The sequence below is a fragment of the Cupressus sempervirens genome, chromosome 9 (assembly GCF_028749045.1).
Source record: "Cupressus sempervirens isolate cs-2001-9-10 chromosome 9, ASM2874904v1, whole genome shotgun sequence".
Taxonomy (NCBI): domain Eukaryota; kingdom Viridiplantae; phylum Streptophyta; class Pinopsida; order Cupressales; family Cupressaceae; genus Cupressus; species Cupressus sempervirens.
Genome location: NC_143126.1, coordinates 771,100,559 through 771,172,647, shown reverse-complemented (window position 1 = coordinate 771,172,647; position 72,089 = coordinate 771,100,559). Strand labels below are relative to the sequence as shown.

General features: G+C 32.4%; 2 pseudogenes; both read left to right on the top strand.

Moving 5' to 3' along the window:
- Window positions 1–13,728: 13,728 nt before the first annotated feature.
- Window positions 13,729–26,261, top strand: LOC149540977 (coatomer subunit gamma-2-like; annotated as a pseudogene).
- Window positions 26,262–26,328: 67 nt separating this feature from the next.
- On the top strand, window positions 26,329–26,867 carry LOC149540976 (putative protein phosphatase 2C 9 pseudogene; annotated as a pseudogene).
- Window positions 26,868–72,089: the final 45,222 nt, after the last annotated feature.

The window sequence follows — 72,089 nt, the reverse complement described above, 5'->3', positions numbered from 1 at the left end:
GAAAACTCATGTTCTTCAAGCTGACTTAGTGACCTTATGATACTCGGCATCCACTACATTACTCGGCATCATCATGCACTCGGTAGAAGTAGAGGCTCGGTCCATACTAACCACACAACATATCTTGGAACTCAGTAACCATTGGAGACTCAGTAGATATAGTGTCACTCAGTAAAAATTGGATCCTTCATTTACCTTGATTTCACTCAGTAAACACTATACTTTTGTTACTTGGTAAAAATTGTACTTTCAACACTCGGTAAATGCTGTGAAGCTCGGTGAATATTATAAACTCAGTAGACACTGATGGATTTCTCATTCACTCAATAGCTTCATAAATGCTTGGTAAGTGATGAACTTACAAGGTAACAACTGAATGCTCGGTATACAATGTAGACACTTGGTGTAAACTACAAAGCTCGATTAACACTAGAATGCTCGATGTGAACTACGAAGCTCGGTTAACACTAGAATTCTTGGTGGCTACACTAATGTAGATAAGTGTTGTCACTAACAGAAATAATAACTTAATGCCAACACCTTGGACATCTTATCCTCCTCTTCTTGTGTCTTGGGACACATCTCCTTAGTCAAATTCAAATGACTAGGTAAAGGTGTGTTGACAACTTTAGTATTATCCATAGAGAAATGTTGCAACACCTTCTCAACATAATCAGCTTGAGATAGCATCAATTTCATGTTTTTCCTATCTTTGCAAATCTTCATACCAAGGATTTTTTTTTCTACCCAAAAATCCTTCATAGCAAATACATGTGCTAACTGGCATTTCAGCCCCTTAATGTGATCCATGTAAGACCCAGCTACAAGCATATCATCAACATATAAACATAAAATAATGTATTTATCATCATCCAACCTCTTAAATTAAACATAGTGATATGAATGACACCTATTGTATCCATGGTCATGCATAAAACTGTCAAATTTTAGATACTATTGCCAAGGTGCTTGCTTCAAGCCATATAAAATTTTCTTCAATTTGCACATTAAGTTCTCCTTACCTTTGACCTCAAATCCCCATGGCTGAGCCATATATATCTCTTCATTCAAATCACCATGAAGAAAGGCTTTTTTAACATCAAGTTGCTCTAAATGCAAATCTTCAGTAGCCGCAATACTTAAAACAATATGGATAGAAGTCATTTTAACAACAAGAGAAAATATCTCATCAAAATCGATTCCTTGTTTCTGTGCATATCCTTTTACAACTAAGCTAGCTTTAAATATTTTCTTACCTCCTTCCTCTTCTTTCAACAAATAAACCCACTTATTCTATAAAGCCTTTTTACCTACAAGCAACTTGCATAAATCTCATGTCTTATTCTTTAGCAAAGAGTCCATTTCATTTTTCATTGTAGACTCCCACTGGATCTTAGTATCCACCTGCACTTTATCATAACATTCAGGTTCACCAGCATCTGTTAATAAAATAGAATAGAAAGAGGGAGAAAATCTTTTTGGAGGTCTAATTTTCCTTGTTGACCATCTAACATGTACTAGTGTGTGTGGTATTTGTGGTTGTGGTTGTTGCACATCATGAGGAATGGCTTGAACATCATCTTGTGGAGTATCATCCAACACTACATAATCATCTTCTTTCTTCTCATGTTGCTGCAACAGATCTTTGTACAACACTTTCTCATTGAATATGATATCCCTACTTCTTACAATTTTCTGATTTTCAAAGTCCCAAAGCCTATAACTAAACTCATTAATGCCATATCCAAAAAATACATATTTCTTTGACTTAGCTTCTATCTTGGTTCTATTTTCAGAATCTATGTGAGAAAATGCTTCACAACCAAAGGTTTTGAGAAAAGAATAACTCACCTTCTTACCAATCTATGCTTCCTCTAGAGTACCATAGCCCAAAGGAGTAGAGGGACCTCTATTAATCAAATGTACAATAGTATTGATAGCCTCTACCCACATGTGTAAGGGCAGCCCAACATGCAACCTCATGCTCCTTGCACGTTCCATTATAGTCATGTTCATGCATTCAACCACTCCATTTTCTGGTGGAGTCCTTGGAATAGTTTTCTATCTATGAATACCATTAGTGGAGCAATAATCTTCAAATTCATGACTACAATACTCACCACCATTATTAGATCTGAGACATTTTAATTTCTTACCAGGCTTATTTTCAACCAAGTACTTTCATTTCTTAAAAGTTTGAAATACATCATATTTTTCTAAGGAAATATACCCATACTTTGGTAGTTGCATCATCAATAAATATAACATGATAATGAGAGCCACCAAGGGAAGATACCTGAGCTGGTCCCATACATAAGTATGCACAAGCTCTAATTTCTCCTTTTTGTTTTCCTTCCCAGTCTTCACAAAACTCAGTCTCTCTTGTTTTCCATTCACACAACTTTCACAAAAATCCATATTAACACATTTTAGACCTAGAAAAAATTTCTTTTAATGAAGTACTTTCATACATTACTCACTCATGTGCCCAAGTATGTTGTGCCATATCATTGTATCATAATTTATAGCAGCTAATTTTTTATCCCTGTTCAACGACAACAACTATTCCTGAACATTCATTTTTCTCTAGAACAATTAAAGTAGAAGGAACAATATGACCTGTACAAAGATATAAGGTGCCTACTTTCACACCTTTTGAAACCTTCCAGTTTTTATCATTCAAAGTAACTACACTAGTAAATTTGAACTCAATTTTCAACAAATTTTGGTCAAAATTTCCACCCGGGTTGGTCCAAATTTTGACCAAGATGTTCATCGAAGTTTTTCTTGTCAAAATTTTGACCAATATAGTTGTCAAAAAAATTTAATTTTTGGTGTTCCTGATTTGTCAATGTTGGTCGAAATTTTGACCAATCCATTTGTCAAAATTGCGACCAATCCATTCATCAATTTTTTTTTGATTGGTGGAAATTTTGACTAATGCTTGGTAGAAAACTAATAGGTATTGGTCAAAATTTCCACCAATGGTTGGTCAAATTTTTTTTTAGTTGGTGGAAATTTTGAAAAATGTTACGTAGAAAACTAACAAGCATTGATCGAAATTTCCACCAATGTTTGGTCAAATTTTCTTTTTTATGCTGTATCAAGCAATTGCTTCTTATCCAAGCCATTTAATTTGAAATCTTTTAAATCTCTACAAAGATAAAGTTGGAGCAAAAAAAATTTTCTTTTCAAAGGTGTTCTCTAATTGTAAAGCATCCATTCCATTATCTGTTCAATGAACAAGACATATCTAGTTCAACAGATAATGGAATGGATGCTTTACAATCAGAAGACACCTTTGAGAAGAAAAAATCTCTTGCTCCAAGTTTATCTTTGTAGAGATTTAAAAGGTTGCAAATTAAATGGCTTGGATAAGAAGCAATTGCTTGATATAGCATGGAAGAAAGAAGAAAAGTGTGTCTATGATATTGGAACCATCTCATGGAGAATTTGACATTTGCAAGGATGTGGATGTATTTTGAGTAGTATTTTGGGAAAATGAATACTCAGACACTTCAAGATTCCACAATCCATAATGTTACAAATAAATCACAATAACTGATGATAAGAGAATCAAAATACAAAACCACATTATTTTGGTCCATTAGCAGGACTCGACTTTGAGATAACCATGGTCTATTGTCTTTGTATTCAGATTTCCTTCACACTCATTTGAAGTTTTTATTAGTAGTTTTCTTAAGATAGATTGTTTAGTCCTTTGAAGAATTGATTAAGAGGTAATAAAACGGTATTTCAACCACTACAAATTGTTCCTTGGCTGTAGTTTTATTAGCAAAATATTTACTTTCAAATGCACAATGATAAAAGTGTAGCAATAAAGCAAAGTCATGGTGATTGAAAGAAAACCCAAAGATAGCATCTTTGACTAGCTTGAGATCCAATGACACAAAATCTACTATCTTGGGGCTCAAACAATTATCCAATAGGATATTACATTCTTTGATGTCTCAATGCACTATTTAGGCACTAGATTCCTCATGAAGATAAGGAAGCCCACATGCAGTTCTGATGTAGATGTTGAGCCGAGTAGGCTAGTCTAGGTGGATGTTAGATCTTTGATTGCCTTCTAATTTGCATTGATACTATGTGAGTGGATACAAAATAATGCTTACAACTCAAGGTAAGTGGGGTGATTGTATATTGTTACCGAATAAAGCTTGTGCATTAAGGTTGTTATTTTCCAGATATTCATAGATGAAAATATGATGATCTCCTTCTACACAGCATCCATGCAATTTAACAAGGTTCTTATGTTGCACTACAGATATTATAGCTACTTCATCTATAAACTCGCATTTTTCTTGCTTAGATTTAGATGACAGTTGCTTCACTACTATTAATTTACCATCTGAAAGGACGCCCTATTCCATAGTCAAGCAGAAGAAAAATTAGATAAACTTTAATAAAAAATCTAAGGATAGAAATGATTTTTAATTGGCATGAACAAGGAGAAATTAGTAGAAAGCATAAATAATAGAAAATCCTAGAGATGCCACAAATAACTAGCAGCACCAGGAAAAATCCCATAATCAAAATTATCAAAATAAATTATTTTTGCATAGCAACGTGTGATTTGCAAAAATATAAACTTCATTACAAACAACTCATATCCAAATTGCATCTCATTAAGACAAACTGCATATGAAATTATGCATTAAATTAAAGATTAGAAACATGTGATTTTAAAAGTACATACCTTCAAGAACTCAATGAAATCAGTTACATAGTTAGATGAGGCCATGTCATAGTTGTAGAAGTCATAAATAATTGGTGTCACAACTACTAAGTAAATGAGCTGCAAGGAAGTCAAAAAGAAATACTACTCAACATAATGTCTGGAAAAAAATGTAGGAATTGGTCCATATTTAGAATCTAGTTGAGGCACACTAAAAGAAAGACAAACTAGAAAATAAGTTTCTAGAATGCTTCCAATGATGAAAAGAATGCCTCCAATACCTTTTATGCCAATAGCTGCCATTAACAAATGCTTAAACTACTAGTGAAATGCAACACAATTAAAAAAATTAAAACCACCAAATCTCTACTTTTATTATTAATATTATAGAGACTTGAGATCATGACTTGAGGAGAATAATCCCCACTTGTGAAGAATACATTTCAGAAAATGATAACCAAGACATCCAAATGAACAATACTAAGCCATAGGCTTCTTTCCCAACTTCATGTTTAATTGAGGACAACAGAAAATCAAAAGATTATGATGGTAACTTGTATGGTCTCAATAGAAATCACTTCATGGATAGAGACAAACAATTGATAGTCAAGAAAAATTAAAAATAGGTGAATATCAGCTCACTTACCTCAACTTCTAGTAACTGAACACCTAGTATATTTGTGACATGATTTTTAAACAATGCAAAATTGGGTTCAAAAGTTTTTGCAGCCATTCCTCCATCAATGCAAAAATCATTTATCCTATATCAGAGTTCCCATGGGATTGTAAGTTCAGAATAAGTGATTTAATAGTGAAGAATGTTTCAACATGGAAAACAAATTTTTAGATAATAATAGTGCACGCACATTACAACTACAAAAGATTTAATATTATAAAGCCAAATCACTATAGAAAACATAATAAATTAATAATATCATTTAGGCTATCTTGTAAAGACTACCCTCAACCTATTCTTGATTACTTATACACACAAATATCTTAACTTGTTGTGGATGGATCCTATATTGCTATAAAATGATTAGGCTACCGTAAAACTATTCTTGGTTACTTATACACACAAATACCTTAACCAGTTGTGGATAATACCTTAACTCAAAGTCACAACTCACTTATTGGAACTAGTACAACATCCTTTGATCATGATATAATCATCCTTCACAATATCATAGTGAGGGAATCCACCTATTGGAGTGATATCCTTCTCAGTCTAGTCAAAATCAGTGTCTGTAGTGTGAGATTCCTAGTCTCACTTGCCAATCTTATAGATCTTCTTATTCATTTCAATATGATGCTGGTATCCATTTTGCCTAGCCTTGACAATAGTAAAGGAAACTCTAGCTAGATGTCAAGCACCAATACAAGCAACCTTTCGCAAACCTCTGTGTGTTTACAAGGCAACCTTGTTACACCGCACCTAGTTACAACACCTTCATTTTCTTTTCCCTTTGTAACACTAATGAAATTAATTATTTCATATTTCTAGAAAAGAGCATCAATGGGTACCTCCTCAAAAAAGTTGTATGCATAATCTACTTTTTTTGGGATTGTTCCACCATTTACTTAGATTTCCATCAGGTGAGCCTTCTTCTGCTTCAACCCTTTCATCTTCTTCACCTACAAAATAATATAAATATGAAAATCCTACCTATATGAATAGCATTTTTAAATCAATTAAAAATATTGTGTCACTTTCCATGATCAGATCTAGGTTGTTACACATCATAACACAAGCATCTACTTCTAAAATAGAACGCTCTCTAGATGAAAAGCTTGGCATAAACTATTGATCCATCCAAATCAAGACTATTGTTTTCACAAAACCCTCCATCTAAGAAATTTGTATCAGTATTGTAAAAATAATTTCAAAAATAAAACACCAATCTTAGGATCTAGAGAGAGATACCATTGCCAGCAATAAAAGCGCAAGCTAATCTACATGTCATTTGAGAAAATGGGCATTCACCAACAATTTTTTAAAATTTTTTATAACCTATGTTTAATAAGAACATAAGATAAAAAATTTAAATCCTATAGGTCACTAAAGTGCTTCACTAATTCCTAGATGAGGATAGTCTTTGTTGGTTTGAGGATCATAAATTGAATGACTCATCTATTGTTACTGATTTCCAATGTGTACCTACACATAGGATCCTTTGTTGGCTGCATATTGATATGCTTGGATCTGAGTGACCAAGTATTGAAGCAAAGTGTCTATGGTATCACAGATTTGAGACATAGTGAGAAGTCTCGCAGTGGACCTAAATTTATGTGCCTAGAATTTGTTTCCAGATCTATTTTATATCCTGTTGCACATTTTGACATACCAAGTTGGACATCCAAAGTTACCCTAAAAAGGTTTTAAATCCATAGAGCTATGAAAGTTTGCAAGTTTATATGATGCTTGAACAACAAAGCAGGGCTGTGTCATCCAAAAGTATACAGAGTTGTATTTAAACAAGAAAATTTTTGTAGATTTTGATCCGAACGAACTTCTTTCCACAATGAATAAACTAAACTGTATATTTCTAAAAAAAAAGACAAATCCATTAACTTAGCATGATTAAGATTCATGATAAACAACAGAATCATTTTTTGTACTCAAATTAAACAACAGTCATCATTTTGTTTCTTTGAAAACCTAACACGAAAAATCATAAAATTGAAACAAAATTGTAATTAACTAATCCTAATCTAAGCATAAGATTATATAGTACAACAAGAAGAGGAAAGAAGATAATGCAAACTAAGGCTAGCAATTTTGAATTTCTTGCACAATTTGGCAAATAGACAAACTTGACAAATCTGACATGTGTGCAAAACTTATGAATTAGACCAACTATGGAAGTCACTACAAGCTATAGTAACAACACTATTACATACATAGGTTGAAGAAATAACTCATAGCTGAAGTGCACAACAATATTCACTTTGCAAATGCACACAATAATATTTACTCTAATTTCAAGTTCTTCCTACATTATTTAGTATTGACCTCTTTTTCTAATTATGAATTTCAATTTGCCATTGTAATGAAATAGAATACAGAAAAAGAAAAGTACTTGCATCACAACTTTCTACAATTATCTCTTGTTGACGAAATATTTCTAATGGGTCATCACATTTTCATTTAGGGTTCTTTTGGCTACTAGTATCAACAAATGTTATAGAATTTGTCAAGATGCTCAATTTATTAATTTAAAATTAAGATTTGTTGAGCTAGAAAAATGAATTCCTCATCTTTGCCAGAATGTTGCTTCTTTTTAAACTTTCTTCTATAAGGTTTGTCTTTGAAATTACATTGTATATGATCTTCCACTTCTTTTTCATAGTTTTTGACCATGGTGATGTTCTTCTAATCGTTCACTTCAAATTTTCCACCTTTCCATAAGCTCTGACACCAATTTTTACAACAACATGCTTGTATGATAAACAAAATAGCACTCTGAACCTGATAATGAAGACAAGAAAGGATGCAAAAAAGTCATCTTGCCTAATTTTTTACTAATTTAATATTCCTTTGTAAGAGATTTCCTTTGAGGGGGTAGAGGAGGGTAGAACTGCAATGTCTCTTTCCATTCAGCCATGTGACCACAATAGAGAAGATCCATTTTGTCAAAGTCACCTGCAGATTGTAATCAACACCAACTATGCACAACTGGAATTGAATGTGGTGAGCTCTTTCAGAACTACAAGATACTATATTTTGTTATATAATGCTTTATAGGAAGATTTCCAAATGCCTACAAAGAAAATGAAGAACTATTCAAACATCACAAAACTTGTTTAACATCTTGAGGTAGATTATTTGACTGCCTCGACAATTAGTTCATGCCCTAGGTACAATGCAATCAACATGGAGAGATTTGTAAAATAGTGAAGAATTAGGAATGGAAAGAGCATTGGAATGAACCCATGAGGTATGGGTTATAGACACTAACTTAAATTCTAAATGAGATATGGGTTAATGTCAAATATGATATTAGGATGCATAGATAATAAGGAACTAGGCCCATTAGAGATGGAACATTGTATGAGTGACCACTCATGATAGCTTAGAGAAGCCATGTTCCTATTGTTAAAGATGATATCAAACATTGTTGTACCATTGGAAATCACATGTTTGGAGAAATTTTTTAGGGACTAAGGTAGTGGAAATGTTCTTTTGAACCTTCATTTTATCACTCTTTATTCTAATGGTAGAAGACTTTGTATTTTTCCTTTGTAGTAATGATTAGATGCCTCTTACAAGTACAGGGTAGTCCTATATTAGTACAAGTTCATAGGCAAAAAAATAGATTTGCAATAGTATTATAGGCAACAATAACCCATACAAAATTGCTAACCAAGCATATGTGAAAATATATCAAATTCAATTAAACCTAACTAATTTTATGTAAACATAAAGGAGCATTAGAATCCTACAGACAAGTGCTCTAACTAAGTCATCTTGATGGTTTGTGAAACAAAACTAAAACATGATAAGCTGTGAGGTACCAACTACATATGCTTTATATTTGTATACACAACTTTATTGCAATATTTCTATAGGCAAAAAGAAAGTGAAATCGCTTCTTAAAGGTTTGTATAGTTAGCTAGGATGATTTGGTGGTAGGGGAAAATTGCTCTGATTATTAATATATGATTTAGAAAAGTTTCTTTTCTTTTTGAATTCTTTTAGTGGGCTCCACAAGATATCAAGTTTAACCACTCTATTGAGAAGTACAATGGCTTAAGCTGAATTTAAAATATAGCATGTATGATTCTTAGAGGTTTTATCAGTTTATATGTATAAATTTGGCTACACTTTTATTAGTTGGATGATATAATACTATTATAATTATAAAAAAAAACTATAGAATGATAAAAAAAAAATTCAATTTGTGATCAATATATTTTTCTACATGTCTTGCAACTTTTACTCATGGACTCAAGGAACTTGAATGAACCACTGATATACTAGAAGAATAGATGCCTCACTTGATCATGGAGTGAAAAATCATTCAAAGTCAAATCAAGTTTTTGTGTCAAGGGGCAATCCTATCAAATATTTTGACTTTTCTATCATTGGTAGTGCACTGGCTAGTCTTAGGTATGCTCTTGAAGTTGCAAAACATGGGTCTGTGGTAGTCATTATGCACAAGGTGGTATTAGTGTTATTCTGGATCCTTTTGATTCCATTGAGAATCATATAAGGGATACAATTGTTGCTGGTGCATACTTATGTGATGAAGAAACTATTAAGATGAGGTGCGTGATATCTTTGAGTAGTTATCTTGATTTAAGTGGATGCATTGAACTTTAGATTGATATGAAAATATCAATTGTAAATACTAAATAGTATATGTATACTTAATTCAACATTTTTATGTCCACATTGAGTAAGCTTAAGGTATATGCACCAAATATTTATGTTATGTTGTTTCTCATTCATATTTAATTTATTTTAAACTTTGATTACTTAAATATTTTGTACTTTCTTGAATTCTATTGTTATGGCCCATTGGTGTCACTTAAATTGTGAACCTAGAACTGATGAGATTAAGAGCTGGAGATAAGAGAGTAAAAACATTTCTAGTTTGATTTAGTTTCTATCTGGGTAGAGGTTATTGACTCTCCCATAACCAACACTCATAATTCCTCATCTTAGATATACCTAGCCTTAATATTTATAGGAATACTACTAGTAGCTACTAAAATTCCTTGCAATTTTACCAATTTAGGTAACCCTAATAGCAGTGTTCCATAGGGATACATGATCCCTAAATCTTCTCATTTCTAAGAGGAGGGGATCCTTAGAAGGCCAATATGCCAAGGAAATTCCATCTCCTATTATGGGATGTGTTCTTCAAAGAGGCCTGATATTTCTAAGGTGCCCTCTGCTAATGATAATATTCATAAATAAATCTTTAATCAATATGATAATATAGTTGCTTTTGAAAGTGTGTAATATTGGTGCATGGAGCTAGATATGATGTGGAATAGCAAAGAGAAAAGAATACTCAGGAAAGACTAGTGGAATGCTCAAAATATAAACAAATGAATACTTAGTGCACAAACTTCTTTACATATAAGGTGTAGAAAAAAAAAATCTAGATAGCTTGGAGTGTTCCATAGATCCATAGAGCTTCAAGTGCATGCACATCATCTTGTACAATGTTTTTGGTAGGAAATTTATATAATAGTAATACATATTTATCATTTTTACTAACCATTATTATATATTGTAGATTATAATTTATTTATTTTATTATCATAATTTCCATTATATATATATTGTGTGTGTGTGTGTGTGTGTGTGCCACTGTCACAGTTTATGTCTGACCAGTTTCTAACTCTAGTTTCATTACTGGCATTTGATGGAAAATGTTTACTCTATGATTATATTTGTGATCCTCTTACACCCACTGCATTCAAATGGAAAATGATGAATACCATAGGACATAGGTGTCTTAATATTTCTAAAGGAAATATCAAATAAGTAAGGAACACATAGTATGCAATCAAACAAATAATAGAGAACTAAGTATCACAGATCTTTGGACATGGTGAGGTTGTAATTCAAGGCACTAAGAGATTCTAATATGATAAAATATTAAAAAAGCTCTATGCAAAAAGAAATTCGAATAGTATCTCGTTAGAATAGTATGTACACTTCCCTACCTGTAACAACACTATTTGTGTGCTTCCTCGAGATCAAATTTGGAACTATTCACCCTAATCCAGTTGATAGCACCTTCACTCACAACATCATAAAAATTGAATCAATTCAGTATTTGCTCAAGCCCAACCCCATATGAATGAGACAAAGATGTCTTTACCAAAATCACTTCCATTAAGAACATTGTATTCCAAAACTAAAGCCAGAAATATACAATACAAGAGTAACTACCTTACTTATAGTCATAACAACAAGTGCACTAAGAGCACTAGGCAAGACAATGGACTTTGGATGACACATTTCCATGAGTGCAACAATAATGAAAGTCTCATCTCCAATCTTGTAGGGGAAAAAATATGTAATCAACATACTAGAAGTCTTAAAAGTCATTCAGCAAGAAGCAATTATGGTGGAATGATCTTAGTGAATTCAATTTTAAAGAAAAATGTTCAAAAAAAGAATACTACCTCACTAACAATGATCATAGACAAACTTGCAAAAAAAGCATCAAGAACACCTAGTCCAGGGGATTCCAAAGCACCATTAATTATATCTATCTTCTCCATAATTGAGCCTTTTTGCATAAAGTCTAAAGCAAACTACAAAGTATCCATCACAAATCACATTCAAAGGAAAGAGAAAAATAATGGTTTCAGTATATCATCAACTAATATATGAAGGTAAGAGCCTTGAGGGAACCTGTTTGTAGGCTATTTCATGTCCCCTTGACATAGTAAATCTATCATCATTCTTAAGGTTAGTGACTAGGAGAGAAGTAATGAATTAGGACATATGTATTATGAATCAATGATTGTTCCTTAATTTGATTTAAAAGCATAGTGACATACGATTACTCATTGGGAATTAGAATTTTCTACTAGGGAATGTCACAAAATACCATTCCAAAGTGATCAAAAGCTTTTTTGTATATGAGTTTCAATACATTCTATGCGAGCACCCTCTAAAGGACACTTAATAAGCAAGGACACTTAATAATCAATCCATGAAAAACATAATGCAATCATTAGCATATAAGCATAGGTTGCCTTAGAAGCAGGATCTTAATCGACATATCGAATGTGAATATTCTTGATTGTTACTGGAATGTTGTCAATAATCTAACCAAGATTCATAAACATAAATCAGCAATAAACCTTGAATACAATCAAATATTTAGATAGCACAAAATGTTCCAAGAAATAAGTGGTGTCTCAAAACTAAAGCAATGTTGACCAAAAATTATTTTTGCTCACATACTATATGGAAATTGTCAAAAATGAATAAGCATAATTCCTAAACTCACCTTTACTAAATGTTGGGAAATGAAAGATCGGCCAACTTGATTATTTGATACAATCAAACAAAAAAATTAAAGATCTTCTCAAAAGTAAAATAGGTATTAGAACATTATGTATTATCACCTGTATTATTAACCCAATACCTTCATAGATTTAATTTCATAACTTCACTACCTTTTGGAGCTATGAATCAACCACAATTTATCCTCACTAAGAAGAATGTTAAAATTCAATAAGTACCCTGCTCAAACTTGCAATGAACCTGGATGCACATTCAGACTTGTGTGAACCTAGACTCAAATCTGGTCAATAGGGGACAAATCTGGCTTCTTAGATAATAGTTCTATGAGCAAATATGCTATTGTAACTCATTTTGGAGATTTACTTGTTTTGAATGCTTTAGTATTAAAATTCGATTGCCAGTCTGAAAATAGGAAGCTGTCACCTTCAAAAAACATTGGTTTTCCACTTAGAAATTCATTTTTCATTGATTCCTTGCAATCTATTATTAAAAATTACCTGCAAGAGTAGAGTGATACTTACCTAGCTTGGGAACACATGTTTCCACCATTTCACAATACCATCTATTGATTGCCCTTTCCTACTCCATTTGGTACATATCACATGCTTTTTAGAGGGATTCATTTAGATTATATAACAATAATGTGGATGATAAATGCAATGTAATCTCCTTTTTGGAACTTTCTAAGGGGACTTCTGAGGGGTTTCCTCTTTTTATGCCAGTTAATTGCTTTTGAAATGCTACTACCATGGATAGGGTTTTAGATTGCTAATATTTTTAATATTGCAAAGAATAGTGTATGGATGGAGTTGCCCATTGAACTAGGGTTGCTATTTTAAAGGCCATTATTATGATGTAACTTTTGAACAACTAGTATTTCCTTTGTAATGGGCTGCTACATTTTGATAGTAGTTTGCATTTGTCTTCCATAGTTGTCCCAGAAGGATCTTGTTAGCTCTTGTTGCATACGAGGAATAATTAACAGTATCCTATTTGCTCTAGTAGCAACTAATCCTGTATTATAGTTCCAATGGCTATTTTCTATCTTTGCCATGCGTTTGAGTTTCCTCCCCAACATGGTTTGCCATTCCACATTCGGGAAGGTCATGGGAAAAAATCAAGCATCTTGTAATTAATTTTATATTATGCTCATTGTTGGCTTGCTAACTTTCACATTATTTAGAGTTGTAACTACTTCCACATTGTTTTTAATAGTCTCCTTAAATTTAGTATAATATTGTTTTAAAAAATCAGTAAATACTAGTCAAGGAAAATGGCACAGTACTTGGCTTGCACCTGGTACCAAACTTCAAATTTAAGAGATACAAAACTCTGCAACTTGCATCTATCCTTAAGCTTACAATGCATATATAAAGTTTCAAAGCTTTCAAAAAATATGAGATGCGATCTCTCATCTTATCATCTAGAAATGGAAGAGATCTAGTAAAACCCCTAAAACTCTAGTTTGTAACTTTTCATTTTTTCTTGATTTAAAGATGAAGGAATGCTTCTAGTGATATGCATGCCACTACCCCAATAGTGAGAAAAAGGGAGAAGTTGGGGGGCACAAGTAAAAAATGCAGAAGAAAACAATGTGAATGAAATGCCAAATTAAGAAAACCCTTACACTAGCTCCTTCACCCGCTCCAACAATCAAATCAAAAATGATTTTTCATTTCAAAGTTAAGCCCGTGTTGGTTGAAATTTCAACCAACACAGGCTTAGATTTAAAAAAATGAAAATTTTCCTTTACAATTTGACCAACCAAAACCTTTTTAATTGATGGTCAAAATTTTGGTAGATATTTGAGGTCAAATGTAGTAGTGACACAACCCTCATCACTGAGTTGCCCTAATAAAATTAAATTCCTACTCAACCTTGGAACATGTCTTACCTCATGTACTAGCTAATGATTCCCATTCTGCAACTTAATCTTAACTTTTCCCTTTTCAAAAATCTGATAAGGTTCATTATCCCCCAGAAAAACAAGTCCAAAATCCCCTTGGACATAATCAATGAAATAACCTCTATGAGGTGTAACATGAAATGAAGCGCCAGAATCTAAAACCCATGAATCATCAACACTTTCTAAAGACAAAAGAAAAGCATCCTCTTTGGATTTGTCACTTACCACATTTGCCTCCTTGTCTCCATCTAGTTTATCTCCTTCATTTTTCTCTCGATTCCAACAATATTTCTTTTTGTGCCCTGGTTTCCCATAGTACCATCATTCATTCGGTCCTCTTGATTGAGACCTCCTCCCCCTTTGACTTTCCTCTTGATTTCCCATGATTTCTAGAGTTACTTCCTCTCTTAGTCATTCTACCCCTGCTTTGTGCATTCAAAGCACTTCTTGATGTAGATCCAACTGAGGTTTTCCTACAAGTTTCCTCACTCAAAAGAACACCAATCACATCATCACATTTTAGGATACTAGATCTAGGAACAAAATTACTCACAACCATTACCAAGCCATTCCAGCTTTCAGGCAAAGAACAAAAAATCAAGAGAGCCGTAATTTCTTCATCAAAATTGATACCCACAGAACATAACTACTTAGTGATAGTATTAAACTCATTTAAATGATCTACAATAGATCCACCTTCTACCATTTTCATATTAAATAAATGCTTCATGAGAAATACCTTGTTTGAAGCGAAGGGCTTTTCATTTAGTTTTGCTAGGGTTTGCATCGATCTTCTATCGTCTTTGCTTTTTAATATTAAATGCCATTGATGGTTCTAGGCATAACCAAATGCTTTTGAGTGTATTTCTATCTAAAAGATCTCATTCGTCATTTGAGATAGATCCCTTATTCTTGGTTTTTCCTTCGAACGACTTCCATAAATCCTTCTAATAATGATATTCTTCCATTTGCATCTTCCATAACTAGAAGTTCTGCTCGTTAAACCTGTCAACCCTCAACTTACCCTTGTCTACCATCACTTCCACTCAACCATGAGACTCCCACTTAATTGTGAGACTTTCCTATATAGGATAACTAAAAAATGACCTTGTTATGATACCACTTGTTAGGATTAAACCATGGATAGAAAATAACAATTACATGCAAATATAACCAATAATAGAAAATAATAGATCACACAGAAAAGAACACAAGGAACCAAGATTTAACATGGTTCACCCAATCCCTAGGCTACATCCACCAAATAGCAAGTCCGATATTATTACAATCTAGTGATTATAACTTGATTATAGTCTGTAATCCCTTACAGCTCAATGCCACCACAAGAACCAATTTTGCATCACAACTTAATGAAAACACCTAACCCTAAGCCGTTTTATATAAGTAATTTTATGCCACTTTAGGTTATAACATGTCTACTATATGTCAACCACAATGTTAGCCATAGGCCAAAAAAAAAATTTGGGCTGATGCCTCAAACCCCAAAGAATTTTTTAAGTATGTATAGTACTTTCCTAATCAGTCACCACAAACTAATAGGAAGTACATATGGCTAGTAGGGCTATCCTAAACAAGGTTATGAGAACCAAGCCTATTGGAATCAAGGCACATCATAGTAGTGATATGGACAATAGGTAGATGTACAACAAGGATATGATCAGTAAGCCTATTGTAATCAAGGTTATGGCCCGTCGAGAATTACACAAACTGCAGCTACTCAATAAGACTGACTTCCATCACAAGAATATGGACCACCCCAATTTTCTTCAAATCGAGGGACTATGCCACAAGGAAAATGATAGCCAGTTACACCCTAGTAGGGTTATAGCCAATCAACACCTACAATGTTTAGCTATCCTCAACAAGGGGCTTCATCAACACCTGCTTTGTTTACCTATCCTCAACAAGGGGCTTCATAGTTTGGATATGGATAATAAACACCATCTCAACCTGCCTATGGAAAACAACCTATACCACTATTAGGATTTGGATAACAACTATCTTCTTGACTATGCTATGGGAAACAAGAATGAACCCAACTTACATATCCATAGCAAGGGTTGACGTAGGCAAGTTATGGACCACAAATCTCTTTATAGGAATATGCCCATTTAGGCACAACTCAACCTAGCTATGGTCAGTAGGATTCAATATAAACAAGGTACGAGCAACAACTCTCATCACCTGTTGGGTATACTCAACAACATGTCTCTACCCAACCTACTTAAATGCAACATGGAGCCAATCAACAAGCATATGGCACATGTGGGCAACAAGGTTATGGTCAACATCCCTACAATGAGTTGGTCAGCTATGGGTAGCCATGAAATGAGCATAATAAAAATCATGGATATAAACAACCATCACATTATCTAACTAAAACTCTTGTCACTACAAATTCAAGTTCAAGTTCTTAAAGAAACGGCCAAGTTGAAACAACTAGAACATCTCAAAATTAAAAAAAAATCTCTTTAAAGGTTCTATTATAATGTAGGATTTTGTGGTAACAAGCTAGTGAACTAGGATGCCCTGTAATGGAAAATCTAGGTGAATATATTCTTTTATGGTCTTTCTACTTTTAAAGAATTAATTTTAGGAGCAGATCAAAAAATATATTACCTGGGAACTATATTTGACCATTTGGAATGGTGGTTTACTATTGGAGATAATTACTCATCATGGGGACATATTTTGATTATCATGTATTTTTGGATGGAAATAGAGATTGATACCATATGCTTGTTGATTTTATTTTTTAAATGAGAAGCTTACTTGGATTTTGAGTAGTCATCTTTGCATTTCCACCAAAGTTGCAACTAGTAGGAGTTGTTTCGTTCTTCTTGTAGTAGTTATCAAAAGTATAGGTGTGAGATGCAAAAATTTCTAGATTATAGTAGGCAACTCCTTGTTGTATTGTTGAATAGTTTGTGACTCCAAGCCCATAGGCATAATCTATGGCAAGCTAAAAGCTTTTATATGCCACACCAAGATTTGTTATGCACCAATTTGGTCTAGTTGTCAGTGTTGTTGCAGTGGTGGGGGATGTTACAGTGTTGTTACATGAGTTGCAAGAGTGGTGGACATTGTGATTGGTGTAGTAACATTAGTTATGACTGGTGTCATCAATGTGACTATGGGAGCTATGGTCATGGTGAAGTGAGTAGTGATAGGTATAGTTGGAGTAGTATAATGCAAGAAAACTATTTGTTAAAGTGTCTCACAAGAATGTGGTATAATGAATATGAAATCATAAATAATACAACTATTTGACAATGTCATTGCAAGGAATGAAAAGAAACGAATGTAGCATGTGCACAAAGTGGATTTGGTGAAAATATATAGAGACTTTCAAGCTAATGCAATTGACAAACCCAAGGCCATATTCTACAACCTTTTTTCCCATCATTCATAATTTCATTATCAATTAGAGCTACATAGGAAGGCATACAAAGTTTCCAAGAGCATAAGAAGGCACATAAGTAGATACTATAATTGGAAATTTTGTCCTTAACCTGCATTAAAAATTAAAAAATCAAATATGGAAGACTTTCATTGTTTAACATGATAAGATCAATGCAAAAGTATGTTTAACATGGTGAGATTAAAATAAATAAAATAATTGGTGTGGGGGGGTAGGGGGGGGTGGGGGTGGGGGAGTCCTAAGTCTTCCCCACATCCCCAAAATGTCATCAATTCAAGGATGTGTCCAAAAAAGTCAAGGACATGTCACCATACACACATAGAAAATCAATCATGGTGAATATGCTTTCACTGCCACTACAAACTAGTAAAATGCAATTGGTAGCTATAAAATTAGTCTCTTGCCAGTGCCAACATGGAAGATTTAGAACAGGGTATTGACATTCATCAAAGAATACTAGATAGAGGATATTCATCATATGTTGTAGTTACAACTTCCATTCTAGACATGGATAAAAAATGTGGAAACATAGACAAGGCACATAAACTATTTTAAAAATGCCTCAAATAAATGTAGTCTCATGGACTGCAATGATTATTGGATAAGTACAAGGGGTTTTTTTTAAAAAGCTTTAGAAAATTTTAAGACAAATGCAATTGGCAAGTGTAAAACCAAATTGCTCAACATATTCTAGCATCCTCCTTTTCAATACCAAATTAGGAAATTGTAAAATGGTATGGACATTCATTGAATGATAAAAGATACATGAATCATGTTGAACCTGTCATTTTTATTTAAGGGAATCTAGTTTCTTCATCAAATTGAATTCCTGACCCCCTGACAAAAGCTAAGGTAGGAGAGGCTAGTAAAAATAGTATAAAAGGATTCCCAACCCCTTACTTTTGAAGTGTCAGTATGAAGAGGAATCCATGGAGAAAGATCAAAAGAGTAAATTATCAAGTGAGAGCAAGGATATAGATTTTGAAAAAGAAAAAAATCTCTAGAAGGAACCCAATATTCCTTGTGCTAAAAATGTCAACTTCCCTCTCATGTTTTAATTTAAGCAACTTACCAACACAAAAAAAATACAAGTTCTAATATTTCAACAAAAGAATTGGAGAGTCAATTCTTACTGGTATTTCAAAAATGGTCTACAAAAAACAATTTATTAAACAATGCTTCTTTCTTTTGTATCTATGACTCTCCTTTTCTTGTGATTGAGAATAGAGTTAAAGTAGCTAGTAGACAAAGTTTGGGGAGGGTTTTTCATTTGTGAAATTTATTATGATGATTGCATGGAGGAGGATTTTTAGGAAACCCTAATTTATGAATATAAACTTCACCATTTAAAGCTAGATATTTATAATTGCACTTTCCATGAGTACATTTGCTACTAGGCCAATCCAATACCTATTGTTCATACCAATGTTAGCTAAATAATTAAAAATGAGGAAATTTTTTTTTAGCCCATTAAGTGAATATAATTGTTTTTTGTTATTACTATTTCAAAAAAAATTCACTCCTATACAATTTTTTCGCGATGTTATTTGTGACTTGGTCTTTTCGCAATTGCTTTGATTATAACTTGGGAGTGACCTTCATTTATTAACCTCAATGATACTTTTAGTTTAGCGAGCTTGAGTCCTATCTAAATTTCTTTCACCTTATCAACATTGTTTCTTTCCACCTACTTAATTGTATATGAGGACTGTACCTTTCATGTTTCTAAAAAATATTCATACTCTTGAAAGGTCATAGTTACACCTAATCATTTGGGGTATAAGCTTTGTTTTAATTTTCTTCTTTCTCCACCAACACTTTTATCATAGCATTGCATGCTAGGAATTTTTTATCGACATATGGAAACATGTCAAAAATATTTCTTTTCTCAATGTTCGAATGCTCAAGTGAAGCTTATATAAGTTACCCAAAACTAGATATGATGAGTTGTCTTCTTTACTATTGAGCTACCAATTCTTATAGAGAATCATGATGTGCATAAGTATCATTAGGTATGAATAGCAAGACATATTAGTAGTTGAATTGAAATATATGTTTTATTAGCTAGGATTGGTTTTGGTTGACCTTGGTTATTGATGCAAAGCCACACCTTGGAAAACTCGGGAGGAAAAAACTCACTCAATTGAGTTGCTTCAAGGGGCATCTACAACCTTCAGGATCACACACGATATATTATAACCACCCATTGTGATTTGAACCAACTATTCTAATCATTATTATTATTATGAAAACACAACCAAAGATACCTTAGACTCAACTCATAAGACTCCTATAACCATCCACTAGATTCAATAAACAAAACTTTGAAAATAAATCCCCCCAAAAATTTCTTCTTGCTGCCTCTGGATAGACCTGCACTCAGACATGAATAACTTTTGAACCAGAAAAGATTTACTCAATCCAACCATTGTGATTTAGTGTAACTAGGTTTCAAACAACATATAAAAGTTTTAAAGAAATCCAATGGTTTAAACGCTATATATTGACCACGCATCGGAGTACATTTTTCTGAAAAACATTGCTTCTTGCTGTCTCTAGATAGACCCGTGTACAGACATGTATAACTTTTGAAAAAGACAATATTTTCTCAATCCAACCATTGATATTTTGCCTAACTAGGTTTCAAACAACATATAAAAATTTGAGAGAAATCCAACGGTTCAAACTTGAGATCTTGACCCTGAATCAGAGTATATTTTTCTGTAAAACATTGCTTCTTGTTGTCTCCAGATAGACCTATGAACAGACATGTATAACTTTTGAACCAGATCAAAAATCTTCGATCCCTCTAGTGAAGATGGGCATAATTAGGCCTATAATAACATATCCAAAGCTCATGAAAATCCAACAGTGCATTTGGGAAATATTACCCACGCACTGAGATTAATTTTCTGCAAACATACCGAATTCGACCCAAAACTAAAACTTTTTAATCTTCTGCAAACTATCAACTTGTTTCCAGTGAGAAGATAAGAAAAATCTATTCAAAACTCAGACCATTGAAAACTTGCACAAAGACAAAATGAAAAAACATTCCATATCTCTCCAAATTCGATTCCTCTCTTACATAGCCGACTGGCTTTCTTTTAAAACTGACTTTCTTTTTCCTAATTAAAGGATGTGAAATGTTTTCTTTCTATCTAGAAAAGAAAAACGTCTTCTATCCAAAAAAAGGATAAGAATCTCAAATGTTCTTTTCCTACCAATATTAGATAGTCTAAATCAAGAATATTCCAAAAAACTGCCTACTACCTATTATTGGATTCTGAAAATCATTAACACTCCACCTACGAATTAAAAACTATTCTAATTTAAGATCCACACACCTGGTCCTAGGTGGCTATATCTGGAGAGCTTATCGAACTGCTGCTCTAGGCATGCCACCACATGTAGGACGTTATTACAAACTTCAAAAACTAAAAGCATTTAAAACATAACATTAAATTTCCTATTACATTTTCAACAATGTTGCCTCCTACAACGTTTCTCTTCTCTGCCACTGCAAAAGTTATAGCTTGTACAAAGACCAATTCTTTTAATTCTAAAACATAATTTTACAATTTGCAAATGCAACATGTACATCAGTGTCTTTCATTCTCCTATTTAAAAAGAATTTAAGTTTGTTTTATGCTTCAATCTATGATTTGTATAAAAGGTTTATTCTTTCCTCTTTCAGCCTACACTTTTAGAGATTATGTTATTTACGCAAGGAAAATCTATAGAGTCCAATACTGTGTAAAAAAATATAGTCATAAGATTGTCTACTTCAAGAATTGAATTAAAAATGAGATAATGATAGGAAATGATGTTGATGTGTTGTGGAATTATATACAAAATAGTGAAAATCTTATGAAAATTTCAGTTACCATTTCATTTGAAGTTCAGAAACAAGGATAGCTTCTAAGTAATTATTTATCTTTTGTAATTAGACTTTCATTTTATATGTACCTGAATAATACAAAATTTAATGTGATCAGATTTCCACAATCCATGATAGTCATAATACTAAGTTTCTAGATTAGATTGTGTAAAGATTTTTTTCATCAACGTTTCGAATCACACTACGTGATCCATCATCAGGATGAGAGAGCAAGAGGTGTAAAACAATGTAAAACAAGAGGTGTAAAACAATGTAAACATTTTTTTACACCTCGTGCTCTCTCATCCTAATGATGGATCACGTAGTGTGGTTCAAAACGTTGATGAAAAAAATCTTTACACAATCTAATCCAGAAACTTACTATTAAGAATACAAAATTTAATATATTTTTTTTTAACTATTATTTCATCAGACAACCCTATACACTCTCACAAATTTTTCATTTTTAAAAGATACACTGGCAAGGATGTGTCAAGTGCTCACATATTCTTGATAAGATTTATAACCAGGATATGTTTTGGAAGTACTTATCATCTTGTATTTCAAAGTTATCCTTTTGCAAGGTTACCATATATGAGACCACAACAATGGAAATGAAAACTTGGTAATCTGGATAAACTAGTTATAATAAAAATAGATATAATGACAAAGTGAAAGTTAAAGGTAATGTTAGAGCCCCTAAAATGAAGGACTATGGAATACTATATGTATATTACAGCGAGCCATACAGAAATAATGAAAATAAATGAAGGGTTAACAATGGGAGTGGACCATGCAATTGAGATCTAAGACATATAACCTTGGTAATAAAGACACCAACACAATTTTTCACAACCATTCCGACTCCAACATTGAAATATTTCCTGCCCAACACATATTCAAGTTGACAAATGCAAGCTACAATCAACCAGGATTTAAGAGCCTTAGATTTGTAGGTCTCCCAAATGGTATAGACCTTGGTGTTATCATTTCCAAAGAGAACTGAATGAATCATGCTACTAAGATTATCATGAATGAATTTTCTAGAGGTAACTACCCTTTATAGAAATAAATGATAATCCTAAAATTAAAGTTAGCAAACAATAATAATATGCAACTAGCCAAATTCCATTTTTACCCTGAACTACTTTATCTTTATTGCTATCATAAATTTGAGCAGCAAGCAATTCTATGGCAATATGATTGGATAAACTAATTGAGATGGCCACTATATCAGACCAAAGTCATGCAACAGAGGCTAAACCTTGTAATTAATATCCTACAAGAAGCATTTCATAAGAATGTATAGCATACTAGCTCAAGTCCCCTAGTTGTCAAGTCCCTTATCTTCCTTTGAAAACACCTGAGAAATGGGATGCTCTGTCTCACAAATGGAAACAATGTAAGTAGTGCAACAAGTTACCTTATTTATTGTGGTTGAACATCATTTAATTAGTGGAGAGGATGGTCCCAAATTGGATGAGCTTATGTAGTGGTTTGCACCTAAGTCCTAAGTACTAGTAGATCCGATTAGGGAATTCAATTCTTAATTGCATAGAACATATAAACTCAATATTGACGGGAAATGAAAGTATAAAAAAAAATGCTTCCATATAAATAAGAATTTCATATATAGATCTATGCCATGTGGGCATCCTGACTTTTTTCCAACATATTTTACTACACCTATCTTATATTTTACTTTCCTGGACATAAAATATTTCAATTGTGCTAGTTCATTGTTTTTCATTAACAAAATATTGGTTTTAATGGGGACTAATCATTTGTGAAAAGATGGCCCATAATGGTAGAGTCTCATTTTGTGTGTTGGCTGAAATTGCAATAGTCACATTATATGCTTGAAAATCTTGAAATGATCCAGCTCTTGTGCATCTTTGACAATGAGAGTATTTTGCAATGATTTTTTTGAAAATATTTCAATCCCTCACTTCAAACATGCTATACCTATGTCCATTTAGTAATGCTCAAGTCACACTTCACAATTATCATAGAAACTAAAAAATGTTTATTTCACTTTACTTTTTATTTTGAAAGGGTATTTCAAACAAACTTATAATAAATAGTACTATATACATACCAAACATCATACCTATAGGATCAAAATAATCTAGAATAATTGCATCATAAATCCCTTATGAGTATTCTATTAAAAAGTCAACATGTGAAAAAGGAGTATTATAGACAATATGAGATCTTTATCACATGCAAAGTTACCACTCACAACTACATTAAAACTACTTATGCTATTCTCTAAGAATTTTTTAAAAAATTACAATTATGATATACAAATATTCTCATAATTTACACAAACATGTGAAACACTCATCAAGGAAGTTTGTATACAATATTGGAGCATTTGGGTCCTTAAACAAAAGAAATAACATACCATCAACAATGCAAATCTTGACACGAAGGCCTTGAAACCTTCTGCAATGTTAGGAAACAACTCATTGGTACCTGCATAAAGGGATCAAAGGATGTTACTTCTAAAATAGGTTTAAAAATACTTGTACACAAAAAATCATTTCATCATAATGATAGATGAAGGTAGCCTAAATCAAAATTGCTAATGTAAAAACATTTCTATACAGATTTTGCCGAAAAGTTGTAAAAATTGCCAAATGTAATTTTTTTTTATATAGATGGATATGTGCTAAGAATAAACTTTTCCTAGCTGCTAATTCTCAAGGAGACAAATTAAGAGATATCTAAAACAAGTCATTGTTGATAAAAAAGAAAAAGAAAAAGGTTGTCTCTAGTACTTCTCTTATTAGTGGAATTCATTTACATCAAACCACTTGATATATTGTCAATCATTTGAATAACAAGGTACAAGAAATAATTTGGTCCAATATTTCTCTTGTAAAATTGCATACACTAGCCTTGCTTCATTTGACAAAATGGCTACTTAGCTATAATAAAGCTTGTGACTAGTCTAATGAGAGGAACAATTCACTCACCTTTAGCTCAATGCCTCTTTTATCTATTACACCTACCACATTATATAAGAAAAAAATATAAATTCACAAACTAGTCAACATTCACTCTATGATTATTTAGAAGAATGTTTGTACCACAATGTGGAAATGGTCATATTTAAAGCTACAAGGTATATAATAGAATTGAATGGGATGACAATTCAAGAGTTCACACTAGCTATTACTATTTTACAACTATTTTTAAGCTCATCAAAGATAGTTCTTTGGTTTTCAACTATTTGTACTTTAAACAAGGTGGTAATGACACATTTGTTTGCAGTTACAAACTACAAAATTGATATCGAGAGACTAATTTTAGACCAAAACTAGTTCAAAACCACTCTAGCTATTACCACACCATTAAAAACAAGAAATGAATCAAGTGTGGATCATTTGATAAACAAAATTAGAAATTTCATGTCTGATAGGGAATATAAGATCAAGATTATTGTTGTGGAAGCTATTACATCTTTGTGCTTGAAATTCCCAAAGAAATACCACACACTAATAAATTTTTTTGAGTAATATACTCCATGAAAATGGATTGAGTATAAGAAAGCTATTATAGATTGTATTCTTATTCATATAAGGAATATTTTAGAAGCAAAGTAAAGTGGCATGTATCATCTTTGTGAATTTATTGAAGATAGTGAATTCACCTATCTTTCAACACACATTCTTCATTTTCTTGGTCACAAAGGATCAAAGACTATAGACCCTAGCAAGTATATTCATTATATATACAATAGAATTATTCTTAAAACCCAACAATTAGGGAAAGTTTTGTGAGTTCACTAGAAAAATTTGGTGCCTTGGTTTATTCTTTAAAGCCTCACATATTTTTAATATTGTGTTGATACCTCTTTGACATTGGTGATGAGGTTCAAGATTGAGAAACCCTCTACCTAAATACTCTTGATGGAGATGTTTCATTAGATAAGAATGGAAAGTATGTTAAAGGATTCATTTTCGGTAACTTGGTCTTCATACTGGTTTAACTTGGTCTTCCCATTGATGATGAGGTTCAAGATTGAGAAACCCTCTACCTAAATACTCTTGATGGAGATGTTTCATTAGATAAGCATGGAAAGTATGTTAAAGGATTCATTTTTTGTAACTTGGTCTTCCCACTGGTTAATCTTGAAGCAAGTTTACATGCTTATGAATCTAGTGAAGAACCTATTATTTTGGCTTCTATTCCAAAGGAGGTCAAATCATAGCCATTGGCAGAGAAGAAGGATTCTAGTAAAAAGATAGCTATAAAAAATGATGGATATATGTTGTTAGATATGTTTCACATACATATGAAAGCCTATTGGCTTCCATTCTAGAGTAATTCATTTCATATTTTGTATCAAGCTCACTAGTTAAGGCTATTCTCATACCTAGAAAAATCTTTGTCCATGCATTCACACTCATGTGAGGAAGAAATATGGTTTTATTTTGTTGGGGACATAACCAAAGCCTATAATAATAGAGATAAGGCCATTCTTAGATGCATTTTGAACATTTCTTGAGGAGATTCCCTTGCTATCATAGTCATCTTAATAGATGCCATAAACCTTTGGTTGCAAATGTCAGTGACTTTAGATTTTTTATTTGCTAAAGAGGAAGAGCTATTCATCTCTCCATTGATCATGAGCCTAGTTCTAAACATGTAAGCATTAAGGATAGTGGTGGTTTCACTTCAAATTTTCCTGGGGACATTTGAGATAGGATTCTCAAGTCACATCTATGGTTAGATCCAAATGTGAGGGTATAGGACATTGAATCAAAAGAAAAGTTTCTAAGTATTGCTAGTTATGATTTATGAAAAGTGGTGAATAATTAAGAGGCAACCAATTTTGTTAGCAAAATCAAAGATCCACAAATGGAAAAAAAGAAATTAGCTTTAGAAGCCTTGAAATGAGAAATAAAGAATGACATATTTTTGGAAATATAAGATGAGTAACTGAGAGGGGAGGGGTGAATTAGTTACCACTAAAATAAATCCTAGATCCCTTAGATGTCAGTACAAAAACAAACTCTAGAAATTGAATACTATTGATGCTCGACAAACAAATCAAATGTTGTAACTCTAAAAACACTATGTTTTCTCGGTAAACATGAAAATCTTTAGATATTATCTATGATTACTGTTACTTTAACTTAGTTGCAAACATATAAAAGAAAATAGCATGAATACATTTGACACTAAGATTTAACATGGAAACCCAATTTGGGAAAACCACCAATTGCAACTAGTTACTATTTTTCACTCTTCTGAAGTGAGCCCTATTAGGAGCCAACCTTATTAAAGGTTACAAAACACATTGTTAGGTGTGACCCTGTTAGAGGATATAATCACCCTGTTAGTAGTGGCCTTGTAAGAGGTCTTGAGACAATTCAATAGAATTGCTACCTTGTTAGAGGATTTATAAATGGTTGTTAAACCAACTCTATTAAGAGCTTTAGATCACTGCTACAATGTTAAGAAAGTAACAATGAGATTACCTAAATTGAATAAAAACTAAATTGGTAATTAGAAATATCTATTTGGGCTTGTGCTTGATCCTTTCTGATCAAATATATCTCTTTAGCTCCACAAGGATATTTTGTTTATCCTTAACTTCTTCTACTCATTATTAGATCTTTAATTCACTCATGCACTTTTTCCATACATCCATATTTTACATTCACAACTTGACCTTATACTTATATCATCCACATTGTCAAGTCAACTAAAATATAACTTAGAATAATCAATATTCATCATCTCAGTCAACTAGAATCAATAGATAAATTAATTAAGCTTAATATGCCACAATAAGAAAATCCTTCATTAGCTAACCCAGCTCGATAGACACTAACTTAGAAATGATTTCCTATGATAACCAATAGAAGCTCAGTTAACACTAAAAACTTAAAAAAATCCTTTGGCAACCAAGTAAGCTCAGTTAGCACTAGTTCCATCCAACTTTTCTTTCATTAACTGAGTGAGCTCAATTAATACTCATCTTCAGCACACTTTCCTTTGTCTCCTGAGTGAACTCTGTAGACATTGCCTTCTAAACTTGGCAAACACAAGAATGCTCAGTAGACACAAAAAACTATTTTTACTACCCGAGTGAGCTTGACATTAACAAACAAAAACTAATATGACATTTGTGTAACATCAAGGACAAAACACAATTAATCAATTGTATCCAACAATCTCCCTCTTTGGAATTGATGGCAAAACAACATGTCATAGCATAGTGAAATTTCTAGAGCAATAATAAAGTAAGAAACATATCCTTAGTTTCATTCTGATTCTCAACATGAGAACTCCCTCTATCAATGTGAGCTCCTTTCATGTCTTTAGATCTCACCCTCTATCATAAAAATTCCATCTGCCCAAGTTTATTCTCCCTCTCACTACAAACTTCTCCCTCTTAGAGAAATTTCTTATGAAATGTGATAGTATAACTTCTCCCTCTTTAACAACACATGCCAAAGAGAACATCTCTATTAATATCAATGTACCTCAATTACTGATTCATTTGCAATGAGCCTTTGATAATTCTGCATCAACTAATTGATTTCAACATGCTTTGGTTGATGCATCACTAAACTTTATTTAGTGAGCTTCTAATAGGGGAATAACCCCTAGGTTACCTCTTAGATACAAGAAGGCATCCTTGGGTAATGGCTTCGTGAATATGTCTGCAATATGATCCTTTATATTCACATATTCCAATCTGGCTTCCTTGTCTTGCACCAATTCTCTTTAGAAATGATATTTTATAGCGATGTTCTTTTTTTTTTAAATACATTATTTGATTCTTTGATATGTTGATTGCACTGGTGTTATCACAATATATGACAACTAGCTCTTTGATTTCAACCTTCATTCCTTCCAACAATTGTTTGAACCAAACAATGTTAAAGCAATTCACTACTACAACCACATATTCTACCTTTGCTATGGATTGAGATGTACAATTTTGCTTCTTGCTTGTCCAAGATACTAGTATTTTGCCAAGAAAGAATACTCCACCACTAGTACTTTTTTTGTCATCAAGATTCCCTACCCAATCAGCATCAGTAAATACTTTTAAGTCAAGATTACCTCCAAGTTTGTACCATAAGCCATAGTTTTCAATGCCTTTTAGATATCTCAAGATTATTTTTATTGCCATCATGTGGTTTTCTCTGGGTTTTGCTAGGAATCTTGCCACTATCCCAACTGCTAAGGCAATATCAAGCCTTGTATGTACTACATATTGTAATTTCCCAATCATTAATCTGTATAATGTCTCATCAACTTCTTTGTAGTCATCATCCTTGGTAAGCTTAAGTCCAGTACACATGGGGGTTCCAACTGGTTTTGAATCTTTCATTCCAAATTTCTTGAGTATCTCTTTGATATACTTAGATTGAGTGATGTAGATACCATTTTTATTCTATTGTATCTGCAACCCAACAAAGAATTTTATCTCACCAAACATAGACATCTCAAAATCTTTGCTCATTTCTTCTAAAAATCCCTTGCATAAGTCATCATTCCCTGTGAGTAAAGTATCATCAACAAATATTTCTACCAATACAATATTTTTGTTTGGTCCTTCTTTGATATAAAAACTATTGTTATCATTTTTTCTTTGGAAACCAATCTATAACAAATAGTTATGTAGTCTTTCATACCAAGCTCTGGGAGCTTTCTTGAGACCATATAATGCTTTGTGTAATTTGCAAACCATATCTCTCTTATTAGGATTCAAAAAACCTTTTGGTTTTTCAATGTAGACTTCCTCATCAAGAATTCCATTCAAAAATGTAGATTTAACATCCATTTGATATACTTTAAAACCTCTATGTGCTGCATATGCTACCAAAGTTCTAACACCTTGTAATCTTGCAATAGGAGCAAATGTTTGACCATAATCAATACCTTCTTCTTGAGAATAGCCTTTACATACTAATCTTGATTTATTTCTTGAAACTTCGCCATGTTCATTCAACTCATCTCTAAACACCCATTTTGTACCAATTACATTTTTATCATTGGGTCTAGGAACAAGAGTCCATGTTTTGTTCTTCTTAATCTGTTCTATTTCATCATTCATTGCCTCAACCCAACTTTCATTATCTAATGCATATTTAACATTTCTAGGTTCAAAATTAGAAAATAAAGATGCACCTTTCAATTTACTAATTGTCATTATTCCATCAGATTTGTCTCCAATGATCTGATCAGGTGCATGATGCCTTCTGACATATCTTGCTAACATGGGCACTTTGGATAATGAATGAATTTCATTGATTTCATCATGAACTTCAATTTCAAGCTCAGATCCTACTTTCTATGACTTAGGTCCATCAGACTTAGTTTGAACTAGCTCAGTAGCCTCTGATTGTGACTCAGGTTCTTTAGACAATGACTCAAGTTGCACTATATACAACTTGGTAGCTATTGGAGGTTTTAGGGACTTGGGAGGTGAAGCCTTATTTCATTCAGATGTGTTTGTAAAAGTATCAGGTTCATAGTAAACAAATCTTCTATAATCCTCTGGCTCTTTGTAGCTTTCTTCTTCACTCTTTTCTACAAAGTCATCAATTTTTACATGTGCACTTTTTGTGATTTTATGAGTAGATAGATTCAAACACCTATATTCTTTGCCTCTGCAGGAGTATCCTAGAAATATGCCTTCATCACCTTTTACATCAAATTTTCCTTTTCTAGATTCTTTCAAGATATAACATTTGCTGCCAAATACTTTCAAGAACTTACATTAGGCTTTTAGCCATACGATAGCTGATAAGGAATTTGGTTTGAGTCTTTATTTAACTGTACTATGTTTAAGGTATGAATTGTAGTGTTGATAGCTTCCTTCCAATATTTGAGAGAAACATTGTTTTCAATCATCAATATTCTCGCACAATCCATGATGGATCTATTCCTTCTTTCAGCTATACCATTCTGTTGCGGTGTACTAGGTGTTGATACCTATCTTTTGATTCCATTTTCTATGTAGAAATTATTGAATTCATTGGAGATGAATTCACCACCTCTATCTAATATTAAACATTTTTTATTTCTTTCCAGTTTATTTTTCTACTCTTCCCAAATACCACTTTGAACTTTTGAAAAGGTTTAGATTTTTCTTTTAAGTACATTAGAGTCATCATTCTAGAATAATCATCAACAAAAAGAAAGAAAAACTTTTCTCCATTGTAACTCTCTATTCCAATAGGACCACATAAGTTAGAATGGATAATATCTAAGACTTCTTTAGATTGATAGTTTTTTCTTTTGAAACTAATCTTTCCCATCTTACGAATTTGGCAATTCTTGCATAGACCCATGTTAGGTTTCTTCAAACTAGGAAGACCTATTACTTTCTTATGTTTGCTAATCTAACTAGATTATTAAATTTTACATGACATAGTCCTTTGTTCCATAACCAACTTTCTTCTAATTGAGAAATAAAACATGAACTTTCGTTGAGGTCAAAATAAAATAAGTTACCTTTTGTTTGTTTGCTAGATCCAACTAGACTTCCTTTTCCATCCAGTAGTTTGGCCTTGCCTCTTATGAATTCTACCTTGAATCCAATGTTGTTCAATTGTGCCACACTCAGTAGATTATGTTTTAATCCCTCAACCCAATAAGCACTGTCACATACAAGCTCATTGGTCAATAAGATACATCCTTTACCTTTTATGCAACAAGGTTCATTGTTTTCAAATCTTACACTACCTTCATCATAATGTTCCATATTCTCAAATTTTGTTTTATCTCTAGTCATATTCAATGTGAGTATCCACTTTCAATAATCCATGTATCATTTCTGCTAACATGAGAGATAAGTGCCATCTTATCTCCTTCATCATCAGATTCATCCTTTATAGCAATGTATACCATTTCATCTTCACTATTATCAAAATCTTTAGCCATAAAACAAGATTTCTTACCTTTGTCCTTGTGGTTCTTGAAATCCTTCTTGCCTTTGTACTTATGACTTTTCTTTTCATCTTTTTTTTTTCCCTATTTGGACACCTAGTAGCAATGTGACCAACTTCTTCACAAGAAAAGTAGATTAGAGGAACTTTACCTTTGTACTTTCCTCTGCCTTTGGAATTTTTTTTTGCAACTAGGGATTCAACAACTTCAAGATCACTATTTGAACTTTCTTTTGATGTTCCATCTTCTTCACTTCCTGATTGACTAGATTTTAAATTTTTACCCTTTTTCTTGAGTGCAAGTTTAGCTTCAAATGCAGACTCAATATTCATTGAAGCAGGAACATAGTTATCAAAATTATCTAACTCAAAAGCTGTCAATCTTCCAACTAGAGCATCCAATGACATTTTACAATTTGGATCATATCTCATTTCTTGAATAGTAGATACTCTAATTGCACAAATAGGAAGAAGAGTTTTGAGCACTTAACTTACAACAGTTTCCTCCTTGATGTCTCCTCTCGATGCCTTGATTGCACTTACACTAGCCTTGATTCTTTCCACATATTTTTCAATTTTTCCATCTTCTTTCATTTTCATTTGATCCAATTTTCCTCTAAGGCTTTTTTCTTTGGCTATTTTTACATTGTCATCTCATCCATAGATATCTTTCAGTTTGTTCCACATTTCAAAAGCAATTTTGTAGTCCCTTACCTCATCAAATTCAGCATAACTAAGAACAGATGAAATGCCAATCATTATGATGTTATGGTTCTTCTTTTCAGCAATATCTTTAAGTGATAATGTTCCAATGGGAGTCTTGTATTCAGCATCAAGATATTTGCAACTTGAATCACTGATACTACCTATATATAGTCTCATTAGTCCTTTCCGTGCTACAAAGTTGTCTATGTTTAGCTTGGGAATCTCTGTTCTGCAAGACATCCTGATCTTTAGCTTAGGCCCTTGAAACCTTCTTTGCAAGCACCAAAAGATTTGATATAAATTGTTGGAAATATAAGAGGAGTAACTAAGAGGGGAGGGTTGAATTAGTTACCACTAAAATAAATCCTAGATCCCTTAGATGTCAATACTAAAGCAAACTCTAGAAACTGAATATTGCTAATGCTCAATAAACAATGAAAATTTTGTAACTCGGTAAACACTATGTTTTCTTGGTAAACATGAAAATCTTTAGATATTATCTAAGTTTACTATTACTTTAACTTAGTAGCAAACATCTAAAAGTAAACAGCATGAACCCATTTGACACCAAGATTTAACATGGAAACCCAATTTGGGGAAACCACCAATTGCAACTAGTTACTATTTTTCACTCTTTTTAAGTGAGCCCTATTAGGAGCCTACCCTATTAAAGGTTACAAAACACATTTTTAGGTGTGACCATATTAGAGGATTTAATCACCCTATTAGGAATGGCCTTGTAAGAGGTCTTGAGACAGTTCAATAGAATTGCCACCTTGTTAGAGGATTTACAAATGGCTATTAAACCAACTCTATTAAGAGATTTAGATCACTACTACAATGGTAAGAAAGTAACAATGAGATGACTTGAATTGAATGCAACTAAATTGCTGATTATAGATCTTTGTTTGGGCTTGTGCTTGATCCTCTCCAATCGAATATATCTGTTTAGCTCCACAAGGATATTCTGCTTATCCTTAGCTTCTTCTACTTATTATCAGATCTTCAATTCACTCATGCACATTTTCCATACATCCATATTTTACATTGACAACTTGACCTTATACTTATATCATCCACATTTTCAAGTTAGCTAAAATATAACTTAGAATAATCAATATTCATCATCTGAATCTGCTAGAATCAATAGATAAATCAATTAAGCTTAATATGCCAAAATAAGTAAATCCTTCATTATTTGACTCATCTCAATAGACACTAACTTAGAAATGATTTCTTGTGTTAACCAACATAAGCTCAGTTAATACTAAAAACTTATGAAAATCCTTTGGCAACCAAGTGAGCTCAGTTAGCACTAGTTCCATCCAACTTTTCTTTCATTAACCTAGTGAGCTCAGTTAACACTCATCTTTAGCACACTTTCCTTTGTCTCCTGAGTGAACTTGATAGACACTACCTTCTGAACTTGGCAAACATAGGAATGCTCAGTACACATAGAAAACTATCTTTATGGCCCAAGTTACCTCGACATTCCCTGATAGAAACTAATATGGCATTTGTGTAACATTAAGGACAACACACAATTAATCAATTCTATCCAACAATATCTTGTATTCTAGTGTATTTTAGATTATTTCTTTATGAGTTTTCCTAAGGATACACATACTTTGGATCCTAATTTTAACTTAGTGTTCTATAAATTTTGATTGATTATTGTGGAAACTAAAATCATACCCTGTGGATGAAATTAATGTTGCTAAGTTACATTAATAAAATGACATTGAAATCAAGAATTGGAAAAAAGCCATCACCATTCTATTTGAAGAAAAAGCAATTGATATCAAAAATCACAAATCTCAGGAGGCATTCTTTTACTCAAACAATTTAACTTCTATTGGGACCTATAGAAAAGTTATGTATCCAATTCTAATCAACCCTTCAATAACATTTACTTTTTGCAAGAAATGAAATTATTTCTAAATATTCACATTGATTATTAAAAAAAAAGGGAAATGTACAGATAATCACTTAAGGCTTCTTTAAGATATGCAAGATTTAAGTTCCCTTTCCCTTACATTAAATATCAAATTAGTTTTCTTATAAATGGAATAATTAGTATTACACTAGTGATGGTATTGGAAAAAGGTAATAAATCTTTTGATTACAGAAAAATAGACCTTTTTCTACCATCTAACTCTAGATAGAATCAAATAATAAACTTAGAATACTATAGAAGAAAAAATACCTGAAAATCTATCACTCACCTCTCATTTTCTAGAAACCATAGCAAGATTAGTCTTTTTAAAATGTATTACTTGTTGATATTTGGAAGTGCACTTGCAATTGTAGCAACAACAACCCTTTTGAATGGGTCAGCTACCAGGGTTTCTACTTTCAAAGTGTCTAGGGCTTTTTTCATTTACACAATAATCTGCCAACAAAAGAAAGCATTATTAGAAAATATGTTTTGTTTTTTTTAATTGGCTAAAATTCCCTCCAAATTTTCTCTATTCCCTCCAAAGTGTATAATCAATCATTTTAATGGCAAATTGAAAAAGTAGTAAATAGTTTTTATTATTTAATATATTGTAATTGAGGAATAGAAGCCATTTTTGGTCTTTTTCAACATAAAGTATATAAGAATTTAATTAAATAAATATATAAATATATTAAATATGATAACTATTGATAGAGGTTTTTTCTAGGATATTCTAGCAATTTTAGAGGAGTCAAAGACTCAGCATAGGTATAGCATCAACCAAGTAAGGTTTCTAGGTCATAAATAACAACTCTAATTTAATTTGATTTCAATATATTGTTGAGTCATAAAATACATTGAAATGCAAAAGAGATAATATCTAAAAATATTTACCATGTATTGATAATAGTTGTGTGAGTTTGAAAATGACATAAACCTATTAGATTTATTTTGATTTTAATTTAATTTGATTTCAATATATTGTTGAGTCATAAAATACCTTGAAGTGTAGAAGAGATAATATCTAAAAATATTTATCATGTATTTAATAGTTGTGCGAGTTTGAAAATGACATAAATCTATTAGATTTATATCACTTATTAAAAAAGGGCATGGAGCTTTGAGATTATTCTTGAGGGTATAATTGACAACAATATTATTAGTCATCAATAAAATTTTAAGGCACAACAATAAAACCTCTTCTAAAATCTATTATACTTTGAAAGGTAAACATGAAACCCCCTCTCATAAAAAATAAATAATAAGAAATCCATCTAGAAGAAAATTTGATACAAACAAGACAAACATAAAAATAATATGTCGAAGTTGAATCTTGTAAGCCTATGGTTTGAAACCTTACCTCTTACAATAAAACAGATCATTTTTTTTGATAAATATATGTTTTCACTGTAAGGGTACTTCTAATCTCACATTAATAAAATCCCTTTGACGATTCATCAATCAAGAACTCACTCTTCAGTGCGGATCTACAACTCCCGTTAAAAAAATCCTCCCTTCCATGAGAAATCCTTGTCAACATAAACATCCAAACCATATTCTACTTTATGATGTGCTTTTTAAATTTTTTATTCCACCACATCTTGTTCATTATTAAGTTTCATGAGACTAAGAACCCAACTAGCTAAGCTCATGTACTCTCTATTATTATCAAGTTGATCGAGATCAACGAAAGCCTCCACAAATTATACAAGTTTTGTCAAATGCTCTTCATCTATCCAAAGTTCAAAGGAATCCAAATATATTTCCTTGATCAATAAAGAAAATTCCCCTTGATATCATTCAAGTGAACTTTTCATCATGTGAAATCATGTGTTTGTCTACAAAAGCTTTACTACAACTTTTCATTCAAGCATATAATATTGCACCATAAAATGAAATGAAAGTTTTAACCTCTAAATTTACTTCCAATGTGTTTTTTTGTTTAAAGGAATATAATTATAAAAAAAAAAAAAAAATTATTTTGCACATTCCCTTTTTTGAAGTTACATCTTGAACTTTTTAATTTAACATTTTTAAAATAATAATATATTAATGTTTCTCTTTCTCAAAAACACCTTATTGTTAGAATTCTTTAGAATAATTGAGAGGGGGTGGGGGTGGAGGTGGGGTGAATCAGTTATTCAAGGTCTAGATGTACCAATAAAACTTTTCACTAGCTTAGTGAACCCATTTGAATATTCATATCAGTAAATGTATCAAAACTTATTACCAATACTTGCAAGTTAATGTTAAATCAACATGCAGCAATAAAACATAAAAATTCATCCACACAATTGACACAGTGGTTTAACGTGGAAACCCAATTTAGGAAAAACCACTAGTAACATGATACTCCTTTTTCACTATTTTGAAGTGATGCCCTATGAAAGGCCAACCCTATTAAAGGTTACAATGCACACTGTTAAATGTGACCTGGTTAAGGGATTTCAATCACCCTATTAGAAGTGAGCTTGGTTAAAGGACTTTGGGCCATTCACTTGGAATTTCACCTTGTTAAAGGATTTTCTAATGACTGTTAAGTCAACCTTAGTCCAAACTATTTTACCCTAAATGATACAATTATTAGAGAGAGTACTAGAGTATTTGATTTGACACAACTTACAACTTCACTTTGTAGATTACAGATTTCTATTCAATTCTGCATTCTGCTTGGGTTTCATTTGACTTTGTAGTTCTGATAGCTTGTTCACCCTTCAAGAATATATCTCCTTAAGCCTTCTTTCTTAACATGCCATTTGCAGACTATTCTATTAGTTCACTTGATGAAGCAAAATCCTTTGACCTTCTATCTTTCTTGGGTTCTTGGAAATGATAATGATGCTTCATGACTCGACATTCCTATAAATAGGAAATTAAGATATTTTTTTGCTCATTCTCCATCATCAAAATTAGGGTTAAGATGGGTTAGGTAGGATACAATGTATCTACCCTATATTACATATCTATTCTAGAAACTTCCTCTAGAATCCATTTGAATTTTCCCAAAAAATGGTTTACCTAGAATTTTGTACCAATATCTCACCATCTTTATCTTCCACTTGGTTCACAAAATACAAGAAAACAAACTTTTCAGCTTATATTCATCGAATTCATGATCTTTAAAATAATGTAGCAGCTCGACATTATCAATGTTTTGATGCTCGACATGTACTGTGTAGCTTGGCATCAACTACATTTTACTGATGCTCGACACCTATTATATTTTGCTTGACAGTAACTATGTTACTCGACATATACTAGAATTTGCTTTTACTTGGCACCAACTAATTTTCTGCTTAACATGACTTGTCTTTGCTCAACACCTACTATCAACTTGGTCAAGCTTTGTAGATAGTCTTAGTATTTCTTATTCTTCTAAAGTTTCTAAGTATTGAAAACCTTTGTAACTTCAAGTAGATTATCAATACATCTTTTCACCATTGTCTTAATTGATCCTTGTACTTCATTACATTACCATAACTCAACCTTTTCTCTAGGTACTGTTGTTACATCTTATTGATTAAATCCTCTTCATTAATCAACTAAATGATAGTCCTTGGATCTTATGAGCAATTGCCTCACCAGAAAATAGCAGGTTTGACATCAGTGATAAAACAATGATTGAAACACATATTAATTCAACAATCTCTTTCAACAATGATCTTTTCAATCAGATCTCAACACTTATGTCATAAATATAAAGAAAACTTTAGTAATAATATTAAAATTACTAAGATAATTTGATTTGAAGGTAAAAATTTAATTACAATATTAAAATTTGATATTATTTTTATTTTATTATTTCATTTTAAAAATTTAAAAATTAATGTTTGCTAGATTAAATTTATTATATCAAATATTTAATCTATTATTAATTTATCAAATTTGATAAATTTAAATATTTAAATTATAATTGAAATCATTATTGAGGGTGTCCCCATATTTGGCTCTATTTTATAAGGCCTCATTCACTTCAAATTCATTGTGGAATAAATTCATTTTCCACCTCACACATTGCCAAGTCCTTCCTAAAGTACAAGATAATTAATTACAAATAAATAATTATTTAAATTATGAATAATGGAATAAATGATTAAGAATCCAAATGAGTAAAATAAATAAAAGAAAACTAATTTAAGAAAAAAATTATTAATCCACCCATTTGTGGATATACCTCTTAGAGGAAAACTAAAGTAGTTTACAAAATTGATCGAAGAGTCCAAAATGGTGAATGAAATCTCCTAAGCCATTTAACAAAGTGTCTAGTATTTGGAAAGGTGAAAAGTGAAACCACAATTGGTCTAAGAAAGAGAAGGGTCATGAATGAGTTATGAAAAATAAAATTAACATCATCAATTCATAAATAAATCTTAGAGAAAGTGAAGAGAGAAAGTACAAATGACTAATTATTAGTGAGTAATTATCTAGTCACTTATTTAGTAGTCTATTTAGTCACTTATGGTGAGGTGACTTGTTTTTTGTGACTAATTATCCAAACACTTATTTATTCATTTATTTGGTAGTTTATTTAGTATCTTCTATATGATTGATCTTGTGATTCTACCTAGTGACCAAATTAGTCACCTAGTTAGTCTCCTATACCTATAAATTGTAAAGAAATAATGGAATGTGATCAATTTTAGTCACATGACTAAGAGTGTTAGTAGTGTGACTAATTTTTTTGTCACATATTTTCCAAAATGTACTAGTTATAGGAATAAATATTCAATCTTGAATACAAAACTAGAGGAATAGTTAGTAATTCAGACACTATTTATCCTACAAGATACTACTACTCTTATTCCTAGTCAAGCACTTCATAAACTAAGTGTGGAAGCTACACCATTGCAAACATCAAGGCCCAAACCTATTAAATCTAAGGTTGATGGGGTTACATATTATGGTGATATCAACTTCGATGACATGATTGAACTCCAAAAGCTTGATCTTGCATCAATCACCATAGAGAAAATGAACATATTGTAGGATGCTCTAGACAGAAAGAAACACCAAGAACTACTCATAAGGGAGCATAGGAAAAAATAAGAATTACATGACATCAAGGACATATTTCTTGATGCATTCAGCCTACCTGCACCTGATGAAAAAAATACAATCATTGAGCAGTTGGTAAATATTATGGAGAAGATCAATGATGAAGACTTGGACACAAATGTGAAATTACTAGAATGGTCTAAAAATAAATTTCAAACCAAGGTGAATGAAAAGATATCTAGTGTCATTACACTACATTGGGTTGAGTTAGAAACTATAATTGATGGTGTGAAGAAGATGTTGGAGAATATTTTATCTCTTTACACCAAGTTGTCTAATGTTCCCCTATTCACACAAGAAGTGTAGAGACACATTGACCACCTGGAGGGAGATTTGAAGAAAATAGGTAATATTGTACAACAATCTCTTGGTCAAAGTCAATCTCATTTTAGAAATTTTTTGTCAACACAAGGTTAGTTAGTAGTTTTCTAAGCTCAAGATGCCAAAACTAGGGCTACATTAGGCCAAGTCAACCTTGCAATCACGTTGGATATTCAAATTAAATCTTTAGAGATAGCGTGAAACAATTGGGATGTAGCACTAAAGATTATGATGGAGGCCCATAAATCATTCTTAGAAAAACACACTATTCATGTACCACCCATGACATAAGTGTCAAAAAGGGGTAGAATGAATAATTTTTGGGGGAGACTACAGAAACAGAGCCATCAGAGTAGATCTACTCAACATGAGTATTCAGTTTCAGATTTAGAATAGAACAAACAACTTAAGGGGAGTTACAAAATTTTGAGGTATGATTGATAAGTCATGTTTTGCAAAATTTTGAAGTTTTTAAAGTTTGTATGTAAGTTGAGCACTAAATAGAGATTATTTGAGTTATGCTCTAAGTTAAGGTTATTCACGCATGACCAAGTGTTTTCGCCACTCATGTCAAATGGGGATATTGTTAATCTCAGATTGATTTTGACATATGAGTGAAAATACACTTAAGCCATTTATAAAGAACTTAGTTCATGTCGAACAAGTAATGTATATCAAGCATAAGATGTTAGATAGTGTATGTTGAGCAAGATATTTAGTATGTGTTAAGTAAGTAGTAAGTGTTAAGAAAATAGTTGATGTCGAGTGATTTAGATGCCGAGTGATCAATGGATGTTGAGTCATTTAGAGGCCGAGTTACAACATTGAAGATGTAGTGGATGTTGAGCATCAGAGACATCAAGTGTTGAGTAAAAAAATTTTGGACATAGTTGTTTGTAATGGCACAAAATTCTATATAAACCATTTTTAGCCAACTTAAGGATTGTTTTACAATTCTAGAAGATATTTTTGACTTAAAATTGAGAATCCCTATGCAATACATACAACCAATCAGTTAAAGGATCGTTTAAGTAGAAAATGGGTGAATCACAATCATTGATTCATACCTAACCCTAAGTCACCTAAGTCTTCATAAGGAGGATGAACCTAAAAGATTGTGAGAGTGGAATGAGCAAAGAGAGAAATTTGCATGCACAAATAGAGCATTCATGGTGGCTAAGGAGTTGTGAAGTAAGTTTTGATAGAGAAAAGCATTGCATAATTAGTTAGAGGAGAACATAGAAATGAGGTTAGAGGACAAAATTAATACATATAATTATACAGGATCAAGGATACATGCAAAGAGGTGATATGTTATCTAGAAATAGAGTGTTAACCACAGGATCATTGTTGAGATATCATAATAGGCAAATTAGTTAAATTTCTTAACATAGTAGTCCTAATAGGCTTTGTAAATATTTTAACAAGGTGCTTAATTACTTCATTGTAAGTTTAAGTCCTTTAATCAGGAACACTTCTAATAGGGTTTTGAAATCCTTTAATAGGGTAAGATCTAAAAATCTTGTAAGCCTATAACAATGCAGACGTTTCACTAAGTAGATCATAGTTTATGATCAAACATTATAACCTTCATTCAATACACTTTACAACTACAGTAGTGAAGATTTGTGGGTGTCATCCCCACCCTAGTTTTACCTTCTCATTGTAGGGTTTCTCGGTAACCAAATATCTTGTGTCATATATGTGATGAATGTTTATTTTATTTCATGTTATAGATGTACATGCTTAATTTGCTATTTTAGTTTACATGAAAATTATGAGATGGATGTGTGGTAAGGGTTAAAGTTTTGAAGGACTGATTCACCCCCTCCCCCCCCCCCCCGCACTCTCAGAGTTTAATTTCCCTATTGTATTTCCAACACAACCATGGAAGTTATTTAGACCATTTTTAGGCCATTTCTATGCCTGCCTACCCTCCTACACTTAACTAGCACTCTAAGACATGGTTAGCACTTTTGGACCTAATTGACAACATTTTGACACGAAGTTGGCTATAATGCATTACATTATTTCTTTACATGTATAAGGACCCCCTAAATAGTGACCTCATTACTTCTAAGTCTTTCCAAGACTCTTATTTTCTTGCTAATCACCTATCCTAGGTGCTACTACACCACTCAGTTAATTGTCAAAACCTTCTTGTGATTACCTCACTCTTGAAGACTAGATAGAGTTTTATGTCATTAGGAAAGAGTTGAAGTGAAGCTTTAGCAAATATCTAGGCCTTTTCCAAGGAAGAAATATAGGAAAGAGAATCCCAAGGAAGAGATCCTATTCCATGGTGCATTTCTTTTGATTCCTCAAAAAGAAGTAGTAGAAATTTAATTCTTCTTACTAAAGATAAGCAATCCTTCTTCAAGGTTTTCCTATAATGATAAATCTAACCTATTTCACTTACCAATTTTATCAATGATTGGCATTGAGGATGAGGACGAAGTGGCAGAATTGGTGGTGACAAAGAAGGGCTATCTTGGTCTTCGAGCATGTTGACATAGAATTTTTTATTTGTAAATGTTGATGCCGCATCTACTATTGAAGAGGAAGAATGTGAGGAATATTCCATTTCAATTTCATCAACTATCTTCCAATAAGATTCTCATTTTTATTGATTCATTCATATTCCAAAATGTTCCAACTCATCCTTGCAAACCTTTACCTCTTTCATATGATAATATTGTTAAAGTGCATGATTTATATAGAAATTAGCAAACCTTACCACTTGGTATTAGGCTCAAATTAAATGTATTAAGCATGTTAGTGTAATAATATGGGAAGTCAAGTTTATGGCTCAATAGCTCACCTAGATAGTCAACATTATGAGTGTAGTTATAATGTTTTTAAATTCTAATTGACTTAACAATATTGGGACATCATTTTGGTATATAATTTATGACATTACATTCAATTTGATTGTTAGGAACTAATATAGTCCAATTTTCCCTATTGTTCAAAAATTTGTAGACATTATTCTACTTACACTTACTATTCTTATTAATGTTATGTTAACTTATACATGCTTAACAATCTTCATGAATCCAAGGGTTAATCATTTTGTTGAGCTAACTATTTGATTCACATGATTATTAAAGAAGGATGTGCACTTCAAATGGGGTGGTGAATGCTAGGGGGATTTTGATTCCATCAAGAAAAACTTGCTAATCCTTCCATGTTGATGCACACTATGTAAGATAGGCCTTTTATGTTTTCAGCATTGCACAATGCTTTAGCAAATTTATTAGCTTAGTATGATCACAAGGGGGAAAAAGTTTATTATTATATTAGTCATGTTCTTCTTGAGTATAACTCTCATAACTCTTCCATGGAAAAAAAATGTCTTGCTATAGTTTTCACAACACAAAAGTTGAGGCACCACCTTCAACATACAAAAACTTGAGTTGTCACTAAGAACAATTTACTTGTGATATATTTTCTAGAGCTGATATTTGAGGTAGATTAACAAAGTGGGTGATGTGTCTTTTTGGGTTCAACCTAGGGTTTGCAACATAGAAGTCATTCAAGGGAATTGAGAACATTTCCTACATTCTCAATTCCCTCACCTAAAACATTTCCCAAATTCAGTTTGTTTTTAATTGAGAAATTTCTCATAATCAATCGTGACCCTATTTAGGATATGTATTTCGATGGATGAAGGTGTCAAACTAGTTTTGGAGCGGGTGTTATCTCAATCTCACTTAAAGGAAAAATAGTTCCTTGTTCCTTTTTTCTTTATTTTTATGAACATATGTGCATGTGAGGGAGATAAGAATCAATAGGATAATGTTAAATCACATGCCTAATGTATATGATGTTCTCTATTATTCATGCCTAACATATTTGGTAAGTTTTCATTTGTGGTACTAACAGTGTATGTAGAAATTGAGATTGTGGTATAGGTGGGCTAATAGGCTATGACCCTAACATATATTTTCTCCCTCTTCATGGTCTAGATGTAGAGAATGAGACACCATGATAGATGGGAACCTCATCCATCTGTAGCCACTTGTAGTGCCATTGTGGTCATCAAAGTTTACCACATCAATAGAATTGGGTGTCATCCTTACTCAAGAAACTAAAAGTAGATATGTCCTTTATCATCCACTAACCTACCATAACCTTATAGATGCATGACTCATAGATGTCAGCTATCAAGGGTTTACTTATCATAACTTGTTCTCCAAATATGAGAATATATAGAATCTGATAGATGTTTACTAATTTAATGGCCAACTCCTAACATCTCCCAATTAGGAGATGGAATGATGTCATAGTAGAAACTCATCTCTTTATAAATGCAATCAATATAGGTGTGTGAAATCTCATCTCAAGATGGTGGCAGACCCACCAAAGACCTAATGATAAATATCCAAAATAATCTTTGACCAGGCTGTCATCTATGATTACTTTGGATATTTTTCTTCACGTAAATGTTTTTCTAAACAAAACATGTTGGTCAAACTTTCGACCAAAGCATCAACCAGGATGTCATCGTGGGTTTGGCATCTTGGTCGATTGAGGGTCAAAATTGGTCAAACTTTTCACCAATCTCTGGTTGAACTTTCAACCAAAGCATCAACCAAGATGTTGTCATGGGTTTGGCATCCTGGTCAATGTGTTGGCCAAAAGTTTGACCAAGTTTGGTTGAAAGTTTGACAACCATTTTCGCAAATAAGGGAGGTTATTTTCAACCAAATTGTAAATCAAAATTTTGATGATGACAGGAATTGGTCAAATTTTTGATGAGAAAAATAGCAACAAAACAATTTTTAGATCATTCGACCAACATGAGTCAAAAATTTGACCAATTTCATCAAAAAATGAGGCCAATTCTAATAGTGCCTCTTTCCAAGAAAAAGGAGTTGTAGAGTTTTTAAAACTTGTACGACAACATTTGTTGGTCAAAATTATAGATGTCCATGCCTTCTAGGAAATGGTCAACCTCCTCTTACATGCTCTTGGCCATTTCACTTCAATGTATAGTTGTCTTCAATCATGAATATGGTAGGAAGCACAATAATTTCTTCATGAATATATATAGTTGTCTCCAAAATGCCTTCCACCTGTGTGGAAAATTCCCTCCCTTCTAACATCATTTAATAAATTATTTATTTGCCTCTCCAACATCAACAATTTGGTAAAATACATATATTTTATTTTCCAATCCTCTATTTACCTCTTTTACTATGGTCATTATTATTATTATTATAGATATTAATTTTATTGTTAGATTGAATATCAGTAAATTTTATTATTTTTAAATATTCAAATAATTTCATTATGCTTCTAATTTAATTATTGAATCAAAACAACTATATATACTATTTATTTTAGCTATTTGTTAAATAGATGTATATGCATTCATAACAATTCTATTATAGTCACCATTATCCAATTTCTATGACTTGATTAAGTTTTATAGAAGACTCTTAGAGTTAATTGAAAATAATTGAATAATGATGATTATACAAATGTCTAGTTCCAAGTTAGGTGCTAGCTTCAACATTTTTGGATAGACTCACTTATCCTCCTATGAAAAATATTAAATAATTTAAATTAAATGGATTATAAAATACAAGTTATCAAAAAGGTTACCCAAGGACCTCAAAACCATGGATGGTACTAAGCTACCTCTAATTCACTAATGAAACCACAAAATCTGCTTCATATTGCACCCTAGTACCTACAACCAATGACAAACCTCACATAAGATCACCAACAAATTATTAGTTCGGATTAATCTAAATGAAGTAAGAACATTAAATTAAAGATGACATAGTAAGACAAATGATGAAGGGTGCTCCCCTAAATGCCTTAAACTCATTACAAAAACAATAGCAAATGTGAGAACAAAATATGGAATTCTTATTATTGTCACAAATGCATAATTATAGAATTCACAAATACAATATGCTAACCCACATGGGCACCTTCATTATAGTTATCTTCTAGACAATGTTGTGAACTATCACCCAAAGCTATTTTAGACAATGTTTGGGCCTTTCTTAAATAGGCAATTTTATGCCACCCAAGAAGATTCTAGACATTCCAACTTAATACCTGGGGTCGACAGACCCTAAAAAAACATACATAGTCAACCAATCACATCTTTGACATTTCTTTTATGAATTTTGAGTAGCCCAACTTTGGAAGGCCATAAATCTTGAACTATTGCTCTGATTGGCTATTATAACCACTTTTAAAAAATGCCAGCTCCTAACCTACAGGCTCAAAGCTGGGCAAGTGCCCTTTCATCAAGTTTTTGGACCTCATCTGGGCACTCTAAAGACTCCAACAATGAGCCTAAAGATTTTTTTGAAAATTTTTCCATCGAAAATTTGCAATAACTTCTTTGATACTTAAGATGGAGCAATGAGATTTTTATGGTAGGCTTAAATTTTGAAATGAATGTTCATGTAGAAAATGAGAACATTCTAAGCTCGTATGAAAAACTTACTAAAAATAGTAAGCTCCCATAAATAGCAACCACCATGTCTACTAGTCCTTATTAAAATAGAAAAGACTGAAAATAAAAATATTTTTGGGTGATGCTAGATTGCTCTTACACCCAGGATGCTCTTGCATCAGACACCCAGGGTAATTTGAGAAGTGGCCCCATTATGTCTTAGTTGTTCAGAGGAAAATCAAGATAGTTAACCTCCTCCCCTTCTAGCCATGATGAATCCTCTACTAGCCTTCCTTTCCATTTGACACGATATTCCTCATAAGTTTTGTTCCTTGTACTTTTTCCATTATGACTATCTAGTATCTCCTCAATCTCCTTTGTAGCCAAACTAGCTATTGGAATACTCCACTACACTTCTATAACTTCATCTCCATCACCTTCTTCATAATACTCTTTCAAATCTAAAATATTAAATACTAGTGAAATACTCAATTCAACAAGCAACTCCACTTCATAGGAATTTCTAGAATCATGCCTTTTCACTATCTTGCATGGTCCAAACTTCTTCATCTTCATCTTACTATATCTACCCACTAGAAAATGCTCCTTTCTCAATGACCCATGACTTCATCTCCAATTTGAAATTCTTTATACCTCCTTTTTACATCTACCTTAACCTTGTACTATGTATCCATTTTTATAATGTGCTTCCTCACCTCCTCATTGATGGTCTTCAAATGTTTAGCAAATTCTTCTACTTCAACACTAGTTATATCTCCTTTATCCATTTGTCACAATTCAAAAGCATTTCTAGGACTACTCTTGTATACAATCTAGAATGTTGATTTACCAGTACTCCTATTGAAATAATTATTATATGCAAATTATGCCTATGGTAAAATCATATCTCATCCTTTTGGCTAGTCTCCTATGAAACATCTCAATAAATTTCCCAAGCTCCTATTCATCACTTCTATTTGTCCATTAGTATGTGGATGATGCGATGAACTAAACTTCAAATCTATCTTCAGCTTCTTCCATAGTGTATGCTAGAAATAACCAAAAAAATTGGTATCTTGATCTGAAACTATACTCTTTGGCAGACCATGTAGTCTCACCACTTCTCTGAAAAATAACTTTGCAACATGAATAACATCGCTAGTCTTCTTGCAAAGAATGAAATGTACCATCTTTGAAAACTTGTCAACCACCACAAAAATAGAATCATTCTCACATTGTGTCCTCAATAATCCATGAACAAAATCCATGCTAAAATCGTCCCATGGCTTCTTCGGTATAGGTAATGGCTGATAAAACCTTATATTTTGCTTGACTCCTTTCGTCATCTAACATACTTTGCAACTTTGTACAAACTTCTTCACATCTTGCTACAACTATGGCTAGTAATAATTCTCAAGAACCAAAGCTATGGTTTTATTTCTGACAAAATTCTAGCGAATCTTCCACTATGCTTCTCCTTGGTGAGATTCTCTCTCATTCAATTTTTGGGAATGCACAATTGACTTCCTTTGAACAACATACTATTCTCGATTATGAAATCTAACTATTTTGTCATGTCAAGTGTAACAATTTTTGTACAAGTCTTCCACTCTTCACCAAAATTAGGATCTTGTGGATACAAAGTATTGAGTTCCTTGAACCGAACCACCTCAATTTTCATTTCTATTAGCAAAATTTTTCTTCTGCTAAGTGCATCTGCCACTCTATTAGACTTCCCACTCATGTCTTTCAAAAAAAATGTGTAACTCTGCAAAAACTCAACCCACTTCAAATTCCTTTGGTTTAATTTTCCTTGACTATTCAAATACTACAAAGCTTGATGATTAGTATACAAAACAAACTCCTTAGGAAGAAGATAGTGTCTCCACTTCTTAAATGCTTGAACTATAGAATAAAATTCATGATCATAAACAAAATATTTTCTTTTTGCATTATTCAATTTCTCACTGAAATAAGAAACACGTCTACCTTCTTGGCTCAAAACAACTCCTAGTGTAATGCCACTAACATCACAATCTACTTGAAACACCTTGTTAAAATATGGAAGTGCTAAAACAATTTTCTTAGCACCTTTCTATTTCAATAGATTAAAACTCTTATCTGCTCCTACAGTCCACTTAAATTCTTTCATATCCCCTCTCATTGTTTCAATCAAGGGTCCACAAATAATGCTAAAAGCTCTTATGAACTTTTTGTAAAACTAGCCAATCCATAAAAAGATATTACCTCTTTTGCACTCATTGGAGTAGTTCATTCAAGGATAGCCTTCACTTTCTCTAGGTCCATTTTTAGACCTTTTGCCAAGAATACAAATCTCAGGTACACCAACTCCTTTACAAAACTACAATTCTTCAAGTTTATTAGAACCTTTTCTTCCCTCAACTTATCAAACACCTTTCGAATATGAATCAAATGCTCCTCCAATTTCTTACTAAATATTAGAATATCATCTAGGTAAATAATGATAAACTTACCCAGAAACTACTTCAATATCTCATTTATGAGCCTCATGAAAGTGCTTGGTGCATTGATTAGCCCAAAAGGCATGACTAACCACTCATACAATCCTTCTCTTGTCTTGAAAGTAGTCTTCCACTCATCATGTTATCTGATACAAATCTGATGGTAGCCACTCCTCATATCTATCTTTGTGAAATACTCAATCCCACTTAAATAGTCCATAATATCATCCATCCTTGGCAATAGAAACTAGTACTTGATTATGGTCTTGTTGATATCACGATAATATATGCACATCCTCCATTCTCCATTCTTCTTTGGTGCTAATACGGCTAGTACAACACAAGGACTTAGATTCTCTTGAATCAATCCCTTCTACAATAACTCATGAACTTGTCTATTCAACTCTTCACTTGCTACTGGAGTCATTCTATGCAGTGCCTTGTTTGGAAAATTGGCTCTTGGAACCAAATCCATTTGGTGACTAATCTTCCTCATTGGGTGTAATCCATCAGGTATATTATCCAATACAATATTAGAAAACTTCCCCAACATATTTGCAACTTTTGTAGGTACCTCCTCTACTTCTTCTTTACTATCTTTTGGAATTATAGCAAAACACATCTGCTCACACTTTATACCTTTCACAAACTCTTTTCCATCAAAAACATATTCTAGCAGCACTACATACCTTTTCTTCTTTCTCCTTTAATGGTTTCAACTTATGGTTCACTTCATCCTTGGTCAAGGTGTAGGTATTTTCTTACCCATTTTGTACAACATGCCTGTCAAACTGCCACAGCCTACCCAACAACATATGACATATGTCCATAGGTATGACATCACATAGTACCTCATCCTGTTAACTTTTGATCTTAACTTCACTAAGGATTGCTCAATGACCATGACTTTGTGGTCATCTTGCACCCAAGCAATATGATATGGACATGGGTGTTTCTATCTCTTCAACTTCAACCCTGTGACCATCATTTTTGACACTAGATTGTCAGTACTTCCACCATCAATGATCACATCGCAATACTTATCTTCACATTTTTACCTGGTGTGAAACAAACTCCTCTATTGATCAAGTTCATTCTCACCACTCAGTGGGACTCTTCTATTGACTAGGACTTCTCCTCTTTTAGCATCTTTAGAATGTGATGATATAGCATCTTTGTCAACATGTGTAACTCTAGCCTAGCCTTCAATTCTTCGATATGTCCTTCCTTGGCGGTGTGAACATTCAAATGCTCTATGCCCTTCTTCTCTATAGTGAAAATATTTCCCATGGAATTGTCCTCTTCCAAATCCTTGTCCTCTGGCTCTTGGGTTAGTGCAAAAAGTTGGGTCTCACTTTTGGCCAAAAAGTGGAAGTATTTTTGCTTTTTTTGAAATATTTTGTCAATTGATGCCAAAATTTGGGTCATTTAGAGATTAAATATTAAAAAAACTTCAGAAATAAAAATTGTAGTGCCTGGGATCTTCTTTTTGAATATGTAATTTATTTGTATACCCATATGATAGATTATTTTTTTGGTAAGGATCTTTAAAAACCACTTTTTCAAAAGCCTATTTCAAGACCATACCACGCTCGTGTAAAGACACCATAATTTGACACAAATAAATAATTTTTGTAAATCCTTTTAAAGGGTGTTACCTTATACACCTAAGATTGATGAAAATATTTTTCCTTAATTTTTTCTTTAATAATTCTTTTATTATTAATTATTAATTGGCTATAAAGGTAAATTTTAAAACCTCTTAATTTATATGTGATCGAATGTGCAAAAAATGGTAGAGCAGAATCAAGGTTTGAATAAATGGCAGTCACTTGCACACGAGAAAAAAAAGAACTCCATTGTAAATTGCAAGGCTTTGAAAAACCCTAGACATCATTTTGAGGTCAAAATCTCAAACAAATTTTCACATTTGTAGGAAGTGGAAGAATCAATCAAGCAGAAGCACCAAACAAAAAACAATGATATATTTGCTAAACATAGATCAAGATCCACCAGAGTTAACTAGGCCCTTTGCACGCCATTAGTTACCCAACCATCATGCTTAGCTATTTTTTACTGTAGATAGCCTAGAGGAACAATTTTGAGTGTTTCATCTTACCAAATATGCTCAACACTTGCGAGGTCAGTCATTTCCACTCCCTAATCTTCCTATTAGGGAAGAATCCCCACTATTATCCACTCCTCCTAGAATTAACCATTCATTAAAAAATAGTCTTATTTGCCAAAATTCATAGATCCCTCCACATTGACGGTTGGAGCATTCATCCCATAGGGCTTCCCTAGATCCTAAGGAAAAAGTAGCTACCAAAGAGGTGATCCCACCCATCTCCCTTCATGGAGAATTCATAGAAGATGCCTAGAACAAATGCAAAAAAAGGTGGGATTTATGCAATTTGGTGTCGACCAAGAAAAGATCTGCCTCTACTATCCAATTGGTTAGAATAAAATGGAAAATCTCAGGTAAGTATTTCCTTCTTCTCTTATACTATACTTTACTTACAATGCTGTAATGAAGATGTTAAAAGAAAATTTATTAAAGTTTTTGAGTGCTTTTTCATGTGGCACACTGTTAAATTTATAGCTTGGTATCCTAATTTCAATCCAGAGAAGCTAGATGTAATGTGTCCGTTATGGTTTAATTTTATATCCTCACCTCTCGAATTAAACCATTTAGAGATTCCTAAACCCCTAGGGTTTGGTCTGGGAGAGCTATTAGGTATAGAGTCTACATATATATTTGATAATAATGTTAAAATGTTGATTAGAATGAAGCTCAATCAATCAATTCAAGGTTTAAGAAAAATTGTAACCAAAAAGGAGTCATATGAATGTTTGTTGCACCCCTATAAAGGATATATCTCTAAAATCATAAAAGTGGAAAAGGGAAAAAAATCAATTATGAATTTATTTCAAGTACATTAGACTATCAGATATTATTCCCAAAGTTTAAGAATAGAGGAGGAGAGCGAGGGCCTTGTTATGTAGCCTAGATCCTTCAAATATGGAATATAAGCATCATAAGGAGAACTCTGGAGTCTAAGATACCAGCTGGGCTGCTAACAAGGGCAATCTAGACTCAAATCAATTATCATTCAGAACCCAGTGTTGGATTCCCCAACTAACAAGGAGGGCCTAGTCAATAGTAATCAAGTGTGGATATAGGAACATGAAATTCTAGAAAACATAGCAAAGAAACATGAATCTCTAGCTCCTACTGAGTGACTGATTTGGATATGACAACAACCAAGGGAAAGATATTTATAACTACAGACATTGAGGATAGAACCAACTTGATGTGTGTTACCCAACAGAACACAGACTTAGAGATTATTAAGGTTACTGATATTGAAGATATGGAAAATCAAATGTTATTTGAAGCAGATCCAAGTTTGAAAGAGTACAATACTCCTACAAATGAAGCACCTCTAGAGAAATAGCACCTGATGATGACTCCTCAAGCTACCTCCCCTGCAAAAGATAGTCATCAAAAAGCTTCTAAATTTTGGCAAACTCCATTAGAATTCAAAAAATTTCCTTTCACTCCAATAGAGCAGTCCTACGGAAAGAATGAGTAAAAAGGTGAGGATTCTTTAACAAAAATGGTGTATGAGTTCTTGAACAAAGAAGACTATTCAAAGGCAAACCTTCTTGGTCATAGTTCTAGAGAAGAGAACTTGGAGTGGCTATCCGATGAACTAGTCTAGGTTTTCAACTTTGAAGCAATCAACAATAGCTTAGAAACTCAAAAGGCGGTTTTGATCCAGAGAATCATCAAACTTGGGGGTAGTAACTATACTTGTGATGATATTAGAAGAGATATAATAAGTATAGAGGTAGAGGATTGTGCTAGAAGGAAAGTGCAAAATTCTAACATTAATGTACCAGACAAAGGGAACATTGGGGAAAATATGATAGAGAACGGTATAGAAGAAGTTCCTCAAGAAAACATCATTAACAAGATCATCAATGAGCTAGAATCTAAAAATTTAGAAGGAAAGGTTAATCATGAGAAGACTGGCAAGTTAGTACATGTGAAAACTATAGAGGACTTGGGGATACTACAGTATTAGAACAGCTTGAGTTCTCCCAATTATGGAAAAATCAAAGGAAAAAGGGGAAGAAGATCACTAAAGGACCTGAGAGAAATAGAAGAACTGAGTAGGGAATAGTAGAAAATTGATCAACTTTTCAATGTAGGGAAGGGGAAGTGCCTTCCCAAAGAGAGATGAAGATTACAATGTGGAATGCTAGGGGTCTAAATGCCCCTAGCAAGAAGAGGTTGGTAAAACATAATCTTAAAGCCTTTGAATTAGATATCATATTAATTCAAGAAACTAAACTTAATAAGAATGAAGCATTTAAATTAGATAAAATGTTAGGTTTATGGAGTACTTTCTTCCAAGAATCAATAGGAGCATCGGGTGGTATAGGAGTTATCTAGAACACTAGGAAGATAACGCTTAATTGTCTTCAACATAGCCCAAATTGGATCAGCTTGAGTGTAAAGAGTCTAAAGTCTAATTTACAGTTTATTATTATAAATGTCTATAGACCTATAAGTCACATGGATAAAAAAAAAGTATGGAATGATATTATTAATTTCATCCTAAAGTTCAAGGATCACACCTTTCTAATAGGTGGAGACTTCAACACCATTTTAGACCTATCAGAAAAAATGGGTGGTATCAATCACCTTTCACAATCATCAATAGACTTTAGGATGTGGGTTAATAAACATGACATGATTGATGTCCCTTCTAGCAACGAGACTTTTACATGGAACAATAGAAGAAAGGACTTTGCATACATTGCGGAGAAACTAGATAGGTTTTTTTTATCATAGGTGAGCTAGTTGATAATAATTTCAACTTTCAATCCTCTATCCTACCTATTGCAGGATCAGACCATTTTCCAGTTAGATTGGAACTCTATGAACCCCTCAAACCTTCAAGGAACCCATTCAAATGCAAAAAAATGTGGTTTCTTGATCTAGAATTTTTTGAGAACATTAAAATCTAGTGGGAGCAAGACAAAGTAGTAGGCTAAAAAATGTTCATTTTTGTTTCTAAACTAATATTATTAAAAGAACGTATCCTTAAATGGAATAAGAGTCATTTTAGTAATATCTTCATAGAGAAGTCAGAAATAGAGAACCAACTTAAAAACCTAAACACATGGATATTATTAAGAATGGTATGAATAATGAAAGTTATTAGCTAGAAAAGGAGTTATTGGCTAAACAAGAGCTAATTTTATCAAAAGAAGAAATCTTTTAGCGACAAAAGTCTAGGGAAAAGTGGCTAGAAGAAGGGGACTGGAATACCAATTTTTTCCCTAACTCAACTATATATAATAGATCTAAGAAAAAAATTTCTAGCATTAGAAATCATTTAGGTATTCAATTTGATAAGCCCAAGGACATTGCAAATACTTTTGTAACTCATTTTAAGAATCTTCTCAACAATTATGAAGGATCTAACAAGGTAACACAAGCTAAAATGATTAAATTTATTCCTAAAATTATCTCAGTCAAGGACAATAAGTTTTTAGATAGACCTATTACTTTGGATGAGATAGAATTTGTAGTTTTTAATATGAACCCCAATAAATCCCCTAGGCCTAATAGATTTCAAGCCTTTTTCTTTCAAAAATGTTGGGACATTATTGGGCTCGATCTTTGGAAAGCTATTGAAGCATCTAGAAATGGAGGCACTCTCCTATTAGAAATAAATTTCTCTTTTATCATGTTGATTCCAAAAAATAATGAACCTAAGACTATAGGAGATTACAAGCCTATAGCCTTATGCAACACTATCTACAAGATCTATTCCAAAATCATTGCTAATAGGCTTAAGGGTTTCCTACCTAAATTAATCTCTGAGGAGCAAACAGGTTTTGTTTCGGGGAGATCCATTCTTGATGGCATTATTACCATTCAAGAAATGATTCATTCTACCAACAAAAGAAAGGAACCTTGTATCTTTATGAAACTTGACATCCAAAAAGCATATGATATGGTAGACTAGAGATTTCTATGCAAGGTCCTAGAAGCTTTTGGATTCTCATGTCAATGGATTGATCTCATCTTTAAATTCATTTCTACACCTAAAATCTCAATTCTTATCAACAGCATGCCTGAAGGCTTCTTTGAAGTCTCTAGAGGTATTTGATAAGATGATCGATTATCACCCTCTCTTTTCATCATCATGGTTGAAGCTTTTAGGAGAGCCTTATTAGCTACTCATCAAAATAGGCTACTCTCTAGGATAACCATTACAAGGAATATGCCTAGTATCACTCATCAATAGTATGTTGATGACACAATTCTTCTAGGTAAAAGTACTATTGCTAAAGCCTCTATTTTTAAATCCATCATAAATTCATACATGATGGCCTCCAGTCAGAGAGTGAATAAGGATAAGTCTGGGATATTCTTTTTAAACACTATTGAAGACATGGAAAATAGGATTTGTAAGTTGATGGGTTATCATAAATGTTAGTTCCTATGCAAATATTTGGGAATCGCACTGCAAAAATGAGCCAAATCCGACAAAGTGTGGCAAAACACAATGGAAAAATTGGATACTAGGATAGGGGGATGGAAAGATAAGTGGCTCTCTAAAGTAAGTAAGGTCACAAAAATTAGTTCGGTACTTTATGCCATTCCAATTTACCCCATGTCTTGTCTCCCTCTTACTAAATTTTTTTGAAACAAATTGGAATCGAAACTCAAGAACTTTCTATGGAAGGATTGTGAGGAAGACAAAAAATTAGCGTTAATCAAATGGGACAATATTTTCAAACCTAAAGATAAGGGTGGGCTTAGTATCAAGGATCTTGAATGGAAAAATGAAGCCTTGGGTGCAAAGTTAATTTGGCGATTGTATAATGAGAGTAATAAAAAATGGGCCAAGATCTTATACAATAAATATATTAATGCGGATGACCCCTTGTCTATCTTTAGAATGATTCAACCCCCTAGGGGTTTTGAAAGTTGGAACTTTATGGTAATTTGTTGTAATCTTATAGGGAACTTCCTCACTTGGGATGTCGGCATAGGCGATAAAGCATTATTCTGGGAGGATTCGTGGGATGGCCACTCCCCGCTCATTTCTAAACCCTATCCAAAATGCCTGAAGGAAGTATTAATTTTGTGATGGGGTAATAAAGTTGGTGATTACAAAACAAAGACTTTGAGCAATGGTGTGACTAGATGGGCTTGGAAATTAGTTGAAGACTTGGGAGTCGATTAGGTTGAAGTAGAAGCTTTTACCAGGATCTTATCTAAGAGGGAAATCAAGCAATTAGATAAATCCAACAAGCTCATTTGGGCTACTAACAATGATGGCAATTATAAAGCGAAAGATGGCTATAATGCAATACACTCATCTCAAAGATGGGATAGTATTGACATCCCACTCAAAATTTTTTGGGACAAGGCATGTCTGCCTAAGGTTGGTTTTTCCTCTGGTTAGCCTTCCAAAATAGAGTCTTAATCAATAATAGGCTAAATGGCTTTGGGATTCAGGGTCCTTCTACATGCGTACTATGTAAAAAATATTTTGAGGACCTTAATCATTTGCTTTTCATGTATCCTTAATTTTTTAAGTGTTGGGAATGGCTAAGATTTAAATTAGGATGGTCCTCACCTTTCCCTAAATTTTATAGGGAATTTCTCATTAGTTGGCCAACCAATCTAAATAAAGGCATCTACAGTAAATTTTGGAACATTTCCCCATCAATTATCTCTTGGGAAATTTGGAAAGAGAGGAACTATTGCATTTTTCAAAACTCTGAGATGGAGGTTGAGAAGCTTATTATAAAAATCAAGGCTAGTATTTTGGAAGTCATGAACACTCATCTTAAAAGGTGCATGAAAGAAGAGGGATCTTTTTCTTCTTTGGATGGGCTTATGAAGAAGAATTGGGTCAATTTGTTGAACCCCCCCCCCCCCCCCCCCCCCCCCTCAACCCCATCTATTCCAATAATAGAAAAATTAATAGGGTTAACCATAAGTGGTCCCCCCCCCCGAGGGAAAGGGCCAAAATAAATTTTGATGGTGTTTCTCATGGTAACCCTAGTATAGTAGGTATAGGATGCATCATCAAAAATGACTCTAGAAAATGGTTAGCTAAAAAGGCAATGGCCATCAGTCCTACTTGAAAAATATGGCAGAATTTGAAGCTTTGGAATCAGGATTGCTTTTGTGTTTGGAGGTTGGAGTTTCCAAAATAGTTATTGAAGGTGATTCTCAGATCATCTTGAATGCCATAAGAAAGAGATCTACTCCAAATTGGGTCATCAATTCCACATTAGACAGTGTCCTCCAGCTTCTTGATTGATTCGAAGATTACCAAATTTTCCATCTTTATAGTGAAGGTAATATGAAAGTGGATCAGCTTGCTAATAAAGGGGCTGATGGTTTTAACATTCTTCTTATTAGGGATTTCCTTTTCTAGTAACTTACCCTTAAGTGTAATCAAGTATTATTTTATTCTATGTTAATAATTCCTATCTACATATTATTAGATTGTCTCTAGTTCACGAGTATGGCTTTTTCATCTTGAGGTTTTATATCCCTCTTTCAAAGTTTTATTATTAGATGTCATTAATATTATTAATAATGATGTCTGTTTGCACTAAGGGTCACCTTAGGCCATGAGTACTTGTGTTTAAAGTTTATAAAGAAAGGATTCATAGCTAGGGGCTAATATCTCCCCTCATTTACTCATGATGGTTATTTAATTACTAGTTACCATCCTCCCTGTATTGATGCATTTCAGATTGTGGTTGACAGAATACCTTGATGCATTTCAAGCTTATATCCACCCTAAAGTCTCATTTGACAACCTTGAAGCCCTCACATTCTGTACCCCAAATAAAGACAAGTACAATAGATTGAAGGCTAGCTATAATCTACCTCCACATTTCCAGGTGGAGAACCCTTATTACATCTCATATGTCATTATGTTATTCCTGAGGTAGGGTTTGGAGTGGGATGGGGTTTCTACTCTATTTTTGGTTTCATTATAGTTGGATGGAATCTTTACTATACTTGGCGAAGATAATTGTATGCAGTTTGTTATATGTAGATAGATTTTGCCTTTTGGTTTGAACTTGTATATATCCACCTTTGTACTAGAATGGATACTCTATATATATATATATATATATATATATATAAAGAACCATATTAATAGTTTAAGTGGGCTCCTCCTGAAGTTTGTCTTATCTTCATTTCTTTTGTCTTGCATTTGACTTTTTGAATTTAATTGATGCTATGTTTTGATGGAATTATTCCATTTTATAGCTATGGTGGGGTGGTTGTTACCTTTAGATTTAGAGTGTTATCAATAATTTGGGGTCTGTTTATCTCTATAGATTCATTTGGATAATTAGTAATCAATTGATGTTCGACTTAGACTTTTAGGGTTTTTTAGTTATTACTGTAGTGTAAGGTTTCTATGTCTTTGTTCTCACTCTAATTTAGGGCAATTGGATATCTATTTGACGATATGATGTTTGTAAGATATCTTCCTTCTTCTTTATGGATTTGTGTCTACTTTTTTTCTACCCCTATTCTTGACCTCACCAAGGTCTAGTATTTTGAATTTAGGACTATTACTGGAGGAAGGATCTATGTTGTAGTGATTAAGGGTAGTTAATTCCGATTTGGTAGATATTTAATATTTTTAGTCAGATGGTTTGGGCGGGATGAATTATGTTTTAGCATATTAGACAGGGCCTAGATGCATGAGGTTAGTCTATGTGGGCTATTCTAATTAAGTAGAGTTTTTTGTAGCATGGCTCTCTCATTTATTGATTCTTAGTTTAGCTATTACTCAATCTCTTTATGATGACATTAGTCTGCTAGTAGCCTCATGTTCTAACTAGATTCATCTGAATCCCCAACTTAGTTAAGGAAGTTAACAGATATGGAGATATTGTCAACACTATATTGATATAGTTATTTGTTTCATTACATCATATGTTATTATTTTTTGGTCTGAAGTTTATGGTATAGTAATCTACATGATGTTTATAATTTTTGTAGCTGCATTTGATTCGGAAGGGTTATCTTTCAAGTGCTAGTTTAATGCATGTTATAGGCTAGATAGGTATATCTATTTCTATTGTTGCTTAGTTGATTGGTTTTTTTGTTTTTGACTAATTAATTAAGTTACCTTTAGTCAATTTTTGCCCTCTTGGTGGCCTTATTTGGTCTTTAGGTGCATATGGATTGTTATTATGAGTGGTTCAGATTAGCTTTATCTTCCCTTATGGTATTTTCATCTAGATGGTAGCTCTCAAACTTGTTTCTTTAATGAAATCCGCATGATAAGGTTGAGCATAGATCCTATCTCTTGGGTCAACGATTATGTATTCTTGTAAATAGCTAGCTCTCTAACTTATTCTCTTCCTAGCTTAATTTGAAGAAAGGATCACATGATTGTGAAGTTTTTCTTGAAGATGGATCTCGTCTGACAACTATATGATTAAGTTTTATATGTATTTATTCTACTTTGCAATGCCTTTTCATTAAGGGTTTCGCCTAATCTTTATAAATTGATTTATCACTAAAGGACACTGGGGTATGCCCCTTTTATTTATGTAATAATATAGGACATATGTCTCAGGCAAGACTAGAGGTTTTCTTCTCTGTTCTTTCCTTCTAGTTTCTGTTTGAATAGAGTCCAGCTTTTGTAAACTTTTAATTTTCTATTAATTAATCAAGGCTTTGGTTGTTCACCAATTTTTTTAATTTTTTTTAATTTAAAAATATTAAAATTAAAACCTCTAAAGTAGGGACACCATAATTTGATCAAAATTTCACTTTTTTCAAAAAAAAAAAATTAACCTCAAAAGAATTGTATGTAAATTGATGACATATAAATTAATTTAAGAAAAATTATAAAATAAAAAAGTTATAAAAATTTTAGTGAATGTCACTTTTTAACGTTTAAGAGATAGTTTTGATTAATAAATAATGGAAAAATAGAAAATAAACTAATAACACTATAAAATTTACATTTTTGAAATCATAACAATAAGATCTATAATCGGTTTTTGTTTCATCAAAAAATTCAATGGGGATGACCATATAAAAATTATGACAATCACTAAAATTGTCGATTAAATGCCTTAGGAAAACAATGGTTCATAAAGGCATGGCTTGGTGGGAACAAACCTATGCCATAACTTTCCCCAAGGCAAAACCCCATGCAAAAGTCACGGCCATTCCAAATTCTCGCTCATGTCTCAAGATTCGGGCACCCGATTTGTAATTTAAAAATTGGGTGCCCGATTGCATGTTAACCATTGTAAGAATCGGGTACCCAATTGTTTAAACATTGGGTACTCAATTTGTAAGTGGGTACCCAATTTTTAAACAATTGGGTACCCAATTCTAATGACCTGTTGGGCCCCAAAAGTTTCCCCATAGGCCGACTTTCAATGATTGAAATGATTGAATAACAGTTTCGATCTGCAACAGTGAATTCTATCATAGTTATTCTATTTTCTTGTCTTCTTCTACAATTTGCAAGCTATTGATTCAAATTCAAAATTGGTGCAAACATGGGATCAAAACAATGAAGAAATAAGAAAAATAAAAGTTCTAAAAGATGAGGAGATTGCAACAAATAAAGAGAATGAAGCACAACATCAACGAGAGAGAAGACAAAGAATTAGAGACTTGGACAATGTTTCAAAGGAGAAAGACATTGTCGATACCACAATGGATGAAGAGGCCGAAGAAGAGAACCTAATACAAGGAAATTCAAGTTCACTTTTTAATCAAACATTCAATATATGTGTGTCTCCAAACCTTCAAAAAATTTCTCGTGATGAAATTGGTGCTATTTGAGAAGAAGGTTACAATTTAAATGATTTAGATTTTCTTCATGAGAATAAATTGTCAAACGATCATGCACAACAAACTACAAAGGAAATGCATGCCCTGAAAGAAATACCAAGAAAAATTGAAAATGAGATTCAAATCCCAAATAACATTGAAAATGAAATGTCAATTGAAAATAAAAATTGCATGAATTAGACATAGAAACACCAACTACTGAACAAACATGTCATAATGATAGTAAAGTGTCTGAACATAATTTTTATTTTTCTAATGATGTGCTAGATAATCTTGAGGGATTGGTTTCATGGAGATAAATTAGGACACATGCTAATAGATTATATAGACATTTTTTTTATAATAAGAAATTTGGGTTTCAATGTTAGTTGATGTTGCAATTGATTAAAATGTCTAAAATGTGAAAAGTAATGAGAAGGTTAGGAAAGTATGCAAAACCAAAGAATAAAAATGAGCCTTTCAAACAAATTGTATCCACTATTGCTAGTGCCTTTGATATTATCAGAAAGAGAAGTCCCTCTAAAGATAAGAATGTAGCACGACAAGCAATAACAACAACTTTAGTTAACAAATCAACAACTGACAAAAGATTGATTAGCAACATAACTAGATATATTAATGTGAATTATACGACTTTAGAAAGATCTGTAAAGAGAAGGGTTAACTTTGAATATGATCCAACAAATATTTTGTGGACTTCTAGTGGTAGACTCCCGAGATGTGATATGAAACTTACTAGTGAAGTGAAAAGTTTGGTTGAAATTTTTTGGCATGATAATACAAGAGTATCACCTAATTCAAGAGATGTTCTTAAATTGAGAGTTGGGTCAAAAATACATGATCCACATCCTAAAAACCTTTTGGACATGACTCAAACTAAATTGTTTAGAAAATTTGTAGATGGTAAGGTATTAAATATTACCATTAGTCAAAGATCTTTTGAAAAGTGTAAACCATGATATGTAAGGATTAACAAGGAAAGAATCACATGTTGTAAAACTCATGTTCAATTTCGTTACCATTATGATGTATTTTGATCTATACCTGGTACCATGCATAGTAAAGAAATGTTGCAAGAATGTGGTATAAAATTACCTCAAACTATAAAGGATTTCATATTAGGTTTATTTTTTAAGCCACCTAATGATCAATACTTTTTTTTAATGCATGTCTTTCTAGTACATGTGATATGTGTGGCAATCTTTCTTTGTTAGATGAATATTTGCATGAAAATGATTTGACTACTTTTGGACAACAATTAGTTGATGTAAAAAGATTCAAAACTATTGAATATCCATTGAAGGATGAGAAGATTGGAAGAAGGTGTGATCTAGTTACAGATAAAGTTAGTTGTCATGCATTTATGGATGAGTTTAAAAGTGTGATCAAACCAAAATTTATTAAACACTCTCAATATGCTATATGGCTTGATGGACAATTTCACATATGTAAGAATACATTTCCATTTGGTACTATACTTTTAGTTGTTGACATTTTAGAGAACTACACACTTGCACCGTAAGATGAGATATAACCACAATATTACAATTTAGTGCAAGTAACAATGTATGTTCATATAACTTATAGGCATGCACCTGATAGTACAAAGGAGTATCAAAACATATTGAGAGAGTACCATTTCTATATGAGTGATAATAAACTTCATTCATCTGAGTTTGTCCAATATTTTTTTAAGGTCTTTTATGATAATTTAAAAGAGAAACAAATTCAAATGACACAACATTGGATATGGTTAGATAATTGTACAAGACAATTCAAGAATGCTTGAATGTTCTATTGGTTGAGTAGGACACATAGGAAAACTAATATCCAACATGTGTGGAGTTTTTTTGAGGTTGGACATGGTAAAGGAGAACATGATGGTGTTGGTGCATGTGTGAAGAGAGCCCTTAGTAAAGAGAAATTAAAATTTGAGGAAAAAGCCAAATTCAAAAATGCACATGAGATTATTGAATGGTGTAACAAATATTTATACATAGGATCAAGTGAGAACTCTACGGTCAAACGTTTCTTCTATCTAGTTGAAGAGAAGAATATCCTTTCAAGATATGACTATGATACAATTAGTGGGTCAGCTAAATGGCATTCATTTAGGAGTTCAAATTCTTGCACTTGGACTATATGGACTAGAGAGCTTGTTTGTTTTTGTCAATTTTGTCTTGCAGGTGAATGGGAAGAATGCGAGAATATAGAATGGGTTGAAGATTGGCAACAAAAATAATTAGCACCTACTGACACACATTTTCAAGATGATATAGTAAATGAAGGCCAGAATGTTACTTTTGCATCAGAAGACTATGGTCATATTTCAGACCTCATACAACCTAGTATGCATAATTTAATTAGATTTTGTTGTGATCTCATGCTTCAATTTATATAATTTGCATATGTACTCATGTGATTAAAGTGTTTATGTACTTTATCTTATATTTTAGTACATATTTATGCTATTATTGCACCTAGTGATAACGATGAATAGACTGAGTATTGGCTAGCTAGATGTGTGAAACCTAAGAAAAAATTGATATGTCATCAAGTAGATGATGATGGTTTTGAGTATCCAATTGGGTCTGTCATTGTAACTGGCACCTCGCTACATAGATACCTAACAAGAAGAAATGGTTTACTAGCATTTGAAGACTACCAATCTGAAAAGAAGATTTTACACTATTCTCATTTGGTTGTGGCAATGAATATCAAATTAGAAATATAAAAAGGGAGACCTGCCAATAAGGTATTATGGACAATTTTAATGGATAAGCATGAGACAATCATAGATGCATTACAAAAGAGAGAGGATGCAGATGGTATAGTGGGATGACTACATTTAAATCAAACATGTGTAAGTTTTTTCTTTATTGTATTATTTTTATATATGTACTCATATAATTTAATTACATGTATGTTTGCACTGTTAATAAAAAATTAACAAAACTTATATATATTCCTCTTATTCAGGTCTCAATTACAATTTATCCAAATTTAAATGTTAAAGTGGATCAAACATCAACATCTTGTGCAATTCCACATAGTGTGTACATACAAATTACACATATATTTACATACTTCAGATACCTCATATTAATTTATGCATCTATTAACATGTATTTTTGTTTTACAATTTTATTTTACAGGACCTCATTTGAAGAGATGTGTTGAACCAATTTTATATTTTGAGTTCACTTCTATAAATATATCATTGACATTGTCTTATATATATTGTGAAATATGTTGTACAAACAAATTTAAAAACAAGAGTTTACTTCTATTTGAAAGTTAAAGGTGTGCACTTGATAAATTATAAATTAATTGTCAATTTAAGTAATGACCTCCTATTTTTTTCCATTACTTTTACATTCAAGCATGTTTAAATTAATTTTTTTTGAAGTTTCAAATTACCATTGATTATAATATTAAACCCTTCACTTGTACATGGTAATTTAAAGATCATTACTCATTGTATTGATTATATGCTATTGTTTATTGGCATTAAGTTACTATTTCCATTAGTGACAACACTTATCTATATCAGTTTAGCTACCAAGCTCAGCACTCAGTTTCCTACACTCACCGAGCTTAGAAGTGTCCAATAGTTTATATTGAGCATCTCAGTATCCACTAAGCATCTTAGTGTCTATTGATTAGTCAAACTGTGTCATGAGAATTCAGTGTAAACCGAGCATGGAATTTATAATGTTTACCGAGTAAAGTAAGGTAAAATCAACGTGGAGTATCTACCGAGTAACACTACATCTTTTGAGTCACCAGTGGTCACCGAGTTCAAAACTACGTCGAGTGATTAGTATGGACCGAGCCTTCACTTCTATCGAGTGCATGAAGATGTTGAGTAATGCAGTGGATGTTGAGTATCAAAAGGTCATCGAGTCAGTTCAGTGAACTCGAGTTATTTACTATTGAGCCGACTCAGTAATATGTTTTGTTCACTTGTGTTTTAGCCGACCTTGCAATTATAATTATTGGAATGATATATATATATATATATATATATATATATATATATATAATGTATTATATCGTTTATAATGTATGCATGAGAATATCAAGAAATAGACATGTAATGTTTTGAGAAGTATAAATGCGAATTAGCAGCAGAGCAAAATACTCAACAAGGTCAACAAGGAACAATAAAGATTCATCAATCATAAAAGGTGATCTGTACTTCAAGGATCTAATCAGAAATCAAGTTGTAAGTCAAATCTATCATTTCATCCTAATAGGTGAACGAATTTCTAAATCCTTTAACAAGGTAGACTTAACAATCTTTTGTAAATCTCTTAACCGAGTGCATACTTCATTATATGTTTATAGATCCTCTAACAAGGTGGACTTAGCAGTCCTTTGTGCTCCTAACAAGGCAGATCACCAGAAGTGGTCAATGTAAGCCTTAACAGGCCAAGTTTATACTGCAGTATTGAACTTTTGTGGGTATCATCCCCACCCTAGTTTTACTTTCTATTTGGAAGGTTTATGGGTCACCAAATCACTATGTACATGTGCTATGAATGTTTGATCTCTCATACATAGAGTAGATTAGATGAATGAATGGTGAATACAATATATGATTAAAGCACTTAATTGTATTACATTTTTTGAGGTTATTGATTCACCCCTCCCCTCTTAGTAACTTGTCATATCTTGAATATTTCCAACAATTGTTATGTTGATAATTGACATGTATGTTTAACCATGTTAACCATGTTAAGTTAGAGGGAGGGAAGGAGGAAGAGAGGGAGGGAGAGGGAGGGAGGGATATGGGGAGGGTAATAAGTGCTTGTAATTTATCAAAAAGTTTTATAATGGGTTTTAGGTGGTCCTACAATCCCTTTTGACCCATTATGACTCCTTAGGACACATTAGGACCCATTAGGACACCTTAGGACAAATTAGCACCTCTTAGGACCCCTTACAACACATTAGTTATTGTAGTCCTAAAAGTAATCTTTTCTAATGTGTCCCAGTACATTATAATATTTCCAAGAGGTTTTGATGGCTCATATGTGGTCATAAGAAACATTAGGACCCATTATGACTCCTTGGAACCCATTCATACCATTAACACACTTTATTAACCCTTAGAAAACATTAATCATCGTAGGATACACTTTAGGGTTGTAATGTGTCCTATTCAATCCTATTTTTTCCTAAGGAGTTTTAGTGGGTCCTAAGTGGTTCTAGGGATCCTTGAGACTAATTTCAACCTCTTAGGAACCATAATGACCCATTATGAGCCTTTATAGCATATTAGTCCTAGGTACATAATCTTGTTCATACGTACATAGCCTTGATAAGAAAATGTGTGAAAGGAAGGGTATCATCCATCATTTCATTAAAAAAACTTCAATATTTACCTCAATTTTATAAATTTGGATTTTTAGGATGAAAAATATTTATAATAGTAGTTCAATTTAATTGTATGAATCTCAGTGCATAAATTTGATGTGATATTTATCGATTAATCTTTTTGATATCAGTACTATTGCTCTATAAATAGTTAAAATTATTGTTCATGTGCCATATATATACTTACAAAATGTGTCATATGTTCATGAATAAAATATGTCACAATAAAGAAAATGGTTTGAATACTTAAAATATGATTTAACATAATAATATATACTACATACGCTAGCATGATAAGAAGTCATAAGAAAATTGTACATGGTCTAACATGTCATAACATGATCTATGAAGTCAAAAAATACATATAATATAGTTAATTATCCTAATACAAAGTTTATCAAAATAAACAATATGTGTCATAAAAACACAATTTAAAGGTTCCAACAAGACCTAATCTATCTAATCAAATGTCATCTTTACTCTATGCGAAGAGTACTCAGATGGATCACCCTGTGTAATATGAGATGTCTCATCATGTGGGACACCCTATGAGGTAGATGGATCATCCTGTGTAACATGAAGCATGTCTCATCATGTACATGTTTAATTGAAATGGGTTTCAAAATCTAGCTCGTAAATAAATTAAATATTCACTACATAATAAAATAAATACCACATGATATGGGTGTCCCTTTGTAACAGGAGGAGATGTACTATGAAAGCTACCAAATATAGAAGTGGTGAGGTCTTGTAATTTACAATACATACATTTTAAAAGTTTGATAAAGAGCATAATGAACTATGTATGTACATAAATCACAATACTGACCTCAAAGGATGGTGTAGGTACCTCCATTTGGCTTAGTCCTGTACTCTCAACAACACTCATGGCGACATAGTCCTAAAATTATGGATACATAAACATTGAGCTAAAATTATATATTCATGAATAATTACAAAGTACATAAACTAAAAAGTACATAATTTGTACACTACATTTTTATACACTATAAAAAAATGTATATATATCATACCTAAGTAGTAGCCAATGTCACAGATGTGTCTAAAGGTACGCTAGCATGATGATCAAAAGATGGAGTCAAAAATAAACTATATTGAGGCTTGTATGGATGAGTACGATCCATCTCATGTTCGTAAAATCAAAACACATAAAATATATAGATGAGTCAAAATTGTTCAGATTATAAGTTAATAACAATTTACATACATAAAAATAGTACAAATTATTTATCTTCAGTCAAAAGTTCATACTTTATGTATTTGAGGTTGTGCCTCAATGGTAATTAGATCAGGACTTGTACTGACATCAAACTATGTAGCAGCTGACAATCCCTTCAAAATCAGATAAAAATAACATATGAGCACATGCTATCAAATTTGAGTTTAAATGTACATTTTTACAGTGTAATTCAAAGTGCATACCATATGAGGGACACCAACATCTATAGGTCTCAAAAAAAGACTATACTACCTCCTAGGAGGAACAGTATCATCCATCCTCTATTATTTCAAAAGTACAAATTAATATGGTTAATACAATTACACATGTATGTAGAAAGTAAATAATTATGTATTTTATATTTAAATTTTAATTAAAATTTTACCCACTACTTTTGATTGTCTCTAGGCTCTCCCTACATGAGGTCAACAAATGATGACACATCAATATCATCACTACCATCATCATGGGTAGCATATATGTCATCATCAAAATTAGCACTCTCAGCATAATGGTCATCATGCATTGCATCAACATCTCTATAGGGGCCTCTATATATGCCTCCACAGCTAGTACAAATATGTCCAACTAGACGAACATGTGTCACCTACATCCACTATTGTACTAAATTGCCTGAAAGTGCAATTGAAGAGGTAAGATTAGATGAAATTTCTTGATGATGGTGCAGAGCTAGTACAATGGGTGCAAGAAGAGGTACAGGGGGCTGAGGTCATCTGCAGTTTCTCATTTTATCACTCAGCTTTGCCCCAGGCCTATCTTGAGGCATCCCTCCACCAACCCCTTAAAATGATTTCATATTAAAATAATTGGGTTTCAAACCCAATTCAAACTCAGCCCATAGCTTCCTAAGGAAGTACATGGGCACATCATGATTAGCATGTGGTGGATGGTCAAATACCATCTAACACCACTCCCAAAAGTCTGCTGCTATGCGAGGATGTGTCAACCATCTAATAGAAATACGAGGCTTCCTCTCATTAATCTCCTCACCTGTCTTAGGGTTTAAAAAATAGCTTTTAAAATTTCCTTTACCTATTTTGAGGTTATGGACCTCTCTATATGATAAGCCATCAAAATAGAAGGCACACATGTTTTGCCTCCATAATCTAAATGAATCAATATCATAATCCAAATGTTGTATAGACTGAATGATGCCTTGCATGCTATCTGCAAGGCATAGTAGGTGAGGGGTTGGGCCTCATGCCTGATAGCCTAAATATCTCACATGAGGTCATTAAGATTATGCCTCATGCTCTCTCATAGATCATCGGTGGTGAGTGGTGGAGGAGGACTAGGTGGTCGTGGAGGTGGGGGTGGAGGTGGAGGTGGAGATGGAGGGGGCGAAGGTGGGGGTGGGGGAGCGGGATGGGGTGGCAACAGGTCCATCAAATATAATCTTCATATATTTTTAAACAACATAAAAAATGATAAAATTGATATTTAATAAAATTTAAATCTAAAATATCAATTATATAAATGAGCGGATCTTTAAAATCGTATCAATTGAATAAATAAAGTTAAACACTTAAGTAAACTTCAATGTTAAGGCTAATTGAACATTATACTGAATTTAAGTCTAATCATAAAATAATACTCCCAAAAACTATATTAGTAAACCAACTATATAAATTTGGCTTTAATGTTAGATACGAACTTGTTTTGTCTATGCAAGTTCAAGGGAACATGTTTTTGATATTAAGGAAAAGGATGTGAAAGTGCCCAATAGTTTAACCATTGTTTTGTTAGATTATGATCTAGATCCTAAATGGAATTACTTTATGAAATATTGTAGTCCTTTTTTTATTATTAATATTTTATATTGAGTGCTAGAGTAGTTATATTCCTATTCTATTTAGTTTTTAAAATCTTGTTGAAAAAAATATTACAGTTATATGTTTCTGTCCTAGACCCCTAACTGACCATTAAGGATGATTTAGACAAACCATGTGTGATTAAAGATAGAAAAGAGAACAATGATGATTATTTTAATCAATTTTTGTCCATAATGGATTGTTGTTTTTTCTAGGTTTGTTTACCTTTTCTATATTCAAGTAGCTAGATCAATTTTTATGTACACTTATTTTATGGCACTAGGGGATTCTATTCTTATTATGGATTATATGTTCATCTCAAGATCAAACAAAGTTTAGCAATGTTACCTTTGTTGGCTTGAAATCTTAGTAATGAATGGGTTAAAAAGGTTATAAAATCTAATAGAATCATACAAACTCATAGCTAAAGTTGTAATGAATGTAGACTTCATCACAAGTTAAATGAGTAATGGACAATTATAAAATATACTTAATTTAATAGTTTGATAGAGGAAATTTATAGTTGGTATAGTTTTAGTGTCTCGAAATATCAATGTACCAAGATCTAGTATTTAACTTAAGACAATTATATCTATTAAATAACTACATTAATAAATGAATTTTTATACACAATCCATTTCATTATTTAGAACTAATTTTTAATAACATATATTCTCAAAATAATATTATTCATATTATCCATAATATTTCTTCAACCCAATTTAAAATCATTAAATATAGTTTTCAAACTTAGGATTAAGATTACTTTCCATTATACCTACTGTTATGGTTACCAGGCTAGGGATCAAGTGTTAGGTTTAAGATTTGAAGTTACAATTACAATTAAGGTTTAACATTTAGGATTAAGTTTACTAACATGATTAGGGTTAGGCTTAGAAATAAGTTTTCTATTTCAATTATATAATTTGGTTAAAATTTTAATCAGTGTTAGGGTTAGGTTAGAATTATGGTGAGAGTGAGATTTTACATCAAGATTAATAGTATGTTTACGGTTAGTGTGTAGTTTTATATAAAAAGATATGGTTTTAAGGTAAGGGAGCACTTTATGTAAGCCTAGCCAAGGGATCCAAAGAACTAACCTAAAGTTTTACTAAGAAAGCAATAACATGTACAATAATTTATATAAAAAACATAAAAGATTACATTCCTTAATGATTCCTTAATGGGAACATTTACATTTCGTTTTTAAATAATAATACTACAAGTAAATAAATAACACATCGACATGAAAGAATAACTACAAGTTCAATCCATTTAAATAATATACATTTGTTCTAAATGCCACTTGACATTAATTCATAATGCACAATCATCCATTGTACATGTCACAGGGTATGAAAGGCTAAAAGAATATACATTTATAAAATAGTTTACATCATCCATTTTTGATCCATGGCACAAAGTACAATACAATAAGTAAAATCATTAAATACTAAGTTTTGTGTTTGGATCCCTTGGCAGGGTGTTACGTGATTAAATACTTAGTTATATGTTTAGGGTTTTATTGTATAGTTATGGTTAGGTCGAGGTTAAAGACTTACGAATATAATTAGTTTTACTTTCTTTTTTATATGGTTTACAAACTAATCTATAATTAATCACTATTTATTTGAAATAAATATAAAATATTGAATGTAATTACATGTTTAAGCAATGAATTTACATCTATTTAATCATTCAACATTGTAATTTACATATTAAATACATTTCAAAACATCTAAAATAATAATTTTTAAATGAACATCTATGAAACTATTATTTAAATTAACAAATCCAATAATCTAAAGATAATACTGTTAACAATGAAAATTTACAATTTTATGTACATATTAGACCTGAAAAATAAATAAATAAATTTGATAGTATATAAAATGTAAAACTAAAAACAATTAAATAAAATAGTACAAAACAAAACAAAATACCTAGTATGTCAAAAAATAGTAGCAGGGAGGTCTGTAGAGGTCAAAAATGGGCTCTCATATTGCTTTGAAATTGGGCTCACATTTTGTAAATGATAAAAATGACACAAAAAATGCCAAAAATGGGGGGATTTGTAGTTTTTCAAATCAAATACTTGATATTTTTAGAATTAGGCACCCGATTTGCTCAAAATTGAGTGCCCGATTTTTAAGACGTTTGGGCACTCGATCCACATTTCAAAAATCAGGTGCCTAATTTTTGAAATGTTGATCGAGTGCCCAAAGTAGGATTTTAGAATCAGGTACTTAATTCTAAGAAAATCGGGTACCCATTTCTAAGAGGTCCAATTCTACGGATTTGACTTCCGTGGAATTGTGACCCAACTTTATGGTCTTACCCTCTTCCTCTCTTATCTCTATTGTTCTGATCATGGAAATGATTGGAATTGTTTCCCCTCTGGTTTTGACTACTACTTGTAGCATCATCCTTTTTCTTCTAATCATCATTATGACCTCCATAAGATCATCTACTAGATCTTCCACCACGACCTCTTCTACTATTCATGTTCTCAAACTTCTTGCTTAGTTTCTCCTCAACTCTTAGGGAAAACTAGTATGCCTCCTCAATATTGGTCACTTGAACAAGACTCATCTCATCCTAAATGCTTGGCCTTAACCCATTAAGATAATAGGCCACTTTCTCCTTATCAGCTTCTACATGGATGGTTCTAATGAGAACTTGGTAGAACTCTTCGGATACTTTTGAATAGATTTTCCCACTTGCTCCAACCCTGCATTTTCTTCAACAAATCAAGCTCATAATCCACAAGAATGAATTGTTGCTTTATTTTAGTTATCATCCAATCCCATTAGGTGATTTTGTACTTTCCCTTTCTATTTCACTCCAACTGAACCTCATACCACTAGATCTTTGCATGTCCCTTCAATTTCCCCTTTGCAAACTTGACCCTATTAGGATCCTCAATATCTTCATAGTCAAAGTACTCCTCCTATTCATTGATCCAA